The sequence below is a fragment of the Haliotis rubra genome, unplaced genomic scaffold, assembly GCF_003918875.1.
Source record: "Haliotis rubra isolate DU_JTF1 unplaced genomic scaffold, ASM391887v1 Scf1954, whole genome shotgun sequence".
NCBI classification, from domain to species: domain Eukaryota; kingdom Metazoa; phylum Mollusca; class Gastropoda; order Lepetellida; family Haliotidae; genus Haliotis; species Haliotis rubra.
In genome coordinates this window covers 7,561-79,649 of record NW_025765952.1, presented here as the reverse complement: position 1 = coordinate 79,649, position 72,089 = coordinate 7,561, and the positions used below count along the sequence as shown (strand labels likewise).

At 39.0% G+C, this 72,089-nt stretch overlaps 1 protein-coding gene across 1 annotated transcript; it reads right to left on the bottom strand.

Moving 5' to 3' along the window:
- Positions 1–34,439: 34,439 nt before the first annotated feature.
- On the bottom strand, positions 34,440–53,378 carry LOC124274899 (carbohydrate sulfotransferase 15-like). Its single transcript, XM_046710267.1, has 7 exons — positions 53,304–53,378; positions 51,238–51,445; positions 43,150–43,272; positions 41,803–41,959; positions 40,919–41,072; positions 39,723–39,870; positions 34,440–34,706 (listed from the first exon to the last, which is right to left on the bottom strand). The coding sequence occupies exons 1-7, from the start codon at positions 53,376–53,378 to the stop codon at positions 34,522–34,524; spliced, it is 1,050 nt and encodes a 349-aa protein (XP_046566223.1). The 3' UTR covers positions 34,440–34,521.
- Between the last annotated feature and the right edge of the window lie 18,711 nt (positions 53,379–72,089).

Here is a 72,089-nt window from a genome sequence, read left to right as displayed (position 1 = left end):
CATGAATACGCAAAGTTTACGATATCTATATGTATTAAATGATCGAACCGATCGATCAAAGGAAAACTTTGCGATGTACCCAAACCGATTATCGGTCTAATAGCCCATCAATTTGACTATTGATGTTGAAGAGAACTACGATTGATAAATGATCGTTATAGCCGGTCGTTCAGCATTACGAAGACAAATCGTCTTTGCCAGGAAAATCATGATCACGCAAACACGGTGACGCAGAGTTAATCGTCGATCCCCGTCATCAACTACTCAATAGTTATCCAATCACATAATTTGAAGTCAGCATTCCAGATGAGCCACCGTTGTTCGCACTGGCTCTTTCAACTATTGTCGCATCAAAATCAATCGGTATTGACCAAATAGCCGAGAAATTCGATCAAACCCCAGTTCTGGTAACGTTTCGCGGAATCGTCATCGATACGTTATCAATATCATGGTCATCCGTCAGCTGACTGAAGGAGTCAATTGGTATCACATCCGGCGATCAATAGTTCAATAATTTCGAGGTTTTTCCAAACGATATCGCTATCTTTTGTCAGTCAACACCGTGACGGTCGTTAAAGATTTACGAAGATCATGTTCAGCCCGACGGTCGGTCAGATATTCCAGTTAGCGTAGCGACAATATAGACGAATATCAACAAAGTCCCCGAAAGACGACCAACTCCAAACGCATTCCGTCCCCTGTTCGAAACCAGCCGTTTAGTACGCCAATAGTTATCATCGACCGACCACCATATGTTTCATGCCGTGTCATTGTATTTATTTACGTCATAGCAGTTACGATATCGTAATCATATATCTTCAGCAGCCATTATCACGTTTCTTTTGTCATCAGGCCGCCAGAAATACCGTCATCGCGACCAAACAATAACCGAACGAGTTTAATCCGATGTCGCAATACTTTGTTATAAGATACGATTTCAAACCGGACAGTTTCGTCGCCATTCCGTTTCAGCGCCGTTATCATTACGCCGTGATCTATTTCAACTAAATGCCAATCATTCACGCCGAAAATACAGCGCAATCTAATAGGTGATTCGTTAAACCATGTAAACATTACCATAACCGTCGTTACATTAAATTTAACACGAGTTTAAGGGTCAAGAAGTTTAGTAATCATTCTGATGAAACTACAAAAACCAGAACTCCGAACCGAACCGGTAACCGAAACCATGCGAAATTACGTCGGATGCATTGGTAACTGAAACTGCTGAAACTGGAGCGTCGACGGCCGGCGTAACCGTCTGGCGCGGAAATTTCGTCGGATGGTCGGCAACCGAAATCCCGGTGAAACCGTTGAAACTCAGGAAATTCGATGATTCAAACGGATCAAACAGCGTAATGTCTGCGGAAACCCGTTGACGTCGCAACCCGTGAAACCCCAGCATCAGTTGGTCATGGCGTTGAAATCATCGATCTTTGGTATGAAATGTCCACTTCTTCCACGGTTCGGTGTACCGGAATATGCGTTGTTCATTGCGATTCGGTGTCGCATCGACGGAATAAGTTCACACTGGCGAACATTTTGTAAAGGCGGTCGGTTGACGGTCCGAGCACCCGGAAGGGCGGTCTGCCAGAAGCGTCAGTGTCTTTCAGCGCTCGGTTCGTGAAACGCGGTTATCCCGCCGACGCAGAAGTCAATTTGTTCTCAACCAGGTTTGGGGCGAGGAGGCGACGCAATAATGAGTTTCCATTGAAACACGGAGAACGAACAACATCTCCTCGAGATCAGTTTGCGTTTTATTTCCGGGGTTACCTTCGAGTTTGGGAAACAGGAAAGTTGGAAACGTCAAACATAATAACGATTAAATCGAGCTTCAGCAGTCATTCAGTTTCGCAAAGCGAAAATCGGTTTTACAGCGTATAACGACATGACAAATACATCAAACATTGGCCCCTTAAACTAAACAACAGATCAAGCAGCCGAAATTCGAGACAATAAAGAGGTCATTGATTGATAATAAATGCGTTACCCGGAAAGCGGCGCAGGAACCGACGTTTCAGCAACGTTGATGCCGCACTTCAAAGGTTTGACAGTTCATTTTCAATCAGCGGGTGAAATATTGATGAAGCCGAAAATACTATGCTATTATATATCGTTGACGGTTTCGAGAAGATACCGGAGAACATGATATCGCAATACCGATGCGCCATTATCAACGCATCATTAATTCCAGCCTATTTAAACTTATCGATACATTAATGTTCCGATCAGTACCTTAACATTGAACAAAAGCAATCTTTCGCTGCAGGAAGTAGTGGGTGAGCCAGCAGAAAACTCGGTTCGAACCATGGGGTTGTCGTTACTCTCGCCGCGATGCCGTTGAACAGTAAACCAACAAACAAGTTTTAAGCGCATAAAGATAGTCAGGCACGCGTCGAAGTACGTCGCCAGCTAAGCACCCGAAAGGCAAAGAAATCAACAACAAAGCGGAAAGAAAGTCACATGGACTTCACATAAACGATCATTTCTAGAAGATGCGGTCAACAACAGGCAGATAACAAATTCCCCAGCAAGGATTTGAAGACAAACAGCATACCGTAAAATCCCGCCATAATGTTTGCACAACCGGCACTTCATACTACATATCTGTTCACCGTTGAGGTTAAATACGGTAGTAAACGAAGCGACATCATATCATTAATTCCCCGCTAACATTAGTCTCTTCAATGAAAAATCATTCAGTCCATTCAATATATTCGGGACGATAACCCGGATATTAGTAAAATAGAGTATACGGCGGTAGCAAGATCTTGTCGTGCAGCACAGCCGTGGGACGGCCTACCACCGAAGTCAATTATTAAGACAGCCGTTCCGCCAACAGGGTGATGTAAAGTCGCTAAGTCCGTCCGCTCTTTCGTTAGAAGCGGTGTTCATCTGACCGCATCAACAACATTGCATTCAGCGTAATGTTAATCATACGGCGAATAACCGTTCATTCAGTTCTGAACAATATGGCGCCATTTCGATTCTCTGAACGTCAGTTAGCAAGATCGGTGACGACAGGAATCATCATCGCGACGCGAACAATCATTTAAAGTGCCGACGGTTTCTTTTTAAGGTAAATGGTTCGTTCAACACATCAGATAATAACCTCTGATTCAAGTCACAGTTCACGTCGCCCGCATCGAGAGTCACGTAACTGATGATTCGTCGCGCCGATTGTTACGTTTAAACCGTCACCGATCAGTAACTTCAGCCTCTTTCCGTTCGATTTATTGCTCATCAGAAACAGTATTGATTTTATGAACAACGGTCGCAACCTTGGTCATCAGATTTGTAATGGCAATACTTTCGATTATACCGGTTTCCTCTCATCAGTTCATGTATAAAATAGAGCCGAGTTTTCGACGAGAAACAGTTTTGCGAATTTTGAAAATCTTTCATCAGTCAAAGATCCGGATAGGTGTTTGATCGAAGGGAATAAAAGCCGGTAAACAATTCAGCGAGATTCGCCTTTTCAATAAAGAGGCCGACGTTTCGCCCAAAATTTCAACGAAGTGATTTTGATTGCGGTCTACCATTCTGTTTGATTCACTGGTACACGTCGACTGAATTTCATGTTTTGGTTTGGACACACGAATAGGCTTTGGATTTGGCTGCAGAACCGTCAAAAGTTTTGGTGAGATTTACCAGTAATTTACGGGAACATGTTTATACGATTTTTGTACCAATCAGTTCACCAGCACCACATCATCAAAGTTAACAAAATTATCGTTTTAAAGCAGAGCATCATCGCATTCATAACTTCGACATTGGAGCACGCAGCCGATGCGCCTTTCACGTCATGAACATGAAAATGGCTCACCGGACTTCGACGTATTTCGATATATCATTATCAGCATGGCGATAATATTTTATTGTGATTTGTATTTGCCTGCCGATCATCATTGAATAACAAATGTCTGCCTTTCATTTTCGTTTGGCCTAACAGTTCTCGTTTAAAGACACCGACACGAAAAATCTTCTCGAATCTCTAACATTTTGCCAAGAAAATTGGTTCAACACCCTTCGAAACATATCAACATTGCCCGCGGCGATCCGGCGTCTCCCTTACCTGTACGCAGCTATCGCCCGTGCTTTAGAAACGATGGAAGAAACATACGTAAGCGATTCCATGATACCAACAAAGATCGAAAACCCGAGGATTATTGCGCATCGTTGACGGCAGCATTTTCCATTATTCAAAAGCTTAACAAAGCCGCTTCAGGGTCTTCATTTATTACTTTCAGCACAGCAATTATTAACGGGATTTGCGTATTGAAGTCGCAGATCGTGATTATTCGATTATCAATAACTTCCGTGCCAGCAGTATAGTCATCTCCAGCCTCTTCAAATTTCCATATCCTACATAATTTCATACAAGTTTATCTTCGAGCAATGGGGATTTAGAGCGATTAGTTGCCTGCAAGATGCTTGCATTTGTTGCAGCTCTTCTGCGGAAATCACGGTTTATTCTGCTCGGTTTTATTCCGTGCCTTGTCACGCATTTTGGCATCGAATGTACGCAACATGTGCACACGCGATGTTCGAGGCAGAGTTGTCAGCGCAAGCCATTCGAATAACTCGTTGAGCGAGATAGTTTTTTTACGTCCAAATACAGAAATCACCAGATGCCCTAAAATGCTTTTGTCCTCGCACGCGAGTTGAGAGTCTGGCGAGTTTGTTCATCGCGATACCAGTCAAAGACGACAAGCGGACGAACACGGGAGACAGGTGAGAAGTCGCATTACCCGGCGACGATGAATAAGCATACGCCAGCAGTTCGCTGCCAATAAATTCGCCACATAACACCAGATTTCACATTTCAAAGGCCTAAAGCCGTAACATACCGGTTTGGTGACAAACAATAAGGAATCGTAACAATCTTCGGTTCACCACACCATACGTCTCGCGTCTGTCACTCCACGAGCGTTCGTCGGTCAAAGACATACCACAATTTATTCCCGGCATTTTCTCGACACCTTTACAAAACACTACGAGTAATTTGTCACGATGCAGACTTTTCGCGGCAGATGATACCACATACATATCTGATCAATACGAATAAATCTGCTGAAATTTTATCCACAAGACGGGTCTATTGTGCCCGGTTAGTTATATATTTTACATCGATTTACAACCAATGGAATTTCCGATTTTCAACACCAATTTGCTCGAGGTACTTAAAACCATCTATTTCATCAATCAATTGTTTTGCTTCCATCATAACACTCAACAGCCACTGATGTTCTTTCCTCAATTCATAATATTCGCAAGAAACTATTCTTTTGCCCTATTATTTGGTCATCATCGTCATCACCGAAACATCAGTCAATGTCGTCGCATCATCATCAATAACATCATCATCGTCAACATTATCAATATCGTGACGTCATCATCATTAACAACATTAACAGCCAGCCAACATCATCAATCAAATCATTATCATACATTCGGCATTAAGACATTATCAAACATATTTAGCAACAGCAGTGTCGTCGTTATTCGATTAATCGCATTGAGCGTAGTCAGCAGTTACCAGATCATCGTCACCATCGAAACAGTTTACACCGAAGTCGGTCAATATCATTAGTTTGTCTTCGTCAACACAATAGTCTATTCAAGCCGCAACAAAGTCACCATGATCATTGTTAACATTTTGAACAAAGATCACCCCAAACACCACCATTATCAACATTATACAAGTAAGATCGAGATTGGTTCATATTCAATATCGAGCCGATCGGTCCTCATTGACGAACATTGAATACAAATCAGCAGGTTTAAATTATCACACGCGTTGGAACAACAACAAGTTTCTATATTATCCAATATTGTCATCGAGAATATATCCATTCGCGTTTATCAACAGTATTTGCACGTTCAGATTCGTTCAGATTGCACATATCGATGAGCTGGGAAATTCTTCATCAACATCAATTCAATCAATATGGTTTCCTTTGTTTTCATTATAGCGTACAAATTGCGCAATATGTTGTTAACCGAGTTGCCAGACGATGCATTCGTTAGTCAGAAAGATCATTCACAATCGATAGCAAAGATTGAGATCCGCACGATTGTCAGAGTCACAGCGAGCTTCAGTTGCGGATTGACGTTCAGTTGAAATCGTGTCATTAATAACCTTTGCTTCGTTAGCCTATTCGTCAATTCGCATAGCGACGGTCATCATCACCGCATCGTTATAGTTCACAGTTAGATGTATGAATCATTATAGAACACCGTTTGAATTAACGACGTAAAATGATGCAGTTAACCGAGGATGAACATTCGATAAATTACATGTTTAGCGGCGTTTTGCAGCGCCAGCGTTAAATCGTTGAATCGGTTCACACCGTTCATTGCAGCGTCGGTAAATGCAGCAATCGCTGAAGTTTGCAGAACATACGGTCGTTAGATTTGTGAATAAGGTTAGTGATGTCAAGTGACCGGCGCGTTGTAGAACTGTCATTCGTCTGTCTAGAAGAATTGACTGGGTAAGCATGAATTTCAAAATACGTTACTCGATTACTGGCGCTTCATTACCATGGTCCGGCCCAAAACCTAAAATTACATCAATTATTTGTGAGTGCATATTGCCGTAATACATATATAGCCAGCCTCTTATCAAAGTTGTCGCGTTCAACGAAGGAGATGACGTGATTCAAGATGCCGTCTACCATTACAATAGACAAAACAGTCAAAGAATTCACTACCACCTATCGATGCAGCCAACTTTCCATTTGCCACCAAACGCCAGTTCGGCGATAGTTCTACCATCATGAAGATTATCTACAACCGTCTACGCAGCAGAGCGAACATCATGACGGTACCACAATAGCAATCGTATAACATCTGATGCCGTTGTTGGCGATTAAGATGTTCTCCAGCCATGGATTCTTCCGAAGCCAGACGTTATGAGAAGTCAGCCAACAGAAAGCGCCGATAACAACACTTCCATAATGCTTATCATCTTCACAGACTTGAACGCCGCTCAATGCCAGAAATGCAACACCGTCAACCGAGCGACGTTAATTGTCGCCTGATTTGAAATGAAATCGTGGTCTTCCAGACACTTCAAGCGTAAATACCGTCTCTTCCTTTCATCCATCGCCATCTGTTGAATGCCTACGACTGCCATAAGGCGTATTAAACCGACTTTCGTTAACTGGTCTGGTGAGAACACCTTCGAAATCGAGCGAACAGCGTTAGCAATCAACCAATCCAAACATATACGTGATTGATCAGGAAAGCGAAGAACTACCGGGTAACTATCAGAGCTGTTTCCGAACTTTCGCCATTGCCAGCATTCCGCTAGTTCGAGGTCGCCATATTTACCATTTCTGCTAAACAGCCCGCGCCAGATACCAAACCAAAATATAAAGATACAAAATTTCATCATATTCATTTAAATATCGACTATCAATTCATGTATCGCACAACGCTTAGACGCCCTCAAAGAGTGCCAGCGAACACGTTAAATCACGCTAAAACAAGACTTTGTCAACGACGAAACACGACAACATAACACCGTACCGAAGTTTAATGAAATGAAACCGGGGACTCTTTGTCGCCGACGCCAGATACGAATGCGTTGATCGACGGCAGACACGAACATGCAGCGCATGACGATATCTCTATATAAGCCATCGCAGTAATGGTTATCTACGTCACCAATCAATGACCGAGAAGCCGAACCAAAGCGCCAATATCGCCAACGATGAAGCAACGAACATTATTCAGCATCCATATCTCGATCGTCCGAAAGACGAATCATTCAGCCATACCAAAAGTCCACCGCTGAGATAGGCCGCCATTGTCGACAGATATGTTCTTCGCGTTTTATCAAAGGCGACGGTTCTTATACTTAGCCTGTACCATATCCTGCTCAGTATCGACGATGACCATTACAAAGGAATAGATATTTAGAGATAAATTGAATTGTCATCTTCGATTGCTAATAAAGAGTTGCGTTTACAAACAGTTAGTCGTGAATCACGACTAAAGTCACCAATATGTAACGGCATTTATCTAAGACCGTTATATAACAATGTCGTTTAAGCAATACCAATGTTATCAATAATAAGTACATCTGTTATATTCAAAACCAGTGCCACACGTACCAAAATACAAAGTCTTCATTAAAATTCATCTGTAAGGGCACGAAGCAAGTTTATCGTCAATATCGAAAGGCCCCGGTCAGTGGGTATCATCGCTCGAATCCTCAATACGGGTACGGTAGCTTCGGCGCCCCGCCGTGATGCTGCCATGCAAAACAAACTACGGCAAGTTGTAAGTGGGGTCTGGTGCAACTTCGGTCTGCTGAAGTGTTCCATATACATTCGTTTCGAAAACGCGAACAGCGCGATGACAATGACAAGAACTGCCGAAGCAGCCTTTATTGCCGCGAAATCGTTACCATGTCAGCGTCGAAGCGAGGAAAGAAAGTCGCACCTCGCCATATTTGCTATATGGTTGCGCACCATGAAAATGTCAATGCATACAGACAAGAATGCGAGTATCGCATTTCATAGATGCGGTTATGTCAATAGTTAAAAATTATCGAACCAGATTTTTCTTTACAGAGCATACGTGACGATTACCACAGTAACAGCGACGGAGCATTATGTTATGGTTCTGCGACAGAAGCGTCAGCTCAATTATTTCGTTCAAAACAAGATTAGCCAGAAGCGTTTTCCGCCGCATATGTTTTATCAGCCTTCATTGGCCCATTATTTATCATCATCTTCGGTACATTTCATAATGGGTCGCACATACAAGTCATTATACCACGTCAACCGGTCCAGATCTGCGGTTTGAAACCATAAATTGGCGGAGCCGCATTCGAATTTTGTTAAATGTAACGAAGAGATCGTCATAATTCCAATAACAGATTTTGCCGCCAAGAATAGCTGGCGCAGTGGTTTCGGAAAGCTTATATCTAAGTTTCCGGTCAGCAATACATAACGTTACCGAAAGACGCTCAACATTTCGACATCATTTGCTGCATCCACGCCGAAATAATACGATCGTACGTCGGTTCAGCTGGTCATCAAATACCAGTTCCAGCCAACGAGTAACGTGTTTGTTAAGACGGTTCCAGAATGAACAACTGCAAACAAGGCGCTACTCATTACGTAAAGGACCAAAATGTACCAGCTCGATGTCAATCGCTTAACGTGCCTGTTGTGCTCTTTGAATTAGCTCACGAAGTTCTCAAATTTCGTTCATTACATAATATAGCTCTGATTTCAGTCAAAAAGATTCGCAACATAACGAACGGAATCAGCCTTTATATTCGCAATACGAATTCTTCTGGTCATGGTGTCAAAGCGTTTCTCGTTAAATATTGACAAAATATCATCAGCTTTCAGAATTAGTACTTCGTTAAAGATAATGTTAACTCCAGATACTAGGAATAGAGTTTTTCTAAAGTTTTCTGTTCACCGACATTTTCAGTTGATTCTCTTACCACCTTTAACATGAGCTTCTTGTTCATTTTGGACCATTGACAACTTCGCTCGTACAATACCAGTTCTAAGATCTTTCGTAAGTCACGTTCTCATCGCTATTGATCATCGCAAAAAGAAGAATGACGTTGTAGTTCATTCAGAAAGTTACCAGTCGCCGTTTATGACGTTAACCAAGCCCGACAACAGACCGAAGAAGAGGTTCCAGTCGCACTGCCAAATATGATTGTCATACAAACCGCGCGTTATTCAACGCCGCTTTCGCACGAGTAGCGTGCCGCAGCCCAGCGCCACTCTACCATAGATTAGCTGTCAACGGTATCGAAAGCTTTAAAATCAACAAACAGCTACACTGCATCAACGAATTTAGAACAAACAGGAACAATAGCATCGTGTCAGTCTTCAAACAGACCGGAAATGATAATCGTGCCGAAGCCCAAAACATATCGCATTTCAGACAGAATAATTTCGTTATCATATCGGCAGAAGGTCGATTCCGGGAAATATTGTATCCTTCTGTCCCCGGAAGGTTGAGGTTCGAAATATGCCGAAATCCAGCCTGATAAAATAAAGGTTGATGTAAGCGTTGTTGCCCCAATACGTCGACTTCTTCAATGACTGGAAGAGCACGCAAGTCAGGAATACGTAATCTTTGCCTACTCCAGATCCCGCAACTTTATAAACGACTTCAGCCCGCCATATGGTTCCCGCATATTGTACGCCGTAGACTGTTAGTGCTCATTGCAGCAGCGCGAGAGCGTAACGAATGATCACGCAACCGGTAGAAATATTGTTTCGTCGGCGATTCGTTACACCGAAGAGACGGCGAGAGCAACAAACACGATTACCGACGCAAACTGCACATTATTGTTACGGAACTACGTACCAGTTTGGGATCAGTTGAAAGTATCGAAAGCCGATACGAACCAGTGAAATAGCGCACGAGTTGCTTAAACATTATTTATTTCAAAGAGAACCGATCAGCAAACGTTAGTATAAGTTACCGTTCAGCTGGAACTTCGGCGCAAACCGATAGTTGCCGTGGAGCCAGACACCATTCGTAGCAATAATAAAGTCCGTATCAGTTGTCCCTAACCAATTGCGAAAGCAGTAGCCGGAAGCTGCCCGACTTTGCGCCGGCGAGACGAGGAAAACAAGTCATGCAAAGAAACATCGCCAGCCGAAGCCACGCAGCCTGTCAACAACCCCACCTCGTTCTAACTGCGCACGCCGCACACCACCTTCGTAGTTTGGCAATGATAATAGGCGACCGTATCGAGGTGTTAGTGTACCAGCTGTTTGCACCGCAGTGTATCGGATACGATAATATCGACACGCCGACGAATGAAATTTGGTATTCGAGTCAGGATAAGAGATTTGCGTTTTGACGTCCGTTTTGCGAATCAGCCGGGAAGTTGTTCGTCATCCGGACTGAAAACAAGAGTTCGGACGAATGCGATCAAGGCTTCAGTTCCCGAACATATAATTTTGATGAACATTTATTGAAAGGAAACACAGTCGAACCTGTTCCGGTAATATTTAGCGCTTTTCAGCGGTCGCGTTGAACAGACCGGATTTATATTGTTGCATTGTTCAAAGCCAGTATCGTTACGATAAACAGATAATTAATATTGGCCATAGAAATGTTACTTCATCAAACATCAACAGCCAAAACTGTAGTTACGTGCCAGTAACATTCCACGCCGATCTATCACGCGATAGAAGGCGGTTTATCGGTCAAATATGTTCACGACTCTTCCGCACCGACAACAGCGCCAAATGATAGCATCTGCCATCTTTTCAGTTGTCAAGCAACCAGAATATTAACGGGACCTTTCACCCGACAACGACAAGATGGCGAATTTAACTCACATCGTCGGTCATAGAAACTTCCTTCTGGCCCGACACTTTCATTTCCGAATTTCGACGTCAGCCTGCGCAGTTTTTAACGTAGACTTTCTAAGACATTGGCCAATAAAGAGATTGTAGTAACACAGCGTAGCAGTTACCGTTTATCAAAGCGAATTAGCAGATTGGCGAAACGTCGACCGCTTCATTCGCCGACATTTACCGACGAGATCATCCGTTTCAGTTATTTAGCATGTCAGCGTAACAACACAAATTATATTAATAAGAGTCATATCGTCACGACCATTAAAGTCGACGATCACCAATTCGGTTATGACGAAACATAACTTCATATAAACACACGTTTCGATAAACATTTCAGATTCAATATACGCAGCAATGCATGCCGAGTCAATAAAGTCTCCGGTTCTTTTTCATGTTGCCGAAAAGGCGTGGTGAGGCGTATTGATTAACGTCGTGCTGCGATTTGCCGATATGACGAAGCGCATGAGTGGTGGTAAAATGTACAGTTCGACTTTAAGCCGGTTTTATAGTCGAGATTGATGCCGCAGTGAAAGATGAATACCTTCAATATCGACTTTGTTTACTGCGTTACAGCAGACCGGTCGGTTTTGTATGACGCGGTCGGCCAGCTGTTGAAAAAAGCAGAGTTGGCTGAAACGTTTGTTCTGTTAAAGCCAGGTATAATTCATATTGCGAGGAGAGACGGTGTTATATTGCGATATGTATTGCAATATATTGCAGCGATTATTTCAACAAAAACTGTTTTATAATGGAAAGCGAATGCCGATTATAAAACACAACAAAATTCATTGGCGATTGATTAACTTCTTTAATTATAACAAAAAATAAAAATGGGCAACATTTACATCAAAAACGTAAATGTCCTTAAGAGTATTGGTTATTTTCTTCCGAATGCACAACAAATTGTTTCACCCAGCGTATTGCATACGCATCGTTTTTATGAAGAATACGGTAAACCGAAGATATTACGCAGCTCTGTTAAAGGAATCCAGTTAATGTGAATGACAGTAACAATTATCATTTATTGTAAACAATTATGTTTTCGATATTCGGTGTAAGAATTATCAAACGTTGCTCATCGGTTAACAATCGAATATATTAATTATTATATTGTTCATTGATCATCGCCGATCAATTTGTTAATTTTTGTTTCGCTGACTGCTCCACAAATGTTTAAATCTTACCGCACCAGCAAAATTCGTTTTAATCGGCATTCTGAGTTAGTGGAGTCAAAATGAAACATACAACTATATGGATGATATATTGTTGTTTATTGCATTGAGCGACGCTCGATGCAGACTTACAATCGTTATCAAGCTTATAGTGACTACAACTAAATGATGAGAATTGCTTACTGTCATTCACATTATATGGATTTCAAATCCTGAGTCAATCTCAAACAACTAGGGCTGCGTAATATAACCGGCTTTACCGGTATTTTACCGGTTCAGATTATTGAAAAACGATACGTATTGGCATACAGCTTTGATCGAAAACAGGTATTTTGACAATGCATTCGGAAAAAACTTCATAATACTCGGAATCTAGATATTTTACGTTTTTGAATTGTTCTTTCCTGTTCTCCATTAGTTTCATTACATTTACATTTTTAGTCTTATTTCAAGGATTATAAAGTTTTATAAACGCTTTAATCAACTCATAGTGATTTTGTTGTGTTTCTTTTGCTTTATAATCAAGCATTACTACCTCGGATTATAAGTAGTTTTGTTGAAAATAATCCTGGGTAATATATTGCCGTACTACATATAAAGCAATATGTTCTCTTCCGTAATTGCAATATATCGCAAATATGAAAATTCCTCTGCAATACTCCACCCCCTACAAAACAACAAAACAAACGTTTCCAGTAATGTCTTTTCAACAACATAACCGACCGCGTCATACCAAAAGACGTTGTAATATGGTACTTGTTGGTCCCTGCTCAGCGCTCATTAATGGGTACAACAAGGAAAGGTCGGCCCAGAGTCAGTATAATGTGTCTGAGTGTATCTATGCTTCACTGCGGCATGGTATCTCAGTGGGCTAGCACTATAAAACCAGCTTAAGTCTGCTATACAGCCGCACATACACACACACACATTCCGCACCGTCATATCAAAGCAAAATATTCAAGCACGACGTTAAATCCAATTTCACCTCACCCTCACCACACCTTTCAACAACATATAGGCACCACTAAGGACTGCTTGACTCAGCATACTTACATTGCCAAATGAGCTCCGCGATGAATCTAGAAACTTCAGTCCACCAGTGCGTAGAACATCGAAACGTGTGCTTATATAGAGTTATATCTAGAGTTAACTCCAGTCCTTCCTCTATTAGGAGGTGGGGTAGTCATTGACTTCGTAGCAGTAACCACTGGCGACTTCATTATAATATAATTTGTGTTGGTTGCACTGGCAATACCATGCTAAATTGAGATGATCTCAGTGTCAAAGTAAATGTCAACGAATCATAACAAGATCTCTAACATGATTTCACCAATCTATGAATCCTTTGGAAAGTAATGACAGATTAGCAAGTAATTAACTGTCAATCCTCTTTTTGCCTTGGCAGGCCACCTCTCGCCCATGTGTCACACTGATGCAATCTCTTGTCCGGTTTAGAGAAAGTCAATTTGCATTAAAAACATGTTTTGGACCGAATTTGGAGTGTCGGAATTTGGAATAGAGTGATGTCGGATTAGAGAGAGAGTCCATTGTAATTGCCCGTTTGACAACTGTCGGCAGCGAACCCAACCGTCACTATCGACCGTTTGACTGTTGTCGGGAGAAGCGATGGTGTGAGACAGTCAGTCGTGACGTAACATTACGTCACTACTGAGAACGGCCACCGTCTATCGCATTGTCTGCCGATAGAGGTGCCTGACCAGTCATGATCAACATTAAGGTGTTACTACATACTGCTCTTGCGCCACGTCAGCTTATATTTCAATGGTTGCAGCGTTGAAATGTTGACATGAGGCGATAGGGTGCTGTATTTTCTATAGCCAATATAAATATCCATTACTCTGTTTGTATCATGCTGTCACAACAGACTGTGTGAATTCACAACAAGTAAGATATTTCAGTAGTCTGTGCGCGCATTCATAGTCTGTCTCACAGTCCCTCTCTGCAGTGCTAAAGCCCTAAATAAAGCAAGTCTAGATTTCCTCAGGTTCAGGCTGAATCTCTGGTCTCCCTCTAGGCCCCTTTTCAATATAAAATGGGCTTGTTTTGTTCCTATCGTAATTATATATATCCAGAGACTAAGCCTTAGTCTAGCGCATTCATTACACTCTTGACAATTCCGGATGACAGTTCAGATTTTAACACTTCCCGACCAGTTTATCCCTTACTTAAAAACGGACGAGACATCAAAGGTACACCGTCTGTCCACGTTGTCCGAATGCAAAATTTCAGGTTGTTCACGTCCTGAGAACGAACCCTTCAGTAGCTTGTATCAGTATCCATTACACTGCGGTTACGCTCCGGCAGTTGCAAACCGTCCGGAAGTTGTGAATCGAAAGCAAGTATATATACTGAAGCAATACATCTAACACCTCGATATAGGTCGCCTATTAAGTTTTAAAATCCGTGCAAACTGCAGAAGACCCAATTGTTACTGAAAGCACATTACTCTTTTGGGCATTAGAAAGACAGAGAGAAGGGTTGTTGGTAAAATTTCATGGCGCTTCCTTCAGCTAGCTGGAATTACTGCTCGCGGCAGATATGTTTCTTGCAACCCAAACTGTGATATTACACCGTGAGTCAGGCACCTACTGCCAGCACACAAAGTCAGACGCTTAACCCGCAGCCACTGCTGCTTCCACATAAATGGGAGTGGGACAACTGGTAGTCTAGCTCAAAGCGGACTTTGTGTAAATTCTCTGATAAGTGTAATCTGGCATGGCTCCTGTACGGCGAAAAAGCTATGAATACACATGGTCACTTAGGAACCAGCTAAGTTGTAATGTTGACATGAGGTGCTTATACTGCTTGTTTACCAATCCGGTTCCTCTTTGGAAATAAATATGTTTAAACCACACGAGGTGCCTGTGCGTTCGTGTTTCTATAGTTCGTAATCAAACCATTATACTGTTTCTTTCACACTGTCCAAACTGAACATGTGATTCCAATAGCAAGTAAAAGTATTTTAGTTTGTATCAGTAATCATGACATTGTTCCCTCACGCTGTCGCAACGGACCTTGTGAATCCATAGCAAGTGTTTATTCTATAGTCCGCCAGTATTCATTACACTGTCACTTTCACGCTGCCGCCGCAACTGAACTTCGTGAATCTACAGCATGCAAATATACTGGGAATACATATATAACACCTGGAAACAAGTCATTTATAAAGTTTTTAAGTCCACAAACAAACTGCAAAAGACCCACATGTTACAACATTGCATTGCCTTCTTTAGTCATTAGAAAGTCGGCGAGTGAGTGGTTCTTTTAGGATTTTCAGGGCTGCCTCTAACCACGAAACGGTGATATTTTTAACATATACCACAGAATAAAAAATGATCAGCTAACCCTAACCATATACATGTATATACCTTTTTATAAACGTCTTTTCAACGAGATTTTCAACACTGGTAATTTTCCAGATTCTTGGAACCTTGGTCTTATCGTTCCGTTATATAAAGCTGGGGATAGAGAGGATCCCAATAACTACAGGGTGTTGCTTCACTTGATATAATTAGCAAAGCACTCACAAGTATTCTAGATACACGTATAAAACTTTGGGCTTCAACACAGGATATCATTTCCGAGTCGCAAGCAGGGTTTAGAGATGACTACAGTGCTATTGACCACATATTTGTTCTAAATTCGATTATTCACAAGTACATAAGGAAAAAAACGTGGAAAATGTTACTGTATGTTTGTTGATTTTAAAAAAGCTTTCGATACCGTTGACAGAAACAAGCTCCTATATATACTTCTCAACAATGGTGTACATGGTAAAATTAGCACTGTTTTACGTTCAATGTATACTCATGCAAAGCAGCTGTTAGATGTACGCAGTACAGTATGACTGAAATATTTAACCCAGTGACTGAGTAATGATCAAGGTTGTATCTCCATCTCCAGTCCTATTTATTATGTACATTACGATACTAGTTAATCGACATCATAAACAGCGACTATAGTGGCGCTTTTATTGATGTGAGACTACAACTTCATTTACCACTCTTCTTTTGCGGATGACAGTCGCGATATTTGGAGACAGCGTTGTGAACCTACAGAAAAGCATAGATATCTTAGAACAGTATTGTAATGAAATGGGGATTGTCAATAAATACAAATAAGACAAGCTCATAGTTTTTAAAAAAAGGTGGTAGAATAGCAGAAAGAGAAAAATGGTCAATTGAAACAGAGAAACTAGAAACTGCCTCCTATTATAAGTATCTGGGATTAACGTTATCTTTGTAGAAATGTATTCACAAAAGCTTGTGGTGTTTTGTGTAAGCAAAGCAGAGAAAGCCTTATTCCCATTAAGAAATTCATGTACAGATATAAAAACAATCTCCAATTGATATATTTTTCAAAATCTTTGACTGTAAAAATCAAACCTATATTATTATATGGAGCAGAAATTGGGTGTTCAGAGCATATCCGCCATGGAATAGAAAAAAGCACATCCAAAATTTTGTAAAACGGGTTCTAAATGTTGGCTATCGAACAAGGCAGTTTTAGCAGAATGTGGGAGATAATTCTTTACATGTAAATTATATGACATGAGTTGTTTGCCCTGGATACGTCTGCTTCTGGCAACCAGACACACGTTACCCACGTTGCTCGTAAGGATATGCTGAAACGTTTAGACGACAATGGAGATATTAACTGGGCTTCGGCAGTAATGATCAATACTATTTCAACATGGACTTGCTTTATGCATGATATTATATCAAAAATGTTGGAAACTGGGAATTGTTTTAAATCTTTTCAAACAACGTTGTAGCGAATATTGTACTATCAAGAATGGACACAAGATATAAGAAACTCAAAATTACCGCATATGTATTCTGCCTTTTAAATCCGATATTGTTCCGAATTGTATTTTGATCGCACTCTCTTCGTTACATCTGCGCAGAGTCTTAACAAAATTCAGATACGGCTCCACTCCAGTTTAAAAAATAGTTTCGTACAGAAGATCTAAAGACATTGACATTAGTGCAGTATGTGCGATTATTGCAAAATGTACCAGAAGATGAGTATCATGTGTTAATGAAATGTCCTTTTTATATGCAGCGGAAAGAACTCAAATTACATACCAAGCATCTAAGCATTTTGAACCCAAATAAAACAAAAAATTTGCACTTTTCTAAATACTAAGAACCATAACATAATACTCCGTCTAGCAATTTTTGTAAACAAAATCATGTCCATGCGCTCTGTAAAACTTTAATCTAAGTTGTCATTTTGTACTATTGGCCTCATGGCCACATCTATGAAATAAACCTGTCTGTCTGTCTGTCTGTCTATATACACTGACAATTTTCATAGTGCACAGTAGAAAACCCGCCATATAGCTTAAATATGGCTGAGTGCGGCGTAAAACTAAACTCACTCACTCACTCACTCACTCACTCACTCTGACGCTGACGCAAGTGAACTTTTGATTTCACAGCAATAAAGGTACTTCAGTAGTTTGTATCAGTATCCATCACACTGTTACACTGTTGCAACCGAGAGCAGGTATATATATACTGGAAATACACCTTCAGCTAGACCAGAGTTACCCCCCTTAGACCACACCTACAACTTACCATGCCCGGACTGACTGACTGAGTTTGGTTTTACGCCGCTTTTAGCAATATTCCAGCAACATCACGGCGGGGGGCACCAGAAATGGGCTTCACACATTGTACCCATGTGGGGATTCGAACCCGGGTCTTCGGCGTGACGAGCCAACGCTTTAACCACTAGGCTACCCCACCACCCCACCATGACCCGGGAACGCTCAATCATTGACAATCTTTAAAAGCTGCCTAAAGACATACCCCTTACAAAAGATTGAATTACAATGAAGATATAACACCTCTACTGCACTGTATTTTAATTTTGTGTAGCGCTATGGGTTTTGGGCATATAACAGATCTACTTATTATTATTAACATTGGTATTAGCTCTGTGCCAAACATTACATTGTTATACTCTTGGTCTGCATTAAATGCCGTTACATGTAGGTGACAAGTCGTGATTCACATTTAACTGTTTGTAAACACAACTCTTGTGCCAATCAGGGTGGTCATATTTCATAGCATATAGTGTTCTCTCTAAATACTCAATTCCTTTATGTAGTCTATCATCGGTCACAAGGCTAGGATGGATATAGACAAAACTAAGTATGATATCGCGTTGAGAATTAAATGTCCTCTTGTCAAACACAAGAAAGATTATATCTGTGTAATCGACAATAACACCACGTTGGCCGCATCTCAATGAGGAGTGGACACAGACAGCCACGCCCCCTAGAGTAGTTAAAGTCTCTATAGTTCGTATAAACTGTATGATCAGGGAAGAATGATTCGATATTGTCTTTCGGACAATTATTCCAGATCTCCAATAAGCCAAAGATAGGGTGCTTAGACAAATAATTTGTTACTTCAGTATCGTTTAGCTTGTGCTTAACCCGCTCACGCTGGACAGCTCTCGTCATTGTCAATTGAAATTGACATCGTCTCCCATTACTGCACGTGGACCACGCTTTGCAGTGGTAGTCTCTTTATAGGAGATATCGTCCTTGCGCTTTTCTTCAGACTGTCGCATGTTTTGCACGGGTAATCTGCCGTGTCGTAAATGTGGGAGAAACTTATGACACATTCGGTAATGTATCCCTGGGCCGTCGGCGATATAAAGAAGTCCCCAGTTTCTTCATTTGTCAAAACTTCGGGTTTTGAGTGTTAGTATTATTTATCATGACTGGTACGTTGTTAAAAGTCTGTTTGCGTGATTTTTGGCGTGGTGTGCCTGGAGTTGTGGGTGAGATTGTTTGGCACTCTTTTCTTTCATTTGGGGCACGTCCCAAATAGTTTTTTTTCCTTTCAGCTAAAATACGTTGTATTCACATAGATGATGTTGCACAGATGTTTGAATCAACAACTTTGATGGCGCTCTTGAGAAGTGACATAAACAAATGAATGAGTAAAGTTTCCAAAACGTTTCCAGTTTTGTATCTTGTAATTTTGGTTTGGAAAACATCGCAAAGAAGCCTTTGAAAGTTTTGAAGACAACTTTGCCCAGAAGTCGCATTCAATATGGCGGCCACCAAGAGACCTAGCCACATTAAATGAGGATACTTTGTAGGAAGGTACATAGAGGCAAAGTAAGCAAAGTTTGGAAGCCATAGCTCTGATAGTTTTGGTATGGGACTGTTCTTCCTGATCGTATCCACGAACTTGTATATGTTTGGATGGTTGGTACCTAACTTGTTTAGCTTCGAGTGCCAACCTTCCAGGTGGTTGGTGGTCCTGGAACCAAGTGTATGAAAGTGGTTCCAAATATTACGCCCATCCGCTTCGACCCACTGTTCGGTAGTCAGTGAATTTCAAAATCCTAGCATCTTCAAGGTCAACATTCTCAAGGGCATTCAACCAGATGTCGTCTATGTTACGTGGATGAGAGGAAGGGCAGAGGCATGACGGATGAGTCTATTTACACTGGGACCATTGTTGAAGAGTGTCTGGAGACCACATTTCTGAGCATTTCTCCAAATCGCTTGACGGTAGTGGAACATGCATCCTTTCAGTTGGCAATTGAACACATTTCTGGCAGCATTTTGGGCAGCTTGTTCAAAGTCTGTGAAGATGGTCACTGGTGCCAAAGGAATGTTGTTATCGGCAGCTTTCTGTTTAACAATCTGGAAAAACTTCTCATAAGTTGTCTGGCGCTTATCTGGAAGAAGTCCATAAACTAGAGGAAACATCTTATCATAACAACAGCATGGATGGTATACAGTTGCTGGTAGATTTCTGGGCACATGGCAAAGGTACCGTCGCTGAAGTAGTTATCTGCCATGGAGAGGTGTCTCAGGTTGTCAGTGGTTGTAAAGATGAGCATCTTTTCGTATTAGTGAAGTAGGAATTCGTCGCCAGACGAGGTTTGAGTGTAGAATGGAAGAAGTTGTACGTCAGATTAGGTGCGGGGGAATAGTGGGAATTCTTTTGACCTTGACCGGTACAATCTGGCCTATACACTGTAGTAGGTTGGCACATCTTGGATCACATCATCTCCTTCATTGGTACGTAAGCCTGATAAAAGAACAATATATATGTATATATTACAACAAATATATGCACACTCACACACAAATAGTGATGTAATTTTAAGGTTTTGTTGAATTATGCCATTATGGAAGCATAATTAATCAAATAACATATTATTTTTAAAATTCAACTTACCCATCAATTCTTCTAGGTAGATTGTTGTGACAGTTCTTTCTACAGCACGCCAGTGCACAGTTGAGTTTCTCCTGCTCTTAATTCTAAATCTATGACCATTATGAACAAGGTTCTGTCCAAACCGAACATTTACTTGCACATTTGCCATTTTGCAATGAACAGTGTGACCAGTTCAAGCAATTTATAAATGACAACACTGGCACTTACCACTCAAAACTACTCACTTATAAACATATGAATTTAATCAAAAACATTCTTTAAAAGTGTTCATCCATCGGATAGCCATCATAATTTGTCATTAATTAAACAGTGTTCACTCTGTGAGAACAGTTCACCGGCACATGCCAACTTTAATTAAACAGACTATAACCCGAAATGCAGTGAGCTGTGGCCATTAATCCCTTGTAACAACATACAGGGTGCAGGCACAGTGAGGTTAACCGTCGGCCTGGAAAGCGAAACCAAAGTTGTGCTAACTCTGACCCTGACTTTCAAACAAGGCATCAATCTGATTACAAACAAGTAAACTCATATGACTCTGATAATCATTATTGCAGATCTAAATCACTTTGCATACCCTTTGATTGTAAAGATGATCCTTTTCTGACTAAACAAGTAAAGCCTGCAGATGAATTGCATATCTCTAAACTATCATCTAACAGCTCAATTAACAACGTTCTTGCACAATTTGAAATACACTACTGTCATAAAACAAAAGAAATTATATTGGTAGATGTTGATGATGACCTTCATTCTATAGATGAAAATTTCCCAAAGCATCATTATATTACAAATCTGAATCTGAATCTAAGACGTACAAATACTGTTGATAAACATATCCAATTGAATAATTCTCTTCATTCCGATGAAACCAGTAATATCTTATTGGATGAAAATATAGAAACTTGTGTTGTTGTTTCCAACACGTGTGATATAGACCAACCTGCTGTACCTGATTTGTATAATGTTTGTCATGAAGTTGATCAACTTGTTAATAAGAGTGATCTTGTTTTGAATTCTGTTCAAAGTGATGAAACCAGAAATATCATGTTGTATGATAATATAAGAACTTATGTTGCTGTTACTAAAGATTGTGATATAGACCAATCTGTTGAATCTTACTTGTATAATGTTTGTCATGAAGTTGAGCAAGTAGTTGACAAGGATGATATTATCCTGAACTTTGTTCAAAATGTTAACAATGATCATGGTAATAACGATGTTGCAGCTAGCGCTGAGGTTGTCGTTTCTAAAACTATTAATGATTGTGAGAAGACAAAACTTGGGGGTAGAGAACAAAATGATGTATTGACCAGTGTAAATGATGATGGTGTTATATTAGATCTAGTAGCTGCTGATGCATGTAATGTAACACAGACTAACACATATGTAAACACTCCATGTCCTTCATCCAGTTCAGTGAGTGAAGGTCAAGCTAGTACATCCGGGTCTTACAGCAAAAACATTGAAAACTTTACTGGTGTTGCTAAAAATATGTTTGATAATGTCTTAATGCCAGATGCTCTTAATGATAATGTGGTTGTTGATGATGTTAGTAATGATAATGTTGTTAATGATGATGACGTCTTTGATGGTGATGTTGTTAATGTTGATACTGTTGACGTTGATGATGATGATGATACAAATAATAGAACCAAAATTAGTTTCTTACGTTTGAATGTATGTTGATTAAGGAAAAGAACACACTATCCAGACTTTATTGAAATGTTAGAACATTATGATAGAGTAGGACTGCAGGAAACCAAAACTGATAATTGGGATGATATAGAAATAGATGGTTTTAAAGTATACCTCAAACATAGAATTAATTGTTTAAGAAAATCAGGAGGTATTGGGGTTGCTTTTAAAATCGATATGAAAAATATATAACTATTTTAGACGACGAAAATAGTAATAGTTACATCTTGTGGATAAAGATTTCAATAGATTTATTCAATATTGATCAAGATATGTATATGGGTATCGTATATCTGCCACCCAAAGGATCTAAATACGTCAATGACGATGCTTTTATCGAATTAGAACACTCAATTCTGCATTACTTTTCAATAAGTGATTTTATAAAAGTTATCGGAGACTTTAATGCCAGAACCAAGAACTTAAGTGATTATGTCTTTATTGATGAACATATCGTGGAGGAGATTGATATAGACGCAGACAATATGAATTGTGAAGTGAACCCAGAGATTATTTTAGATTCCCTTAATCTGCCTATTATTAGAACATCACAAGATAAAAACCGAGTAAATAATTTTGGCTTTAGATTGCTAGAAATATGTAAGAATCTGAATTTGTTTATATGTAGTGGCAGATTTGGCAAAGACAAACACGTAGGCAAAACAACATGTAAAAATAAGTCCGCTATTGATTATGTGATATCATCGCCGAGGTGTTTGAAATACTCGACTTCTCACCTGTATATTCCGATGTTCATTGTCCGCTTCATTTCAAGCTGTCGTCTGCAACTGGTAATCCCGTAATGGATGAACAAACTCATTATAAGAAAGAACAAACTCATAATAACACAATGCCTACGAGACCAAAGCGTTATGATATTAGCAACATCTGGTGATTTCTGTAATAACTTGGACATAAAAAAACTAGAACATCTCACTCAACAGGATTATTCAGATAACGCTTGCGCTGATGAAATCAACAACTCTGCCTCAGACATCGCGCACGTGGTCGCACATGTTGCACGTGATACATTCGGAGTGCAAAGTCGCCGTGACAAGAAACAAACACAGATAAAACCGAAGCAGAATAAACCATGGTTCAATAATGAGTGTAAAATCATGAGAAAAACTTCCACAAGGCTAAGAAGAATACAATAAATACAAAACATCTGCAAATCGATCCAACTTGCAACTAATATCTAAATCCTACAAAATGTTCTCGAATAAACATATGAAATTATATGAAGGGGATATGAATAGGAAATTTAGAGAAACAAGGAGATATTCTCCTAAAGAGTACTGGAAGTTATTGAATAATCGGAATAAGTCATCTGACACATCCCCCGACCTCGATACGTTTTACAAGTTTTATAAATCCATTAATGAAAATTACTGTGCTGAAGTAATAAATGAAGACCCGCAATTGAATGATGAGCTTTATGACACTAAAATTTTGAATAGAAATATAACAGAGGAAGAAATTGTCACTGCCGTCAATAACTTGATGCGCAATAAATCCTCAGGTTTCGATCTTGTTGAGAACGACTATCTAATAGATGCCTTACAATATCTTCTTCCATCGTTTCTAAAACTTTTTAATTTGATTCTTAATTCTGGCTCTGTTCCTGACAGCTGGCTTAAAGGCATGATAAAACCGTTGTACAAAGGTAAAGGAGACACCATGGATCCGAATTCGTACCACCCAGGCCAATTACAATATTGTCATGTTTCGGAAAGTTGTTGAATAACAGATTAGCCAATTTTCTTAATATAAAAATATTCTAAGTCCTGCCCAGGCAGGATTCAGGAAAGGGTTTTTCGGTATCAGACAATCTCTTTGTCATACATATACTTACAGAACTATTAAAATTAAACAAAAAGAAGTTAAACTGTGTCTTCATCGATTTTACAAAGGCGTTTGACACTGTTTGGCGTATTGGTCTGTGGCATAAGATGGTCAGAAACGGAATAAATGGAACAATTCTAAATCTAATAAAGAACATGTATCATGACATCAAGTCCGCCGTTATGATGCTGTTCTTTTTAGTGAAGACCCAGTTGAATTACAAAAATCATTACATACATTTCAGCAATATTGTTCCACATGGAAATTACAAGTAAATCTCACAAAAAGCAAAGTGCTCATTTTTGGTAGCGGACCTGCGACCAAATCCAAAAATATATTCGTGTATCAAAACCAAAACATAGAATTAGTCGACGTGTACAATTATCTTGGAATCAAACTTCATAGGGATGGTAGATATATAATTACAATCAAATCACTAGTTGAGAGTGCAACAAAAGCGATGTATGCTTTATTGAAAAAAGCCCGGAATATAAATTTACCACTAGATTGTATTTTTATCAGCTTTTGACACTATGATCGTACCTATTATGATATATGGATCCGAAATTTGGGGATTTGAAAATTTACTGACTATTGAAAGATTACACCTAAAATTCCTAAAACTAATTTCCTCATTAAGAAACTCAACTCCAAACTTTGCTCTCTATGGTGAATTTGGTAGAGAGCCAATTTATATCAAAGTATTGTTATAAGGCGAAAATGCGTACGTGACTCAAGAAACGTATTACAAATCTATTATTAAGAGTTGCGAGTATTTGTTCATAAAATCAATACTGTTTCTGATGGGCAATAAATCAAGGCAGAGAGAACAGGATTACTGTCAGTGACAGGACAGAAACGTAGCAATCAACGGTGAATCATCGATTAGTTTACAGTAATCCTCTGATCACGAGGTACGACATGAGACCATGGAATGATGTAACTTTAAACGAATCAGAGGGATTGTATCTGGTCATGTGACAAGGGATATAAACGAGTACTAACCTTTTGGCATAAGATCGCTACTTGTACCGGTACTTTGGAAATCTCCAGTACACTGTATAATTATATCCAGGTTAATGTCCCAGATATGTTAGATAGACTGAGATGGTTTTCATTTGTTAAAAAAATTCTTAATGATTGCGGGGTAAATGAATATATGATAATCCTTCCGTTTGCACTACCACGTGGCTAGCCTCAACAGTAGAACAGATACTCAAGGACCAAAATTTACAAAATTGGAGAAGTTCCGTAGAACAAAGTTCTCAGGGATTTTATTACAAACATTATAAGCAGGATTTACCTTTTGAACCATACCTGTTTATGCCAAAATCAACTTACTTGCCTATTCTTAAATTTAGAACTAGTAACCATTATCTACCTGTTGAGACTGGCCGGTGGACAAATACTCCTAGAAATGATCGTTTATGTAAATTATGTAACTCACCCGCTGTTGGTGATGAGTTTCACTACCTTTTCAGGTGCCAAACTCTTAAGCAACAGCGGCAGCTGTACATACCTCAGTACGTCAATACCTGGCCCAATCTTTATACACTTAAAACTGACTGACTGAGTTTGGTTTTACGCCGCTTTTAGCAATATTCCAGCAACAGCACGGCGGGGGAAACCAGAAATGGGCTTCACACATTGTGCCCATGTGGGGATTCGAACCCGGGTTTTCGGCGTGACGAGCCAACGCTTTAACCATTAGGCTACCCCACCGCCCCTTTATACACTTAAAAGATTACTTTGTTCAAAGAAAGCTAAATGTGTTAAAGATTTGTCAAAATTTATTAAATGTATCAATAGAAGTTTAAATATAAATACGTGTAATTAAATGTTTGTACCATTCTCTAATGACACCCTTGTATATATGAATATGTATGTATATTGTATTGTACATTATCATGTCTCAATTATATCTCTCCAAAGCCATCTTGGTGTATATATGTATATAAGTTCTTTTCAACTTCACTCATGTACCACCCTTGGTGGAAGTTGAGAAATAAAAAACCTTCAAACCTGCTAGAAGTGCAGCGCCAGCGATTGCTATGAAAACATCGGATTACCGTACTTCAGATTAGCGCGCGACCCCATTACTCAATCTGTGAGCCTCTTAACTGAGATGAAGTTTCAGATGTTTCAAGTTTCAGCACTTGATCTGTGACAAGTTTAAATGGGGACCAGATGTTTAGTCTTATTTATCATGTCCGGATCTTACTTTTTACACTGCCAAAACCTGCCATGCCATTTTAACAAAACGAAGGAATTTTCCTTTGCAGAAACAGATAACTGTAAACTCATTTAATGTTTTGATTGTATATTTTTGACATTTCCAACTTTACCTGAGCAAAGACATTCCTTCCCAAACTCAGAAGAATTCAACCCCGGAAATGGTCTCAAAAACGCAACCTGATCTCGGAGATGGTACGGTGTTCTCCATGTTTTTCATGCAACTCATGCTGCACGTGCTGTTCACAAGGACCATCCCTATAAAATGCACCCCCAAACCTGGATGAAACATTAACATTACAACGTCAGCAGGATGCCGCGACTCACGACAGCTCAGAGGAACCAGGCGCTAGGAAGACTTGAAGCTGGCGACACTTCACAAGCCGTTGCCAATCACTTCCAGGTCAACTTTCGGACCATCTACAGGATGAAGCAACGTTTCCGGGCCACCAACACCACAAATGATCGCCCCCGTACTGGCAGACAAAGTGTGACCACACGACGACAAGACTGCCATGTTGTGCGACACCATGTACAGAATCCCTCCATGCAGGCATCCGAAACAGCACGCCAGACAGTGGGAACACACGGAAGACCGATGGAAAGTGGACTAAAACTTTCCACCTAGAATCCAGTGAGTTTCTGTTCTTTTACATTGAGTTTCCGTAATAACGAAAACTTACAATTACCCACTTTCTAAGGGTTTCCGCAAGGGTTCCGCGACCCACAGTCAAACAGGTTTCCGCAAGGTATACGTTACCCACGCTCCAACAGGTTTCCGTTGAGTTTTAGCTAACTTTGAATCCATCAGGTTTCCGCAAAGTTTCAGTTATTAAGACTCCAACAGGTTTCCGCAGAGTTTCAGTTACCAACCATCCGACATAGTTTCCGCATAGTTTCAGTTACCAACCATCCGACATAGTTTCCGCATAGTTTCAGTTACCAACCATCCGACATAGTTTCCGCATAGTTTCAGTTACCAGTTTCAGTTTCAGGTTCACAGGTTTTCATATGCGTTTCATAGAGCCAATTTTAAACTTTCTTATTTATTCATATTATAAACTCGTGTTAAAAACAATATAAGCAATTGGTTATAATCATAATGTTTACATAAAGAACAACAGAATCTATAATAAGATTCACTGTTGTATTTTCTCAACATGAATGTTAATTAGCATTTAAGGCAAATAAAGATCATACATATAACTAATAATGTAGCACTAAAGAACAGAGCAAAACATTTGTGGCAAAACTCAATCCAGTTTAAGAAATCATATATCACTTATAACAAAGTAGTAATAACATCAGTTAAACTTTCATTCAGTTATTATTTTGAAATAGCAATCTAAACATGAAATTTATTTCTAAAATCATGCTAATGGTGAAATAATAACATACAACTTAAAAACACAGTAATAAAACATAGCTGCATCGGACATATATTTGCACGCCTTGAAATTCAGCCAGACACTCTCTGTTACAACTATCGCCAAACATCCACTATGATATACATCATACAATAACACAACATAAAGTACAGCTTGCAATACAAAAATGAAATTGAAAATAAATTCAAAGTCCGGTGTCTTCTTGTATGCCCTAAGCATGCTGGACTCCCAGACAAAGGGGACGGAATGCGACAAATTGAAGTCATCTTCGTCACTCAGGACTGGTGATGTCCTGTCTATGGTGAGTGTTGTCGCTACCTTTTTTCTTTCGTCTATCTGGCCAATCGATAGATGCAAGGCTGTTTATAAGTCTCTCATAAATCGCTGCTTTGATACGTACAGTGTTAATGGCTGACAAAAAGATGTAAAACAAGTGAGACAGTATCGGTTTAGGAAAACCCTCCGAAAAAAGAATTATTGGAGCTGTGTAGTCGCCGGATGCAAAGCGTCAGTGATTACCCAGAATGGCATCCTTCAAGCGGTCTTGAAGGTAAGAAAATATTATCATGAATTATTATAATATTAAATGTATATCCGGTTTGACCGTTCCCGCGAAAGCGACACCTAAATGTAGGGGGTTTGGTCCAGATTTCGCTTTTCCGGGCCATAACCTTTCTAATCCCAATTAGCCTACATTGTTTTTGAATGCGATATGGGTTGAAGGAGAATTGAGATGCAGGCGAATAGAGACTAAACCACGGGTAACGCACACACATATCACAAGTCGCGAAGCCAATATACAGGAAGGATTAAATTGTAAACAAACTGATTGGATGCTAATTGATTAGTTGATTAACAGAGTCAACAGCTTGATTAACTCTACGTCGACCGATGTTGCGTAATCGCCTTGATCACTTTTCCTGGCCAAAAGGCAATTTGTCACTCATAAAGTCGTATGCTTCGTTATTTATTTACCAGCAATAGCGATCCAACAATATCAAATCATGTATCTTAACATGTAAAATCAAATTGGTGATATTATAGATATCATCAGTTTCAATGTTTTACATCACAAAGTGTGTGATATACATTCGCTTTTGTCAGTCGGTTCAGTCATATTGTTTAATACATATAGGTATGTTTATAGCTCGGCATGTGTAAAACTGCGCATGCTGTACGCGGCGAATTTGTAACAAAATATTTAGTAGCTTTTTTTGGCAGGGGATCCGTCTCGATAAAATGAAGCAATAGTGACCTGATGGTGTGAAATCTATAACGTTTTCTCCTATTTTTCATTCGTTTGTGCAGGGGAATAGAAGCTGCTGTAGATTATTATTATTATGTTTTACGGATTAAAGATAGTATGCAGCAGAGAGGGTTCGGGTGATCCTGGCACAGTCAGGCTGGTAAGGCTCATCATCAGCTCAGGGCCCCGGCCCCCTCTACACGCAGCCAAGACGGCGAATGGGACTTTTCCCAGGAAACGCTGCCTAGTCGAACCCAGCAAGAACTTTCCGGAGAATATGAAGGCTCTCCAACACTGCAGCCTTCTGCATTGCCCAGAGTGTCAGAAGGGCTGTACTCCCGGTGGAGAACCCAGGCACTCTCCTGATCTGCGCCAAGAGATCAGGAGCGCCAAACCAAGGGCACCGAGAACAATGGGGAGCCTGGCGACAGTGTACTTGGGATGCAGGCAAGACATTTCAAAGGCGAGGTCCGTATATTTATCTTGCTTTTCCTGAATCTTGCCAATCACATTGGTGTCAAAAGGGACAGAAAATTCAATGATATAAATATATTCATTGGCTTTATCAAAAAGGACAAGATCAGGTTTGTTGGCAGGAATTCTTCTGAGGCTGTATATGGGCCTATTCCAGAGAAGTTTGAAAGCATCATTTTCCATGACGCCCTGGACATGTTCAGGGTCGAACCATGGATGGACCTTGGAGTCAAAGCCACAGGCATGTCGGAGACGGTAGTAAAAGCAACGAGCCAGGCCATCATGTCGTTTAAGATATGCTGTTTGTGCCAAGGAAGGGCATCCACTGACAAGGTGTTGGACAGTCTCCGTGAATTCATTGCAAAGTCGACATTTCATATTGATATTTTCTTTAAGAATCACATTTAGGCGATTGCGAGTGGGAAGTGACTGGTCCTGAGCAGCAAAAAGGAAGCCCTCAGTTTCACATTTAAGACCAGCCGACTTCATCCAGGCGAAGGAGTCGGTGGGATTGCTATTTTGTTCCAAACACTGCATGTACACACGATGCAATGGCTTCTCAGAAAGCTTCTCCACAAAAGACCGACTCTGGGCAGACTTGGTGAAGGACTTCACCGGATTTACTCCCATCACTGTACCGTCCAGCAGTACATCGCCATCAACAAAATCAACCTCAAATTTCAGATTCTGTCCAACAACCTTGGCACGCTTAAAATAGCTGTGGAATTCCTTGCTTTCATCATGAGTCTTCACATGCATCACTAGAGGATCATCCGATAAATAAATATGTGCAAAAGTACACAATAAAATTCTATCATGAAGTGCCTCCACATTAATCGAACCCCGACCTCCAGAATTGATTGGCATGTATAAACGGTTAAGAGAGGACCGAGGGTGGTGGGCTCTGTTATCAGACATGATCCTTCTGGTCAGACGGTCAAGACTCTGGATGTCTTGTCTGCCCAATCAACTACTCCAAAGGAATAGGAAAGGACTGGCACAGCAAATGTATTGGTGGCTTTCACCTTGTTTTGAGCATTTAGCTCTGAGCTCCAGATTTTCTTTAAACGAGATTTGTACTTGGCCCGAAGTTTGTCTTGAATCTGGGCATTCTGGAGCTTGTCTCGAACTTGCATTCCAAGATAGGTGTAGGCCTGATCTTTCACAAGATGCTTAATAACTCCTCCCCATTGTAACTTGACCGATCCATCATTTGTTACCTTGCCACGTTTCAAATGAAGAGTATTACATTTGTCGAGTCCAAATGTCATGCCAATATGATTAGAAAAGGACTCGACAAGGAGAACCTGCTCTTTCAAATTGGAATCTCCTTTGGCAAGGAGCTCGATGTCACAAAATGACCGAAGCCATCATAAAGTAATTACAATCCTATAAAAAAAACAATACACCGGGGAACCTCATGCATAAACTCACTGGAAGTCATGCCGAATTTGTGAATTTACACAAAGGTTTCAATGACAAGAACACAATGGGAAAAACATGTTGAAACAAAAGGTCATATATATATAAGATGCGTCTGACTGATCAAATCACTCTTATTTTCCTGCAAGATCACATCTAAAAAGACTTCATTAGATAATTTTAAATTGATCTCTCTGTTACAACCTCCAATTTTAGATTATCATGGGTCCTCCTTTGGTCAAAAGTTTGTTCCCTCCGAAATGCGTGTGTGCAACGGGTTTCACATGAGTGAGAGTGGTCTTAATGGATGGAAGTGTGTCTGATAACTGGAGTGATGTGTTAGAGAAATGGAAGACTGATTACTGTGAACTGCTGCATGGTGACGTCACTGTGGAGAGTGAGTGTGTTGAAGGGGAGAGCATGCCTGGTAACGTACATTTGTTGAAGGGGAGAGCATGCCTGGAGACGTACATGTGTTGAAGGGGAGAGCATGCCTGGAGACGTACTTGTATTGAAGGGGAGAGCATGCCTGGGGACGTACATGTGTTGAAGGGGAGAGCATGCCTGGTGACGTACATGTGTTGAAGGGGAGAGCATGCCTGGTGACGTACATGTGTTGAAGGGGAGAGCATGCCTGGTGACGTACATGTGTTGAAGGGGAGAACATGCCATCTAAAAAGGAACTCCCAACATTAAAAACAGCACACGTTCTGTTGACACTTACGTTCCTAAAATGTACAATTTTAGATTTTTCATTATTTATACAAATGCCATTATCTATACACCAGAAATTTAAAACCTCTAATAGACTGTTCAGATCATCTGTAGAATCTGCAAGTAAAACTAAATCATCAGCATACGCTAAAGCTGCAATCACGGTGTCCTTGACATGAATACCAATCCCCACTTCTCCAAGTTTATCAAGTAGATCATTAATGAAACAGTTAAACAGAATTGGAGAAAGTAAACGACCTTGCTTCAGGCCCCGATTTACACCAAACCACGGGGTTAAAATACCATTACTACGAACACTACATTTTACATTCGTATACAAAGATTGAAGAGCTAAACACATTTTACCATTTACACCAATATTTCTCACTTTGTCCCATAGCACACCTCTATTAATACAATCATACGCCTTCTTAAAATCTAGTAGAGCATTAGGACTTCTTATTTGCAAATATAAGGCAGTCGGAGGTATGCAGTACTCTACTTATACAAAACTGACGATACGATGGTCTGGTTGGTTCTGAGTAATGGGGCTTCTATTTGGGGTCATCGAGATATTTCATGTGTAAATGCCGTCCACCATCGTGCTTTGAGGGTTTTTTTAGGGGTGGGTAAATACGCTCCAAATGTTACGGTTAATGGAGACATGGGCTGGATTCCTCCTTTTGTCAGACAGTGGGTATGTATTATTAGGCAATACGGCCACTTTAACAAAATGCCATGTAGATTAAATAAATATGTATTTATATGGTCGGCTGAGTGCGCGGGTGGACGAGTAAAAACAACCGTGTGAAAGCCAAACTTAAAGAATGGGGCCTGAATATGGAAGAGGGTGTGAGTGTGAAGAATGTATGTGAGCGGGTACAGATTACTTGTATGGAAAAGTATATATCTGAGTGGTATGAAGCATTGTATAAACAAGAAGGCAGAGTGGGTAGCAATAAGTTGCGGACGTATAGAATGTTTAAAAGTGTGTATGGTTGCGAAAGCTATGTAAGTATGCAAATGCCGCGCTCTTGTCGATCTGCCCTTTCCAAGTTTAGATCCGGTACTGCACCTCTAAAGTTGGAAACAGGCAGATATTCAAACATGAATGTAAATGAAAGGGTGTGTTTTCAATGCAGTGATAAGATTGAGGATGAACGTCATGTACTGTTGGAATGTCCGCTGTACGATGATCTACGTGAAAGTTTATATGGCCATATGTGTTTCAGCTATCCCAACTTCCTAGATTTATGTGATAATGAAAAAATGATTTAACTATTTAAAGAACATGTTTAATTTACAGTCAAATCCTGCTTTTATATACTTCAAAGAAGAAAACATCTTTTATACGGCTAATTTCATATTGTTACTTATATCATATATGTCACTTCTATGTAATAGTCTCTCATAACCCTTAAAGGGGGGCTCATTTTATGTATATGTGTGTATATATCTGTACTTTTACCTGAGGTTAGACTTAAATAAAATATCTGTCTATCTGAGTGACCAACGCGACTCACCCGGGTTGCGTCTCTCTCTCTCTCTCACCATTTGTGGTGTCCCCCGCCGTTATATTGCTGGAACATTGCTAAAAGCGGGGTAAATCCATACCCACTCACTCCTTCTATATAAATGTGAGAGTACCAGAGAGGGCAATTTTTTAAATATTGTTGTTGTATTTCCAATTATATTTTTAATAAGATTTACAATTTGCATTTATGCTCGTATAATTTGTAATAGCGAGTCACTAATATTTTCATTCACCCTTACATTGCGGTAGAAAAACACGAGACGGGCCAACAAGGGAAAATTTATTCTAGTATTCACTTCAGCATTTACCTGTTGACATAGATACATTTTTTTAAAACTTGTGTTACCATTGATCAGTCCAAATCTGAACTCGTTAGGTATTATATCATGAATTTGCCATTACAAGAGTGCAAAGGACACAGTTAAAATACGCACACCCCAGGACGTTTCATTTTCGAGTACGATCAGTCATAGTCATAGTAGAGGCTAACACTTTACCAACTGGCAAACTGTGAAACGTATTGACCATTGTAAAAAAGTTTAATTTTAAGATTAATTTGAATTTTAAACAAACCTCTTCTAACATTAATATATTTGTTTAATGCCGTTTTCAAGTTATACAAATTTGTGTCTGTGGGGATACCTCAATGTGGGAGGGACAAAATGATGCAGGCCTCAGACGTTACCAGTGTGGTGAGACTAACAAGTTGACAAACCTAGAAACCATTGAGGATGTCAGACCACAATGTTAAGTTTCTGGCGTGCCTGATGGCGAATTGCGGTGGTTCCGGTGTCTGCCATTCATGGCCACTCAATCACATGACGAGGGAACTAAAATGCCAGTACCAAGTTACAATAGCTACTGATAACTGGTAACAAGAGGATGTGGATGTAATGATAAACTGTACCTAAGATTTAAGTGCCTGATGATTAACGGTTTTTCTGTGTCCACAGATACCAAAAAGGTGTATTAAGTATTAAGGACTTCACGAGAAAACAAATTAGTATCATGTAAGTATTTAGCACACTAAAACAAATGGTTGATACCAAGCAGCACTCATGCCGTCGGAGTACAACACAAGTATCAGTGACATCAACACTGCACAAAATGCTCCAAATAAATTATCAACATTTTAATGAAATTTATTTACACGATTTTTAAATAATACACATAAGAGAAGGTTATGCCACTTGTCACCGTCATGTCTCCCATAGGAATCTGTCATCTTGTAGTATAAAAGCGAGTTCTTTATTATATTCAGCGTAAAATTCATGGAGTATTGTTCTTGTAATATTCTTCATTGCCGGAGCACGTTTCTTAGACTTGGTTTCGTGTCGTCTTTTCAGTTCTGTGAGATTGTCCATAGCCGTTTCATTCAGTGGAGCTGAAAATACATTCATTGTGATTATTTATACATATCCGAGTTTTAATTTGAGTTGGTCAATAGTTATATTTGTACATGTATCATGTAGCTGGTGAGTGGCTTGGGTTTAACGAAGCTGTGAACAGTAGCTCAGTTCCAAGCGTGTCAGCGTATTGTCGGAGACAAGCCTGTAGTGATTCACGTTGGTGTAACTCATGACCCGGGTGATGGTGCTGACAAACCTACAGACATAATGAACCGGGATTCGAACCCCCGATCACACGTTTCTGGTGTGTGCCAAGGACATCAACTCTGCACAGAGAATTTTGGCGCCTTAGACAATTGAACCATCTGCGAGCCTTAGGTATCATGTAGGTACCATGTTAGATATTATGTAGGTATCATGTTTGGTATCATGCAAATATATATGTAAGTATCATGTAGGCATTATGTTAGGTATCTTGTAGGTATCATGTTAGGTATCATGTTTGGTAGAAGTAGGTATTATGTAGGTGTCATTTAGGTATCATGTTAGGTATCATGTTAGGTATCATGTTAGGTATCATGTAGGTATCATGTAGGCATCATGTTAGGTATCATGTAGGTATCATATTAGGTATCATGTAGGTATCATGTTTGGTATCATGTAGGCATTTTAGGTATCATGTAGGTATCATGTTTGGTATATGTAGGTATTATGTAGGTGTCATTTAGGTATCGTTAGGTATGTTAGGTATCGTGTTAGGTATCATGTTAGGTATCATGTAGGCATCATGTTAGGTATCATGTAGGTATCATGTTAGGTATCATGTTTGGTATCATGTAGGTATTATGTAGGTGTCATTTAGGTATCATGTTAGGTATCATGTAGGTATCATGTTAGGTATCATGTTTGGTATCATGTAGGTACCATGTAGGTATTATGTAGGTATCATGTTAGGTATCATGTAGGTACCATGCAGTATTATGTTCGCACCATGTTACATATCATGTAGATATCATGTTAGGTATCATGTTAGGTGAGTGAGTGAGTTGAGTTTTACGCCGCTTCTAGCAATATTCCAGCAATATCTCGGCGGGGGACACCAGAAATGGGCTTCACACATTGAACTCATGTGGGAAATCGAACCCGTGTCTTCGGCGTGACGACCACTAGCCAACCCCACCGCCCATGTATCATGTTAGGTATCATGTCGGTATCATGTAGATATCGTGCAGTAAAATGTAGGTGTCATGGTAAGCATCATGTTAGGTATCATGTTAGGTATTATGTAGGTATCATGGTAGGCATCCTGTTAGGTACCATGTAGGTATCATGTAAGGTATTATGTAGATATCATGTAGGTATCATGCTAGGTATCATGTTAAGTACCATGTTAAGTATTATGTAGATATCATGTAGGTATCATGTAGATATCATGTAGGTATCATGTTAGGTATCATGTAGATATCATGTTAAGTATCATGTAGATATCGTACAGTATAATGTTGGTGTCATGTAGGTATCATGTTAGGTATCATGTTAGGTATAATGTAGATATCATGTAGGTATCATGTAGGTATCATGTAGATATCATGTAGATATCATGTAAGTATCATGTAGGTTTCATGTTAGGTATCATGTTAGGTATTATGTAGATATCATGTAGGTATCATGTAGATATCATGTAGGCATCATGTAGGTATCATGTAGATATCGTGCAGTATAATGTAGGTAGCATGTAGGTATCATAGTAAGCATCATGTTAGGTATCATGTTAGGCATCATGTTAGGTATCATGTTAGGTATCATGTTAGTTATCATGGTAAGCATCATGTTAGGTATCATGTTAGGTATCATGTTAGGTATCATGTCGGTATCATGTAGATATCGTACAGTATAATGTAGGTATCATGTTAGGCATCATGGTAGGCATCATGGTAGGTATCATGTTAGGTATCATGTTAGGTATTATGTAGATATCATGTAGGTATCATGTAGATATCATGTAGGCATCATGTAGATATCATGTAAGGTATCATGTAGATATCGTGCAGTATAATGTAGGTATCATGTAGGCATCATGTTAGGTATCACATTAGGTATCATGTTAGGCATCATGGTAGGTATCATGTTAGGCATCATGGTCGGTATCATGTTAGGTATATTGGTAAGCATCATGGTAGGTATCATGTTAGGCATCATGTTAGGTATCATGGTAAGCATCATGGTTAGTATCATGGTAAGCATCATGGTAGGTATCATGGTAAGCATCATGTTAGGTATCATGTTAGGTATTATGTAGGTATCATGGTAGGCATCCTGTTAGGTACCATGTAGGTATCATGTTAGGTATTATGTAGATATCATGTAGGTATCATACTAGGTATCATGTTAAGTACCATGTTAGGTATTATGTAGATATCATGTAGGTATCATGTAGATATCATGTAGGTATCATGTTAGGTATCATGTAGATATCATGTTAAGTATCATGTAGATATCGTACAGTATAATGTTGGTATCATGTAGGTATCATGTTAGGTATCATGTTAGGTAGTATGTAGATATCATGTAGGTATCATGTAGATATCATGTAGGTATCAGGTAGGTATCTAGGTATCATGTTAGGTATTATGTTAGGTATTATGTAGATATCATGTAGGTATCATGTAGATATCATGTAGGCATCATGTAGGTATCATGTAGATATCGTGCAGTATAATGTAGGTAGCATATAGGTATCATAGTAAGCATCATGTTAGGTATCATGTTAGGCATCATGTTAGGTATCATGTTAGGTATCATGTTAGGTATTATGTAGATATCATGTAGGTATCATGTAGATATCATGTAGGCATCATGTAGATATCATGTCGGTATCATGTAGATATCGTAGAGTATCATGTAGGTATCATGTAGGTATCATGGTAGGTATCACATTAGGTATCATGTTAGGCATCATGGTAGGTATCATGTTAAGCATAATAGTCGGTATCATGTTAGGTATCATGGTAAGCATCATGGTTGGTATCATTGTAAACATCATGGTAGGTATCATGTTAGGCATCATGTAGGTATCATGGTAGGCATAATAGTCGGTATCATGTTAGGTATCATGGTAAGCATCATGTTAGGTATCATTGTAAGCATCATGTTAGGTATCATGTTAGGCATCATGTAGGTATCATGGTATGTAGCGTCATGGTAGGTATCAGCATCATGTAGGTATCATGGTAGGCATCATGTAGGTATCATGTTAGGTATCATGGTAAGCATCATGTTAGGTATCATTGTAAGCATCATGTTAGGTATCATGTTAGGCATCATGTAGGTATCATGGTAGGCATAATAGTCGGTATCATGTTAGGTATCATGGTAAGCATCATGTTAGGTATCATTGTAAGCGTATCATGTTAGGTATCATGTTAGGCATCATGTTAGGTATCATGTTAGGTATCATGTTAGGGATCATGTTAGGTATCATGTTAGGTATCATGTTAGGTATCATGTTAGGTATCATGTTAGGCATCATGTTAGGTATCATGTTAGGTATCATGTTAGGATCATGTTAGGTATCATGTTAGGTATCATGTTAGGTATCATGTTAGGCATCATGGTAGGTATCATGGTAGGCATCATGTTAGGTATCATGTTAGGTATCATATCGGGATCATGTAGATATCGTGCAGTATAATGTAGGTATCATGGTAGGCATCATGTTAGGTACCATGTAGGTATCATGTTAGGTATTATGTAGGTATCATGTAGGTATCATGCTAGGTATCATGTTAGGTACCATGTTAGGTATTATGTAGGTATCATGGTAGGCATCATGTTAGGTACCATGTAGGTATCATGTTAGGTATTATGTAGATATCATGTAGGTATCATGCTAGGTATCATGTTAGGCATCATGTTAGGTATCATGTTAGGTATCATGGTAAGCATCATGTTAGGTATCATGGTAGGTGTCATGGTAGGTGTCATGGTAAGCATCATTGTAGCATCATTGTAGGTATCATGTTAGGTATCATGTTATCATGTATCATGGTAAGCATCATGTTAGGAATCATGTTAGGTATCATGGTAAGCATCATGTTAGGTATCATGCTAGGTATCATGTCGGTATCATGTAGATATCGTGCAGTATAATGTAGGTATCATGTTAGGCATCATGGTAGGCATCATGGTAGGTATCATGTTAGGTATCATGTTAGGTATGATGTAGGTATCATGGTAAGCATCATGTTAGGTATCATGTTAGGTCTCATGTTTGGCATTATGTTAGGTATCATGTTAGGCATCATGTTAGGTATCATGTAGGTATCATGGTAAGCATCATGTTAGGTATCATGTCAGGCATCATGTCGGTATCGTGTAGATATCGTGCAGTATAACGTAGGTATCATGGTAGGCATCATGTTAGGTGTCATGTTAGGTATCATGTCGGTATCATGTAGATGTCGTGCAGTATAGTGTAGGTATCATGGTAGGCATCATGTTAGGTATCATGTAGGTATCATGTTAGGTATTACGTAGGTATCATGTTAGGTATCATGGTAAGCATCATGTTAGGCATCATATTAGGTATTATGTAGATATCATGTAGGTATCATGTAGGTATCATGTAGATATCATGTAGATGTCATGTTAGGCATCATAATAGGTATCATGTCGGTATCATGTAGAGATCGTGCAGTATAATATAGGTATCATGTTAGGCATCATGGTAGGCATCATTGTAGGTATCATGTCGGTATCATGTAGATATCGTGCAGTATAATGTAGGTATCATGGTAGGCATCATGTTAGGTACCATGTAGGTATCATGTTAGGTATTATGTAGGTATCATGTAGGTATCATGCTAGGTATCATGTTAGGTACCATGTTAGGTATTATGTAGGTATCATGATATGTATAATGTAGGTATCATGTAGGTACTTGAACATTCAATCGACATGAAAACACCTATCGGCTTCTAACATTACCTTTTCTTGGAATACCTCCTAAAATATAAAGTTTTTGAAATGGTGTTAAGCATTATGCAACATACGTAGTAATAAAAAGTTGAAGACGTCTCGGAGAGTCCCCAGTGCATCTATCTTGTAGTCCTCTGTCTTCAAGATGAGGAAGTCCTCTCGCGGAAAGACAGCAAGCCATTCCTTGAGAAACACCGAGTAACAGCCAATATGGAGTCGGGTCTGAAAGATGGAAGACAAATAATAAATGAATCGGGCCGCTTTCGGTAGTATTTCAAATTATCAGATAAAAAGTGACAGAGATCGCGGGTGTTTGCAACTGGGTTCAACCAACGAGAACGTACATCGTGCTGGCGGACAAGATAAAACATCAAGGTGACTCTGGATGGAGCCGACTTTTATAGTTGTGTACAGGATTGCCGTGTCAGAGGCGGCTGTGCCTAAACCCCGCTTCCCGCTTGAAAGTGAGTGTGTAGGTAACCTTCGTTTAACGCCGCTTTTCAAGTTATACACATTCGTGAAAGCTCAATTTGGGAGTGCAGAATTGATGCGGTTCTCAGACATTTACCACTATGGTGATACTTACGAGCATAGACACCGAGTTGACAAACCTAGAAACCATTGAGGATGCCAGACCACAATATGCTGAGCTTCTGGCGTGCCTGATCGCGAACTGCGGTGCTTCCGGTGTCTGGCCCACTCATACCCCTTCTATTACATGACGAGAGAACTAAAATGCTAGTGCCAAGTTACAATACTTACTGGTAACGAGAGGATGTGGATGTAATCATGATATTCGGTTCTAATAATCGTGCTATTATAAATTATACCTAAGATTTAAGGACCTGATGATTTACGTTTTTCTGTGTATTAAGTTACTGGGACTGGAGAACATGGAAATATTTATATAGGCGAATCTAGGGTTCGAACACAGGAATTTAACATTCGCATTGAATATATCTACCTTTGCACAGCTATTAGTGGAATCTCAGATGACTTGGCAACACATACGGATAGAGAGGCTCTTACGGGTATAATTTGAGAATGGGTGGGTTGTGGACTCAATGGTGGCACGGATTATGTTTCTAGGCATGTGAACATTTATACTCGTGGGTTACACGCGGTGGTAAACTTCTGAGACACACATTACTTCGGGGTTTCCTCCCACGTTAAACAGACGCACCCTGATGTTAATGGAATATTGTTCACAGCGCTGTTAAATGCAACTCACACACAGGTGTTATAAAAGAAAGTTCAAGAAATTAAATACCGGCAGTTGATGGTACATCTTCCAACTGAACATGCATGTTCTCAAAGAATTGTCCCGGATGCAGTTCTCCATCATTCTGATGGAAAGGATAACATGGTCGTGGAATGATTCAGGTGAATGTCCATAATTCATGAAAAAGTAGTCCGAATATAACCTGAAAAACAAAATACAGTCGAACCAGGATTGTACGGACCCATTTTTTATCCGGAAACATCAGACTCTGAATATCCAGTTAGTTTTAAAGTCAAATAGACCGAGTATAATCAGAAAGTAACAATGCCAATTTACAGTTAAATCCGGATTGTCCAGACCGTTAATCCCGACATATGAGGCTGGGAATGTATTGACATATTTAAAGGCACTCAGCATCCATAGTTTATGCAGATTTTTGTCTAGATTAATGAAGTTCTTATTATATTTGATTTGTTAGGATTATTCGAACTATCAATGCATTGCACTTGTCCATGACTCAATATCAATCTGTTGAATTAGGAGATAACCGTACTGTGTTGGAAAATCAGAGGTATATGACAGTATAATAGCTTAAATAAAACATTTAGAGCGTTATTAAGATTTTTTTTAAATACATACCATGTTTGAAAATTAGAGGTATAAAACGTGATTTTATACCTCTGAATGACTTTGATTAACCAACCACAATCCAGTATTTACTGAGGTCATGGTAGAATATAGAACACCGTGTATCTGTCTTAGTTTGTCACAAAATTCTTCAAAGGAGGAGTAAGACAGTGGTACTTTTCAAGCTATTGCAACACAATTTTACACAAGATTTACCTCAATTTACAACAAAAGGTATCGTCAGATTAAAGTTAAATTTCCCTTCATAAACATCCGTAATGCTGTCACCAACATTGACAATATACCTGTCTATCGGATTCCTGAAGATTAGAAGGAACTTCATATGTTTATACACATGGCGCATTAAATGTGGAGTAAGAACTAAAGGTTCTTTAAGCCCTCTGTTCTGAGGGATTCTCGTCCATCCGCGGAAATCCCAGAAGTCCATCGGTGTTCCGTCCCCTAGTGAACAAAATGTAATTATAAATGTAAGCCAATAATTGAAACTCTCTAAGAACTAGAGGTCTTGCCAAAGTGGGACAGGTGGCTCATATATAACAGTTCAAACAAGGAGGCGTGGAATTTTGAAATAGTTATTCCTTTACGCTTCATTGACATCTTGGCTTCAGTAAACCATTTTCTTTTAAATTTTATATCAATTACCCTATCTTATAATATATGTCCTCTGAACTTCACATTCGTAACTACTCGTGTCATTCCGACAAGCCGGATGGCGTCTCGTACCCCTCTCGTGGCCATGTTTACGACTGGGCCCTGTCTAAGCGCAAACGGGCATGGAGATGAAAATAGTCTAGTACTACTGTCAAGGAAAGATAACTCTGAATTTCCAAACATGGCCCCTAGAATATCCAATATCCCGTGGGCAAAACAGCAATACAGTCATTCCCTAAATATATTTCAGTGTTTAAAGTTTCTGATCCTTTAGCTCAAAGTTTCTGTTTAAATTGTGCTTTGCATAGTTTAGCGAAGTTTCAAACTTCAACGGTGCCGCCATTTTCATGCTTCGAAATGCGTTTTACTACGCGCGATTTGATTGGTTTGCCACGATTCTTGGCAATAATGGCGTACGATAGGGGTACGAGTCTTCTTGTAAGTCACGGAAAGAGGCGAGTAGTTACGAATGTGAACTTCGGTGTAGATTGCTTCCCTTTGTTCTGCCAAACCCCAAATCACTCCGATTATTATCCTTGGTCTGTCAGCTATATTTTCGTGCTGTTCATCTTTACCAAAGGACAGAAGACTAGCCGTGCTTCTCTTACGATTATCAACACACTTATAAAAACAAAAATATAAAGGGATTTTCACCTTTTACTGACTGACTGACTGGTTTTACGCCGCTTTTAGCAATATTCCAGCAACATCACGGCGGGGGACACCAGAATGTGTACCAATGTGGGAATTCGAACCCGGGTCTTCGGCGTGACGACCACTAGGCCACCCCACTGCCCATGTATCATGTTAGGTATCATGTCGGTATCGTGTAGATATCGTGCAGTATAATGTAGGTATCATGGTAAGCATCATGTTAGGTAACGCTTTAACCATTAGGCTACCCCACCGCCCCTTTTAGTTTTAAGCATCCAGCAACTAGTCATAAGCCAATAGTCAATATGTTCTATTTGATAACTCACCTACAATTTCAGAGTGATAGCCATTGACTGTGTGAGCTTTTATTTTAACAGATGCCTCTCTGAACACGTCGATGTAGTCAGAAAACGTTTGATGACGATCATTCATTCTTTTATGAAAGAAACCTGGAAAACATATTGGAAACAATACATATTATGCAGACATTATCGTGATTTATCCAATACCATGCAGCTGTATTATAACTGTTCAAAGGTCAAATCTGAACTGTATTTTTAAACAAATTATAACTTGGCCAAATCCCACTGTCACAACTGGGAGCATGGATGGCCCAGTCGTACACGCCAGAAACCTATGCTCTTCAGTTCGAATCCAGTCTCTTGGGTTCCACCACGTGGTATATGTGTGAGAGATTCATCACTTCGGGCCTCCTCACACATCAGCACGCCATGCAATAACTGAAATACTATTCAAAGCGGCGTTAAACCAACTCAGCCACTCTCTCCAAACTCAGCCTCTCACTCAATGTTCAAACAAGGATGATTTGAAGCACTATTCCATCACTGTTCCAGGAAATCTGTCTGTACTTTGCTCATACATGTAAATAGTTTCGTATTGTTTGTTTGCTTGTTGTTTAACGCCGCACTCAGCAATAATTCAGCTGTTTGAACAGACAATCCAGTGATCAACATCATGAGCATCGATCTACGCAATTGGGTAACGATGACATATGGGTCAACCAAGTCAGCGAGCCTGACCACCCGATCCCATTAGTCGCCTCAGAAGTTTCGTATTGAACGTAAACACTTACGTAAGGTTCTATAAGAGAAGGTATGTCTGATCGCATCCTACATTAGCAGATTATAAGCCTAATGCGTCTCCAAATTTATGCGACTCAAACTGCTGTCTGCAATAAAACACCAAACTAGCGATCAAATCGTACACATGGTTATGGATACAGGTTAAATTAGTTTGAGGAAAGAAACATTTCATGGAAACCTTACAAGAATTATCACAAAGAGCTAATAACTGATTTCACTTAACATGCATTTCATGGCAGGGTGACCGGTGAAGGTCCGGGTTAGAATTGATATTCAGTAACCCATGCTTGTCGTAAGAGGCGACTAACGGGATCGGGTGGTCAGGCTCGCTGACTTGATTGATTGGGTTCCCAGTTGTCAGGTCCAGACTCGATTATTTACAGACCGGCGCCATATAGCTGGAATATTGCTGATTTCGGCGTAAAACAAAACTCACTTACTCACTCATGGCAGTTTATCTTCACATTTGTCCTCATTATGCTGACTACTATGGACCACTTTAGTCAACATACCAAACATTACTTTAAATCATAAAATGATCGCGAAGAGTAGGAGAAACCCTATGTTCCAGTATATATTCTCATACCTATGACTTCTAACTGCAAAAGTTGGCAATTCAGTAAACTCAGGTTATAACGATCTCAAATGGACCTCTGATTGTAGTTTGTTATAACCGTAGTAATTGTAATTTCGACTAAAAATATACAGCAAGTGACAGGGGCAAAATATGGTTGACACAGCCGCATTAATCGTCTTACGAGTAAATTGAACATGTAACCATGATTTCTTGAAAGTCATTTAGTCGTATTAATCGTCCTACGAGTAAATGGAACATGTATACATGGTTTTCAGTCATTTAGTCAGAAACCCATTCCTCTCTGTTTATTTCATCATCTGTTTCATTTACAGTCAGTTGCAAATATCGCATTTTATCAATACTATGTAAAATGGTCAACTGTACAGGCGCTTACTTAATACTTAACAGAGAGTAATTATACATGATCTCATCTTTTTCAAATATAAATGTTATCTAAGACTCTAATTACATCTGTGATTAACGTAAACCATATGGGGCAATATGAACGTCGCATTTCTACTACCAACTTCAGTTTAGATCAGTACATCCAGATGAAGCTGAGTTGTCAAGTGACATTCCACGATTGCATTGAGGGAATGTAAATATTGCGAACGTTACCGTGCCGCTGAAAACTTGTGAGTCGAATTGAGACAGTCTTTTAAACGTCGGAAAACATAAACTAGTGATGTCAGCTGCGTGAAGCAACTGCAAACCAAGAAACGGGATGCAACGGAGTAGTTTACTGTAGGAGGCCGTGGCGATGACAACTGACATGCATCGTGACGTCGGTTACATTGTGACGTAATGCAAAAGTGTTCGATTACGAGGGGGCAGACTAGAATGGCACGGTGACGCCAATACATTGTGACGTAATGCAAAAAGCGCACATTATCGTCTGATAAAGTACTGTCGGCGCCTTTGATCTTTCACCGAAGCATCTTAGAATCCTTACTTAACCCCCTGGCTGCCGAGTTTTTTTTCAGGCGCACATTTTCATACGCTTTGAAAAGTGAACGTTGTGCGAGAATTGCTCTCGCGTGGTCCTGGATCTACGTAAGGCTATAAAGTTACACAGAAATGTAGAATATTAAATTTCCTATCCGTTGGTATAAATATAAGTGCAACTACCTTGGCGGTTTGAGAAATAGACCTTGCTAAATGTTGTCCAAATTGTTGTTATGCGTTAAAAAGCAGTAAATTTCTCCGCTTTTTATCGCGCACCGATAAAAGCACTGTGCTAAGAATCTTTTAATGGGGCATCTTTACGGAAAGTGTGAACGAAGAAAATACAGCCTGATATCTGAACGACATAAGTGTATATGAATTGGGTTTATGTGCTTATGCATAACGTTATACGCTCAACATTAAAAATGACTCGCAATAAATGTCAAAAATGTATGTTCTTCTACGACGTCAAACGAAGACAGAGAGGTCATACACGTATAATGATAAGGGGGCATAACTCCGTTATGCGTAACACTAGGTCAATGTAACCCAGATCACTTGGAGAGAATTTGTTGTGGATACGGACGCTATATTTTCGTTATTTTATATTCATGGTGAACCACACTAATCCAATTCAAAGTTCCCCAATGTGAACGGATGCGCTTTGGTAGTTTCACAATTTATAAGAAAAGATGACAACGTATTACATGTGAAAGCACGTAATAGCGATTTGAATGGCCCTATCCGATATATAAGTTAGTTCTCAGATTCCCATATTCTCATGTTTGTGTAGATGTAATTTGACTAATTTTGCATCGTTATTACCAGAGTACTAGCCATATCTTCAAATGTAACGAAATTGCTGAAAATAATACAACATTTTAGTTGACGTCATCGCTTGTTTTATACATTTTGCGACGTCAGAAAAAGACGACATTGGTATGCTGATTAGTATATATCTCACTTAATTTCTATTAATTGTATCAAAGGTCTAGACTTCTATGTCAGAATTTAACACTCTTTAGACAAAACATAAAATGACTGATTTTTCCATTTAAATAGTGTCCTGAATATATCAACAATTAGACAGTTTGACAGCGTATCTTATTGTGAAAAACATGCGCACCTGTTTGGCATCAATTTAACGTAAATAAAAATAATATTTCCCAACACCCGAATATTTTGTTTGGGATAAGAATTTTGTTTGTTTATGATTTTGAAGATATTTCTCTTCATACGTATGCAATGAAAGATGCATAAGGATAGCTTTTTATATATGGAACTATATATTAGAATATGGATACAAAGATTTGTCCGAATTAACACATGAGATGGTATATATATTTTTCAACAATTTTCCTATAAGTAGTTAGAGTTTGATATCATGTCATCACAATATTATTTAATCGAATATGAATTGAATATATTATCGAAAACAATGATAGAGAATCATAAAACGTTTCCAACAAACGCGCACCTTGCCGATCTATATGCATCATTCTTTTGTCTATAAAACGACACAAAATTATGCAATGAACAAGACAATTCCTTTAAATATGTGTGCATATACATTTCATTTCATATATAAATCATTGTCATTAATATTATCAGTTTTGCATATAAGGTTGAATTATATCACCGTTCATTAACCTGTTCATATGAAATTGCAATATTAGTCCAAATAAATTGAATATTGTACATCATAGGAACTAAAGTAGATGCAGTTATGGCCACGTTTGATCTTCTAACACTTGTGTAAAGGTTTAGAATATGGTGTATTGCAATAAATATGTCAATTTCTTATGTAAATATGATTCAAACAATCAAAAAACTTTCAAAGAATAAAACACCGTAAACCCCATATGCACGTATGATATGATATGGAACAAGGTTAAATGTAGATACTGAAGTCAGTTTCATTAAAAAGCATCCGAACTATCCGCAAAATATACATCATAATACTGACAGTGTAATCGGAAGGATATGGCGATTGTGTTTACTCTTGTTCACCTCAAAGAAATTGCCTAATATGTAGAACAATGTTGACGTATGACATCACTACCGCTGACCGATTTCTTACAAAATGGCGGCTTTGCTGACAAGGGTACACAGGATTTTGCGAGGACCCTTCCACTGATTCAGGGATCGTTTGTACATAAATATGAGATGTAAGTAATCAGAATGATTCTGACTATCTGTGTATTGTTATATGTTTTTATCGTTTTCACTATACGTAAGAGAAAAGGACAGAAATGCAGATAATTACCGTTGTCGTTCTGCGTGATTTGGCGTCGGTCATGGCGTGACGCTGCACGGAAACTTTGACAATTTCTTATGAATTATCAAATCATTGCATTGTATCTATTGTATCTGTAAACGTAGTATATTTCGCGCAGGTTTTATTTTCGCGCTTTTCGCGCAAAACATTTTAGCGCGAAAATTTATACACCGCGAATAAACCTGTCATTCATTCAGTCTAGCCACGCTCGCCCTGAGTTGTTACCATAACACATCACGTTTGAAGACAGAAATCTACGGGAATCTTAAAATGACGACTGATAGTAGCATAAAGAATCAAACTTAACTGTCGCTGTAATGGATTTCCCAAAACATAATTATATAATGAGCCAAATCCCCATCGCCGAATTAGCGAAAACAGCAATGTGTGTTGTGGCCGCCATGGAAATTGGTCACATGACAGATGGTTTGATGCAAAACAGATTACCATGAAACGACTTGTTTGAGTGGCATTTTAGAAGTTGAGACGTACAATATATAACAAGTTTTATGGATAACAACTTCTTTATTTTCGTGAGTGCGACGTTTCGATACAGATTCTCACATCAAACGCCACAAGCCTACCATCAACCGTGACCAAGGATACTTCATTCCATCTGCTTATGATCCACTCCTCCACCAAGCCCAGTCTATTGTATAAACATCGCATCCATTGTATAAACATCTCATTGTAACTACATCTCTGGCTTCCACTCACTATCCTTTATGTACTTACTGGCTTCATCAGCTTACTGCTTAGCCAATCATGGCAATTATGTTGTTTCCTTTGTCTATTATGTTGTTTCATTGTTATATACAGTATATATATGCAGCTCCTACACTTCATGTATCACTCTTGCTTGACAACGGTTCAAGAATCTGTATCGAAACGTCGCACTCACGAAAATAAAGAAGTTGTTATCCATAAAACTTGTTATATATTGTACCATGAAACGACTCGGAAAGAAATAATACAGCAGTATTTATTTATTCATTTAGATACAAACGTATCATCATGAAGCGAATAGTCACTAACACTCAATCATCTCATTCACAACAACCCGGCTTGTTTGAAATCACAAAGAGCTTCATATACAGGATAAGTTAATTAGTCAGATCGTCAGAATTCGGAACATAATACTGGTGTGTTTTTCTTCTCTTCCGGGAGTAAACAGGCTACTGTGTACTAGTATATCGCACAGATACGGATTTCCTGTGAGTAAGTAATAAACGCCACCTGACAGGTTAAGCCACTCTGTTTGTTTTCACTGCTATTAGTGGCGGCCAGAGAGACAGCTGGCAGTTCCGGCAATTACTGATTGCGCGAATAATTGACCGCGCGATGTAGTCTAAACTGTCAATTCCGCGAAAATTGCACCACGCGAAAATAAGTACGTTTACAGAAGCCAGAAATGCTGATAATTACAGTTGTCGTTCTGCGTGATTTTGCGTCAGTCATGGCGTCACGCTGCACGGAAACTTTGACAATTTCTTATGAATTATCAAATGATTGCATTGTATCTATTTATAATTTCCTATTTCTTGCTACGATACTCTTTCCATGTATATTCTAAAGGTATAGAGCCATTGCAAGCAATGAATAGACGGATGAATGTTGGAAAATTTCTGAAAATGCTACGCAGTGTAAAATCGGAATTTGTCTTTGTTTACATTTCACACAAACGCAGTCTTTCAAGCACAGCGTTCGTTTTCACACCCAATATGTTTCGTCTCATTTTATCTAGACAGTTAATATTGGTGACACAGACCAGTTTCAAATTGATTCTAAAATGTATGGGGAATTCAGGGATGCATTTTTCGAAGCTGAATATGAGATATACGTGATGTAATAGGCGTCTCAATACCGGCCTTCGCGAAACGTGATTTTGTAAACACTATCCAATATGGCGGAAAGCGCTCTACGGTGTTCGTGTAAGTGCATTTTCGAAAACATCCCAACCGATTCTAGATTCATCGTCAACGTTTCAGAATTATAATTAGCGATTTCATGTAAAACTGATATCAGTGATCATGAATAGGTTATTTTTTAAATTCAATACTCCCAGGAATTATCCGATTTTCACATTTCAAAACATATAGCAAATAACGCTGTGAATCGCGATTTCATACTGTGTCAAAAATGTCGCAATTTTCGATGAAGCCTATTTTAAAAGGTCATTTTCAGCACTTGAGCTTTGTCTAAAATAATACTGGATGGTATCAAGAAACAGGAAATTTCCCGCAGAATTCGAAACTGTGAAGTGTATTTGTGTGCGTGGGATATTTTGATTTTTATTCGACTTCAAATTGAGGGTTGAAGGGGAAGGACATATATGTCCCTGTGGCATCCAGGCCAATTGCTAACGGCTGAAGGGATGGTGTAAATCCAGCTAGGGTCCATGCAGGTAGCAAAGGTACTGTAAGTCCCCATGGTCCCTAGTATGGTGATCTACCTTCAGTTGTTTGCAATATATAGCCTGTTTTGATATTGTATTGTCTTCTATAGTTAAAAGTTTTTAGCTTTTCATACTAGTTTTATATCTAATATCCCTGATCCTCTTGTTGTTTTACTGTCTTTCGTTGACAGGGATTAATAATTTGACTTTATTTATTACGACTTTATTTATTATTCACATTCTTGTCACGATATGGCTGCAATATTGCCGACGTGACGTTAAATTTGAACGCACTCACTCACTTACTTGAACCATTTAATTTTTACGCTGATTTACCCAGCCATAGAATAGTATCTCAAAGCGCAATCAATGATAGATACTTAGATATTATAGGATTTAACAATATGTCTCGTGATCTTAAATTACATGAAAAAACGAACTCAAATTTTCTTTTGCCCCTTGGTTTCATATTAAGACATACGTTCATCGTCCAATAGAATCAGTTCCGTATAAAGACAGACGTTCATCGTCCAATAGAATCAGTTTCATATAAAGACAGACGTTCATCGTCCAATAGAATCAGTTTCATATAAAGACAGACGATCATCGTCCAAAAGAATCAGTTACATACAGAGACAGACGTTCATCGTCCAATAGAATCAGTTTCGTATGAGGTCAGACGTTCATCGTCCAATAGAATCAGTTTCATATAAAGACAGACGTTCATCGTCCAATAGAATCAGTTTGGTATGAAGACAGACGTTCATCGTCCAATAGAATCAGTTTCGTATAAAGATAGACGTTCATCGTCCAATAGAATCAGTTTCGTATAAAGACAGACGTTCATCGTCCAATAGAATCAGTTACATATAGAGACAGACGTTCATTGTCCAATAGAATCAGTTTCGTATAAAGACAGACGTTCATCGTCCAATAGAATCAGTTCATCGCATCAACGACACCACGTATATGGTTGATAATTACCCTGTGGCGACACTATCTGTTTAACCAATTTCATAAATTGTATCTTTTCATGAGGAATACCTTGGTGGATGGGAGCCCTAATATAGTATATTGCAATTTTGTTTTTTGACAAGAGAAAAAACGACGCGTTACCATAGCGACGCCAGCTCCAGTAGCTGGACTCCTTCCCAAGAGTACATGTACACGTCTCTACATCCGGGTGATGAGTAATTCTGTTGAACAGATCAGTAGATCCGCATTTGTCGGATCCAATGAGATGGAAATACGGGAGGCATTGGATCGTATCGTTCCGGGCCTTCCAGCACGGGTTCTTGTAGTCTGACAGCAGTGATGTCCTGTTCTGAAAGGAAACATATATTGTCAACAGACATCTTGTTTCTAAACCATGCAAGTGACGACGAGTGAGTGAGTGAGTTGAAATTTATAGTCACATCGGCAATATTTCAGCCATATCGTGACTAAAACTAGTTCTAAATAAGTGACGACGAATGACTCGTGCCTTTTCATCATTTCTATAAAGCACGATATAAAATCTTTCTAACAGATCTGTTTTCTGGTATTCTCGTTATTTTGAGCCTATATTTCATAGTAGCAGTGTACAGATGAAACGGACCGCACTCAAAACTCATAAGTGAGTGAGTGAGTGAGTTTAGTTTTACGCCGCACTCGGCAATATTCCAGCTATATGGCGGCGGTCTGTAATGATCGGATCTGGACCAGACAAGCCAGTGATCAACAGCATGAGCATCGATCTACCCAATTGGGATACGATGACATGATTGTGTCGTCCAAGTCAGCGAGCCTGACCACCCGATCCCGTTAAACGTCTTTTACGACAAGCATGGGTTACTGAAAATCAATTCTAACCCGGGTCTTCACGGGTTTCACCCATAAGTTGTATTGAATACATTTGATAAAGTTTCATAAGAGAGCAAGTTATTTTCTAAAAACAAGAATTAAGGTGACCACTATTGAAAGACAATTACGACGTTGTGTTAGCAAAATACACAAGTGGTCACTAGAAAACGGATTTAAATTATTCGAACATGTATACATTCACTTTTCTAATAAACACAAACTACAACACGATCCAATGTTATTCCTATGAAACCTCCAATCAAAGTGGTCAAAGAGGCCAAAGTTTTTAGAACGGTCTGTGACAATAAAATGTGTTGTATTCCTCACACATATAATGTTTAAAGGTCACATGCAACCAAAAAATCAAACAAAATTAAAACACAATTATTGTGTATTGAATATTGTCATTAGCAGACAGGCAGGCAGACACATAGGTGTCAATAAAACAGACATTGAGTTTTGTCTGTGACAACGACATGTCTGTGTCACAGACAGGCAGGCAGACACAGTTAGAAATTCTGTCAACGCTAAATAATGGCATTGCTCTTAAGTATCGAACTGAGAAAGTGACTCGGTAAGAAGAACGTGTGGTGAAATAGACAAATGAAATTATATAAACAGTTAAATCGGTAATCTACTGTCATAACATATAAAAAACTCGCGCCTGTGAAATATCAACAAAACATTAGAAAAATAGCTCACACCAAAGCCTTCACCGAGTATTCACCGGACAACCCTCTTCCCAGTTGCGCAACCTATTTCACTGCGCATGTGCTATGAGCGCAGCCCAGCTGTTGAAACCCGTTTTCCCCAGAAAAGTCTGGGGAAAATTAGTGAAACGTTTGAACTCCGATTTCGCGCCTTTTTCATCGCGTTATTTTTCAACTTTATAAGTTGAATTTGCATTTTTGACGATTTGTTCCGGTAAGTCCATACCGAAAGGTATCAGAATCTGCAAAGTTGTGTTTTACGTTGCATGTGACCTTTAATTTAAATTCTTAAAACCTCTTGATATACGAAAGGTAGTTTCAAATGCTAACTGGGGTGGGGGCCAAACACTGCTCTATATCAACAGAACATTAAATAGATCTCAACTTGACTATGGTTGTTTTATATATGGTATAACGCGTATATTCAAGAACTTGACACCATTCATCATCAAGGTTTTGTGTCCAGGTGCACTTTAAATTTTAAACACTGTGTGGCTGATGAGCTGTGTCATTATCTCCAACGCATAAAACAGCCGTTACAACAGGTTACTAAACTACATTCCGATCCATCAGATAAATGCATCTATTTTTATACTAACTTTTCAGACCTTGTATGGTAAGAAAACTAACCCAATTGTTTCCCAATGAGTCCGTATTTGGTGATTCAGAAATACCAATAAGTGATTGTGTTAAGTATGGAGGCATTTTACTTTCGTCTGATCTATCCCTAAAATCTAGAGTATATTCATACTGCCAGAAAGCACGACAATCTGTAAATTCTCTAAAAAGTCTTGGTTTAAATGGTAAAGATCTCCACCCTACTTCTTCTGTTAAAATATGGAAAAGAATGATACTTCCAACGAGCTTTTACGGTTGTGAACTTTTACCCATTCTTCGAGGTAAAGATTATGACTTGGTAGAAAGTACACAGAGATATTTTGCCAGATGCATTCAGGGTTTCGGTAAGCGCTTTTCCTCTGCTTCAGTGCTAGGTAACCTTGGATTGTGGAACATGGATGGTTATATAGATAAATGTAGACTACTATTTCTCGGCAAGCTGTGCAACAGCAAGTGTAACTCTTCATTTAAGGATATTTTCTGTGTACATTTAGCCACCTTTCAAAACAGAACAGCTGTCTTACACAGTATATGTGACATACTTATTAAAACCAGTTTAAAATACAGTCTCTTCAATTATCTTAGTGACTATCTCGATTTTGGAAGGTTTCCATGTAAATCGTCATGGCGAGGAATAACTATTAATTGCATAAATAAACCTGAAACTGAACGATGGATTTCTCACGTGTGTGTAAGGCACGATATGAATAGATATCGCTTGACCCACAATTTCTTTGGTGTACATAGATTGTATTGTTTGATGTATATTTACCCACAGTTTAAAGATATATTACAGTTTTGTGTACAAATCAGCTCAAGGGGAAAATTCTCAAAACATTGTGAACTCTGCAAAAGATATTGTAATGATTATGACTGCCATATAATTTTACACTGTGAACACTATATGTACAACAGAAATAATTTCTTTTCAAAACTTATAGATCTCTTTGATGTGGATGTTTATGTACAAATAGAGTTATTATCTGAAGATGAAATGTTATCACTATTTTCTGGGGGTGAACTACTAGTTACTAACGATATTGATGAAATGTCATGGAGATGTATGATTGTCCTCTTCTGTAAATACCTATATTCCTTGCTTCCCTCACTAAACTGTGCATTCTAGACCTTTCATCTTTTCTTTGTACATATATATGACTATATGAATGTGTTGTGAATATATTGCTGTGATGATGTTGCTGTAAATATTTCATGTACATGTTTATAATGATCTTCGGAATATAATCTGGAGGAAATAAAGAGATTCATTCATTCATTCATTCATGTTGATGGATTTAACAACAGAGACAATATGTCAGCTGCAGCAACAACTATCTGATGATAGTTCCGAAGGTTACAACGTAATGGACACCAACGTCTTGTCATAAAGAAGCATACAATTCTATGGATAACAGCTCCTTGTTTATAATGAAGCATACAATTCTATTGATAACAGCTCCTTGTTTATAATGAAGCATACAATTCTATGGATAACAGCTCCTTGTCATAATGAAGCATACAATTCTATGGATAACAGCTCCTTGTCATAATGAAGCATACAATTCTATGGATAACAGCTCCTTGTTTATACAATTCTATGGATAACAGCATACAAGCATACAACTCTATGGATAACAGCTCCTTGTTTATAATGAAGCATACAATTCTATGGATAACAGCTTCTTGTCATAATGAAGCATACAATTCTATGGATAACAGCTCCTTGTTTATATTGAAGCATACAATTCTATGGATAACAGCTCCTTGTTTATAATGAAGCATACAGCTTTATGGATAACAGCTCCTTGTTTATATTGAAGCTTACAACTTTAATGATAACAACCTCTTGTTAATAATGTGGATAACAGCTCCTTGTTTATATAGCAACTATATGGGTAATAGCTCCTTGTTAATATGTACTACAACTATATGGGTAACAGCTCCTTGTTTATACAGAAGCTTACAACTTTAATGATAACAACCTCTTGTTTATAATAAAGCATAAAACTTTACGGATAACAGCTCCTTGTTTATATTGAAGCTTACAACTTTAATGATAACAACCTCTTGTCAATAATGTAGCATACAACTTTATGGATAACAGCTCCTTGTTTATAATAAAGCATAAAACTTTACGGATAACATTGGTTAATAATGAAGCCTACATCTTTATGGATAACTTCTTGTTGATTGCATAGAACGACCTTTAGATATAGATTCTTGCGCCGTTATCAAGCTAAAAGTGACTACGACCAAGTGATCAGATGCATATATGCATACTATGTTATGATATTAACGACAGCAGTTAATTGGCAAACACTTGGTATGTAACATGATGGGATGGGAGTAAGAAGAGCAAATTGCACCAGTCATGAAGCCAGCATACACGAGGGATTAACTAGTAAAGACGAGCTGATAGGGTGCTACCTGAGAATCTACAACTCGATTAAATGTTAATATGCTGACTTTTATACAAGTGAAACCTTCTGTCCCGGAGATAACCGTATAAGGAGCATAAAACATCAACGCTTTATTCACTAGGCTACCCCACCGCTGTGTATATATAAGAACATCCAATCTGAAAATGAAGAATTCTGGTATCAATTCATATGGTCCAACTGACGTTCTTGTTTTGAGTGATTTTACTGCACTTTCTACTTTATCTTTCACTGCCAGAGTTTAGAATTTACAACAAGGTCATCAATTTCATTATCAACATGGCCTATGACCAACATTTCCATAAACCTCAAGACACCTTTAACGGTTATATCTTTATCGAAAAACAATGCCACCAAATGATTTGTATTGTAAAATATTTTATCTTTATCCAGTTAGTGGTGTGTGACATGTGGCAAGTTGGTCAGCATGCAACAGGAGAACATCCTATACCTACCTACCTACCTACCTACCTACCTACCTACCTACCTACCTACCTACCTACCCCTACCTAACTACTCATAAATCTAAACTTTTGAGTTTGCACAGAATCAATGTGTTTGGTAGCTTTTTGTAATGTAGAATTCCTCAACAAGAGCACTGCTGCACAGCTCAGCACAGCACAGCACGCCACAGCACAGAATAGTTATGTAAAATGTATCCTAATCCTAACCTAAATCGCATAGTTTCGTTGTGGGACTTTAACCTCTCACTCTGACCTCCATTACATTGCTCCAGTGAAATACCAATGTAGATCTTCTTGACTGTTAGCCCACCAATTGAGACAGAAGTGCACAATTTCGGATAGAATTGGCGTCCATGCGGAATCACCTGTTTACGACCACTGTATCCCCAAAAGAGCACAGGGATGAAATCAGACTGATAACCTATATATGTATCTATAACTTACACTGTCTGTCACCACGGAACTGACCGGTTCCAACCTCAGTTGTACGACAGACAAATAAGTAACTAAGTTTCTGTGCAATTGTCCACTGTACTAAACATACATCAATCAAAGTTTAACTGGAATATTTCAAACAATACGAAAACAGGACACTTGTAATCTGTAACGTCGGTATGTGATATATACATAAATAGTTCTGGCTTTGCTATACATATGGAAATTCATTACGCAACACCTGTATTTTCTCAGACTGAGCAACTTTAATTAACTGGGCCCTTATTCTCGAAACGTTCGTAGCCCTAAGAATTCTTAACTTTGATCGTAGCCAATGTGTTAAGAATTGGGTTAAGATGTTCGTAGGGTTACGAACGTTTCGAGAATACCTAGCCTGGTGCATAAAATGTCTTCTCAAAGATTTCCATACCATATGAACTTTGCAGTGGAATGAAAGAATTCAGGAGAAATATAGTCCAACATTGTCATGGCATAATCTGGTTAGTTCATGCAAAACTATATCTTGCACAGACTTAAAGAACAAATAAACTTCTTTTTTTTTACTCTTTTAACCATTACATATGAAGGATTCTTAAAAAACTTGTAGTTAATTAATACCGAACGATTAAAAGTCGCCTGCTTCACTCTCACCCGCCAACGAAACCACAGACAGGTTACGTAAATTTGTCGCCAGAGCACTGCAGTCACGTCATGTGAGGAAGGATTTTCAGTTAGTTGTATATAAAGTGTGTAAGAAGCTTGTCATTTTTATGATTTCTCGACATCAACGAAGACAAGCCGAATCGTTGCGTTGTCGTCAACTGCTCCTAACCCTTCGGGCGATGGTGTCACCATGCACAGATTTCCACAGGACCCGGCAGTAAAATAAATAATGTATAAGTAATAAATACATAATATATAAATAAGTTGAATGCCATCACGGTGTATAATAATATTTTTTTGTTACAGAAATCAACAACTGCTCGAACGTACTGGCGCTGCAGTGTCAGGAACAAGACGACCACGTGTCCTGCATCTGTTATTCAGTTTGGGGCTTCATTTGAAGAGGGGAAACATCGCCATTGCCATCCACCCCCACCAGGCCAGTTGACAGCAATCCGAGTGAGAGTGGGGGTATTTATCGTGTTTGTTTAATAATTGACTGTCACAATAATTTAGTAGATTGTTAATTGGCCTTTAATTGAGCAGTGTGTTAATCGGCCTGTAATTGAGTAGTGTATTAATCGACCTGTGTAATTGTGTAATTGTTATATGTTCTGCAGGTGAAGGAAAATGCTGTGGGTAACATCTACAAGTCAGGCGCCAGCATCGCTGAGGAAGCTCATCAGAAACATATCAATCCTGACAAGCCTGGTGGACGACAAAACCAAGCTACCCTAGTACGGATGGCCAACCGTACGAGGGAGCTCCTTCGGCCGAAGGAACCTAGGTCCTTGGACTTTGAGGTTTGTGATATGGTTGTGTAAAATCCAGTGTAGTAATTATTTAAGTATATTTTAATATATTTCAAATAAACACTATTGTGTAATACATGTGTAATGGTTCTGTTTTCTACTTTCAGTTATATGAAAACTTCCTGCCGGATGATTTCTTTCGAAGGCGAGAGGCATCTAGTGTTTGCCACTGACCGGCAATTACAGCACTTAAGTACGAGTAGGCAGTGGTTCATGGACGGTACCTTTAGGATTATTAAAAAGCCGTTCCATCAACTACTTACTATTCATGCTTTTGTGCGTGCCGGGAGGGACTTTAAGTTTGTGCCTCTCGTCTTTGTGATTATGTCCAGGCGAAGGACATAGGACTATGTAGTCAAACGGCTACTAGAGGCTCTCCCCAAACAACCGCAAGTCAAGACTGTCATCCTTGACTTCGAGCAGGCTTCCTGGAAGGCCCTGAAGAAGACTTTGCCTGACGTCCGTGTCCGTGGATGCCTGTTCCACCTGACTCAAGCAGTTTGGCGAAAATGTCAAGAGCTGGGCCTACAGGTACGTTCAATACTTTGAATCATTCAATCATTGCGAGTTATTTTGATATTATATAATTTATTCATTTATTTAATTTATTATATTATGTCATATAAATTCATATGTGTATGAACTATTTCAGGTAGCTTACATGGAGGACGATGACATTCACAAGTTCGTGAGAAAGTTGATGTCTCTGCCATTTCTTCCGGTCGCTGATGTCACCAGGTTATTCCACAAGATTTCGGATCGGGTTCTAACTCATGGCAAGCTGCGACAGCTGACGGACTATTTTGAGAGTCAGTGGATCTCCCATTCTACATTCACCCCCCGCACCTGAAGGTATACATTTCTTAATAAAATAAAGATTAATAACTTAAATAAATTATTACTGAATATTATACTATTTTTGCATTGTCAGGTTTCAATTTTCATAATGTTACGTAAAAATATGTATTCTTCTTTTCAGGCTGGCACAGGCGAATTAATAACAAGGTGGGAGAACAGTCACTGGGGCTGTACAGGCTCATGCCAGAGCTCCATCGTGAGGCCAGCCTCCTACCTCTCCAGACAAGGCTTATACAAGAAGGAAGGCTGAAGGCGTACATCCGCAAATCATCAACAGCTAGGCGGGAGGAGGTATTTGAACTTTGGAGTTTGTTCAAGGTTGGTGACCTGTCTCTGTCACAACTACTGTCAATATGTGCGATTATCCACGGACCAATCGTTTAGTGAATTGCTGCAATTCATGAAAAGACATTCATGGGATATATAAGCATCCGGCCAAAGATGGATTTTGACGTGTGAACATGTGTTATGTGTTATATTGACAGTGCTCTTGTCATTGTCTTTATAATCTTGTTTTTTTAATGCAATGGGTGAGTGAGTTATGGTTTTACGCCGCTTTTAGCAATATTCCAGCTATATCACGTGTTATAATCTTGCTAATGTTATAATGAAACGAACTAAAATATAAAAGTCAACATCATACTGTCATACTTTTATATATGGTGCCGTTTTAGCTCAGAAATCAGTAGCCGTTTTCGCCAATACGGTGCCGTTTTCGCCAAACGATTTTGGTGCCGTTCTGCTGTGGTGCCGTTTGAGCTATAACCCCGTGCTAAATGGGTTATGTTTGTGAGTGCGAAGCGAGTGTTGTGGAAGCCTCGAACCATATCTTACTTGTGTCCAGATCGCTTCCGTACCATGTATCTTGTTCGAGGCATGGAAGAATTATGGCTTGCAAGTCCAATTCCATCTGTATCTTGTGTAACCTGCCTGTACACTAACAACTGATTCAATGCGCCTCTTTATTCCTTGGATGAATCTCTGGATTTGGTTCTGATGAATCCTGTTCCTTTCTTCATGCAAAGCAGCAGTCAGTTGATTGAGAGTCTGGACAGGCGGGTCTGTCTGTCGAACACGACGGCCTAAAATGTTCAACAGATGCTCAATGGGATTGACATCTGGGCTCATAGCTGACCATCGGATGGTCTCAGCGGTGACATGTGGGAACCAAGTCAGCGAGCCTGACCACCCGATCCCGTTAGTCGCCTCTTACGAAAAGCATGGGTTACTGAAGGTTCATTCTATCCCGGATCTTCACGGGTCGACACGTGTTCGGCCATCCACTATGAAACGACTCAAATGAACCCTCCACCATGATGTCATTTTCCAGTAAACAGACTGATTACAACACGCATATTGTGCTGCTTTGTGAGCTGGTGACAGTTTTATACGCTTGATGGGTCTTCTGACACTGTATGCCGCTGCCTGATTTCTGACGGTCCTGCAGGAAATGGCTCTCTCTGATAACCACTGTTGCCTTAACGATGTGCTTGAGTCCCATGAACGGTGCCAAACAAGTCTCCAAACTGCTCTATCCTCTATTATTGTTGCCTAACGGGATCTTCCGGACCTTGGAAGATATTTAACGTCATTGGTCCCCCTGTGTTTGTTTATGGGTCTTGAAATGATGGGAGGATTGCGCCCAACTTGATGTCCAATTTGTCTGATGGACATTCCGGCATTTCTCAGGCCAATAATTTACCACTTTGTAGCCTCTGGCAATTTACTGCGTGACATGACAATATTGAGTCCAAATTGAAAGGAGAGTGTGACATATTATCAGTTAAACATGATTTCAACAATGTTGTGGTATGACATATCACGTTTTGCGCGTCATTGCACGTGCATTGAATATCTCCAAACAAAACATGCAACACAGCAAGATGCAAAGTGTTAAGAAATCATTAAGAAAAATGTTTTGTTTTATAGGTCTATGAATTAGGTGAACGAATGTTGTCTTATGACGCTGTTGGCAGTATTAAAGCAGTAAATCAAGCAAAGCTCACTGAAAATGGGTTTCTCATATTGTATCCATGAGAAGCATCTAAATCTGTCGGAACTCACAAGCACGCCCTACTTGGCTAGGCAACCAGCCCCGTACTTCAAACAGATGATGATTCTGCAGTAACTGGCACACCTAAGGAATAACAGAATCTCTGAAACTAAATAAATCTATATCTAAATCTGCCAGACATATCTTTTATCTGTGGAATTTACAGTAAACTTAAATTAGCGTTCGTTACCGGAGATGACGATCCCTTCTTCAACCAAAGTGAAGTATTTTCTCAGGTGTACACACAAAAGTTAAGGACAACATACTTTACTACAATGTTCTCTAAGATAACCCAAATGGAATATGGTAAAGATATCACGTTCTTAACGACATGCCAACTTGTCAAGGGGAAAGGAAAGGAACGTATCGAAAACATGGCTTGCAGACAGGTTTAACGTATGAGGCTTATCACCATCAGTATGAATACGTTGTACGAGACATTTGGTTTACACTTATGCGACTTTCAGAAATGAGCTCTGGATACATCAGAAATGGAACTGTAAAGTGAGCTTAATAATAACCTTACTGACATTTTAAACTCTTCCCAAAATGAAATAAATAAATTTAAAAAGATAGAGAGATTGTTACCGATGATGATAATAAAAATGGACGGGAGAATTGTGGTATGATCGAAATAATGTAAATGGCAATAAGTTTATACCTAAAAGTCAACATAAGATGCAAACTGTGCCTGAATGGTATGTTTTAAAAGTAAAATATGAGGACCACCGTCGACCTTTAGCCTTGTTTAGATGTGGATTTGTACCCCTTGTCATAGACACTGGACGTTTAACAAGCCCCAACCCATCTTCTGGACAGAATTTGTCCACAATGCCTTAAACAAGTTTATTACAGAAGTATTGAAAAAGAATTACAATTTCTAATGTCATGTCATTTTCTGAAGTTTCCACACATGCACATTTTCAACATTGTATGTTATTAAATCCACTTATACAAATCTGACTGATTTAAAGAAACATAATTGATTTGAAAGTTGTAAAATGTACCAGTCTTATGAACATGCACGCTTTAAAACTGTATACACAAACACAATTATTTAAGTCTTGAGCATTATTTGAACTAAGTACATTACCATGTATATTTCTGTTTCATACAGGATACGAATCATATCTTTCTTATCTATCTATCTATCTATCTATCTATCTATCTATGGACGTTACGTTTAACTAAAATACATACAGCTATGTGTGACAGGTAACAGGTGTGACTACTGATGAGGAAATAACTATTGCGATAGCGACAGTCTATTGCGACCAACTATTGCAATACTATTGCAATAGTTTGTTTTCTCCTTGAATTGTCTCATTTGAAGTCATTTCCCAAATGAATTTTAGTTTATATGAACTAAAAACAACTTGAAGCAGTTTCAGTCTCTTTTAATGACTGACAAGAATTTTGAAACCCAGATCAAGTAAACAGTTAAAACATAAACTCAATGAAGCTGCACGTCAAACAATTAAAAGAAATACAAAACAGCATATATATTTAATGATAAAAATAACCATCAATGACTAAGCTATCGATAGTCACACATAGTATCGATGCAACGATAGTTGTTCGTTTCCACCATTGATTAATTGCTCAACAATTGCAATCCATCGATAGTTCGATGCAATGTTACAGCCCCACATATATACAAACGAACTGGGCATCCCGATGGTGTTTTACTAATCTATTGAACCAGTCTCTACACACAGACTTTATAATAAAACAATACTGAAACACAAAAGTTACGATGCCATTGCCTGCCATTTGTTTCAATCAGCCGTTATGTAGTCTACATTTGTTTGGAAGTTTAACTGGTATGAGGAATCGAAATCTTACCAAGCAAAAGAGATCCTCGTCTTCACCATGTATGGCTCCGATGCAGGGAAATTGTGGCACATAAACTTCTTCCTTGAACAGTCTTCCAAGGTTTAATGTCAGTGGGAAACGTGTGTTCTGTCCTACATGGTTCACCTCCGTGTATGTCATTGTACACACCAACACCACTGTTGTGAATGCCACTACACGCATGTACACGAATCGCTTAGACATGGTTGAATTACAGGAACCGAGAGAGCTGTAAACCATTGAAATGTCATTAAACCGGACGCCGTAAGTTTATAAAGAAATAAAAATGAACGTTTAACCAGATGTTTCATTACTTCTTTGATGAGCAAACATCACGACATTAGAATCTATGTCGAAACGTCGCCTTTCACAGAATAAAGAAGTTGTATATCCATAAAATTATCATCATTCTTCAGATGTTTCATAGTCCACACATCTCCGGGAAAGGCGACGCCAAGGTAAACGTTGCTGATATGTACTACAGTATATGGATAATGACTAAGAACGTCAGAGTAAAGTATTCTCAGAAACAGATTCCATGTCGTGTAAAAGGCAAAATGGTTGTGGAAAGTATTATGAATGGAAAAGTGAAAATCAGTGATGACACCAGGTGTTCGGGTTAAGTAACTTGTTATATCAAATGAGAAGCCGCATAAGACGTAAGTTCTTCTATTTGCATACCAGTCTTTAAATGTAATCCCCTATGAAACTCGCCTTAGCTTCTGTTGCCAGTCGTTAAGACCACCAAAGGATGTTCATGACCGTAGGTGATTGCGTCTTGTGGTTGTACCTCGCCGTGGTACAGCTGGGATATTGCTAGACCATGTGCACACACCCAATCACCACATCACTCAGCAGGTTATTGATCACGTAGCCTGTGAATCCTTCAATCAACACGTTAGAAATAAAAAGCGACATATGCGCCAACAGCTGCAATATATAAATTCAAATAAACCACGCACAATGATAATAATGAGAGAACAACACAAACGGTCGATTCTGAAACGAAGTGTGGCATTGATATATCTCAAGACCTCGTCAATGTTTACTCAATCCATATATTGACCGGCACTTACAGAGGTGACGCTGTATCAGAGGCTGTGCAATGACAATGTTATTCACATGAAATAAAAGCCAATATAATGTGGGATGCTGGCTGCTTCATACAAATATTTCCAATAGTCTTCAAATTTTGAAACACATCATGTCCACAAAATTAAACTATCCAGGACATATCGGTTGCTCTCATTCAAAGTATATCCGTCATATTCTCACAAACATCATTTCACTAGTGACGTTTCCCAATACAGTCTGACCTTTTTACTTTACTTTAAACAACGCGATAGTGGTCTTTCTACCGTTCTCGGCAGGAAGAGGTCATATCAAGTCGAGTAGATGGCGGTATTCCAGTTTCCTTTTCATAAGTAGATATACAAGCATCACCTTGTCAGCACTAAGCGGTGGTGCTTGTTGTGTTAACGCTGGTGCGTTGAACCCAACACTAGGTAGGCTGAGGGTAAAACGTCTTCTTTTCTATCTTTAGGCCCGGTCTAAATATCTAATAGTATGGTTTTCTTATACGGATGAATCATAAATATACTGAGGGAAAAAATTAAGGGATCACACGAAAGGACAAGTGTTCCTTTATTTTTTTCCAATGTTTCTTCACAAGCTTTGTATCTTATAGCTTATGAAGAAATCTGGGAAAAAATAAGGGAACAATTGTGCTTTCATTTGATCCCCCCTCAGTATATAAACAACAGAGTTTAAGAGAAGTGGCAGATTTGTTTTTAGTTAGTGAGTGAGTTAATATTTAACTTCACATCGGCAATATCTCAGCCATATCGTGACGAAAACAATTTCTACAATGAAGATGGAAACAGCCTGAAGATGAAGACAGTATGAAGATGAAAACAGTCTGAAGAGTAAAATCTGTCGACGATGGACAGTAAAAATACTAGAGTATCACAGATATGAATAAAAACCTAGCATATAAAACTAAAACATTTTAATTAAGAAGGCAATACAATAGAAAACACGGGCTATAGATCGCCAACAACTGAAGGTAGATCACTATACTAGCGACCAGGGGGACTTACATTACTTTTGCTACCTGCATGGACACTAGCTGGATTTACATCATCCCTTCGGCGGCTGGCGATTGTAGTCCAAGTTAGCCATTATTAAAAATCGCAAAAATTCTACGCTTAAAATCCTGGTAAGTTTTAAATTTGCTTTGAAAGTTTCGGGACTTGTTTTGTTAGACTGGCATTTTAGAAGTTGGTTAGTAATAAGAAAGTATGATACTTTATGGATAACAACTTCTATATTATATATGATGCGAAGTTTCGGTATAGATTCTTATTCCGTTGTCAAGAAGAGTTGCACAGATCATTCAGAATTAGTATCTTGCATGTAATTATAATTAGTGAGCTCAGTTCAGATCTAGCGTCGCGTGGGCATAATTGACCTTTATAGACACGATACGACAATAACGCGAATTTCGACATACACATGGCTACGAGTATACCTGTCTTTGGACTGACTGACTGAGTTTAGTTTTACGCCGCTTTTAGCAATATTCCAGCAATATCACGGCGGGGGACACCAGAAATGGGCTTAACACATTGTGCCCATGTGGGGAATCGAACCCGGGTCTTCGGCGTGACGAGCCAACGCTTTAACCATTAGGCTACCCCACCGCCCCTCCTGTCTTTGGAATTAATTATAGATGTTCATTCAGACAATGAATGAGTGAATGAGTTGTTTACTATAATGTCACGCATAAAATTTCATTTAATCTGTATTTTAATACAGATTAAAACAATGTGTTATATTTAGGGCAGTACCTTATTTCGTCGATGCGACACTTACGGAAGTTTATTCCGATGAATTATTTGGGTTGTATTAAACGTGTTTATGTGATCCTTAGAAGTCTTTGAGATATTTACGACTAAAGAACATTTTACAACTCGGTTGTCCTAAAACGACATTCATTTGTTGTAAAAAATCATTTATATATCTTGAGTATTACTGACAAATACCAACCTACTGCATTTGGTAATTCAGCTATACGGATCATAAAATGGACATTGTAAATAAAAATGTGACAAACTGTGCATGCTCTTATCATTTGTTTCTACAGTGGTATGTGTCCATTTCTGTATCTAGTTTTAAAGAGAAACACCTTAAATGATCTCAAACAGCACGTCTGTAGCGTGGCAGAATTAGATGAGAAATTCAACTTCAAATAAGCCTTACTGAGTATGCAAATTGCAAGTTAATTACTCTTGTATCAGAAAGCCTAATTGTCCGACAACAACATTGTATTACACCTACGGATCACGATGTTGGTTGGTTGGTTTTTCAACGCCGCACTCAGCAATATACAAATCAGAAAGAGTGCTTACCTTGTGCGTCTTTGCTATCTGTTCAGGTCATGGAACACTGTGAAGTATTTATCTCAGCAGACTATTGCAGAGTACAATACGATCAATAGTGACGAGACAAGCAATGCTTTGTTCGCATGTTGGTATACATGACAACAGGTGTTGCCCTTGCATTATCTTATTTACATTTACGAGCAGCCTTTATACATAAAACTTTGAGAGAAACCGAACGATTTCATATGAACACCGAACCAAGACCGATGCTGAAAAGACCGATCTGCGAACAACAGCACACATTGACATGAGTAATGAAGAAATGCATTGATCACGGAACGGACAACTATATGCTTCTCAATCATTGCATTATAAGCGTGAGATACTTACAATTTTTATTCGATTTGTTTGTTTGTCTGTTGTTACTTTCTGACAAGTATTGTTATTGTTGCCCGTTTCTTCCTAGAGTTCACATACATTGGGAGAATATGTGTGATAAAAGTACATTTGTCATTTCTGTGTGTCTACTAAATTTCCATTTAAACTCTGCATTCTCGCCTTCAGATGTCTCTTTGAAAGTGCCCTTCAATATCCGTCCGACCTCCTTTCTCCATGCAAACCAACAAGATCCCTCCTCTCCGCGAAACATAATCTTCTATCATTCCTAAAGTCAGAACAGTTAAATTTGGTCAAAGAACTTTCCCTTATGCTGCTGCCTCAGAGTGGAATCATGTCTTATGCATGGAAATATGCGCTTTTTAAATGAACTATTATTAGTTGTAATATTAGTATTATTATATAGCTGGAGTATTGCTGAGTGCGGCGTAAAACTAAACTCACTCACTCACGCCCTTTCCTTGATAATACTCTCTAAATGTTCCCGAGTTGTTGGGTCTGAAGTACACATTTCGCTGTTGGGAGTACTGACAAAGGGTCAAACGGTTGTGGGATCGAATCACAAATTGAGTAATTGTTTTGGTTTAACGTTGCACTCAGCAATATTCCAGCTATATGGCGGCGGGATACAATGACATGTGTCAATCAAGGGAGCGTGCCTGACCACACGATCCCGTTAATCGCCTCTTACCACAAGCATGGGTTACTGAAAACCAATTTACGGGGCTTCACGGGTCAAATTTAATTGAAAATTAACGTAAACAATACACTGATATTTCATGTACACACAGTAATACTGAAGCTTCCATATATAAAACTGGAGTATTAAACATATCAATGCCCATGGAATGCCCATTTCACTATTGTACAAAATGCATGTTAAATAAGATACAATAAGACGCAATGTTTTTTGGTTTACATCAATCCGTTGAAAATGTATAAGGCACTTGACACGTTCATTCAATATATATTGATTACGCGAGCATCCTCGGGATCGATATGAGTCAGTTTGCCCATCATATATTTCATCTGTTACTTAGTCACATCACGCTACCACTGAGTAAGTGAGTTTATATTTAACGTCACATCGGCAATTTTTCAGCCATATGATGACGAGAACAAATTGGACATTTATAAACAATATGTATATATTATAACACCTGTCGTTAAAGCTCAGTAAAACAACTAGACTACCACAGTTAGAAAACTAGCGTGTAAAGTTAATACTAATGGTATTATTTAAACAATACATAATATAAAAACAGGCAATAGATCGCCAACAACTGAAGGTAGATCACCATACTAGGGCCCATGTGGACCTACAGTACTTTTGCTACCTGCATGGACCGTAGCTGGATTTACACCATCCCTTCAGCTGCTGGCGATTGTACTGAGTTTTAGCCATTATTAAAAACAACACTTATACTAAAGTACAAAAGTTTGGTAGAGCTAAATTGACTTTGAAGTTTTGGGACTTGCGTACCCTCTGAGGAGGGCAATAATTTTACAATACTTCAACCCCCTTCGAGGGTACAGCCACTGACTATCTCACTTACTAATTTAAACTACCAATAATAAAATATATATCAATCAATATTTATCAATCAATGCTATTTCTTTTAAAAATTCGATAATAAAATGATGATTAACATTATTAAAAAAGATCCTTAACAGTGTTAACGCTGCAATAACGCATGTGGAAATCTGTCTTCCACATGCACTAGGCTGTTGTGTTTGGACGTTTGAATCAAACATGGTGTTGGTGTGTTTCAGCATCCTTGTTTTTCGCTGTTTTTGACAAAGTTTCATCTCACTCAAACTCAAGGAATATTGAATCTGTTGCTTCGCTGCTTGTTCCAACATGTCGTTTGAAGTGCCCATTAAGCCCACAAAAGTGTGCATTGACCTTAGAGTATAAATGACCTCACCACGTTTAAGTTTATATATGATTATCAAATGTTAGGGTGTTCCCATATTTTTTGTTTGTAGTAAATATTTTAGGGCTGTTAATATGGTATTGGTCTGATGTAAACTTGAGCTGTTATCCGGTATTCTAGAAGATATTTTTTCTAGTCCAACGACAGAGGCACAAGCCACTGCGCCACCACCATTGGGCCCATCATGTTCATTATAGCCCTCACCGTTATCAGAATTAAAATTCAGTTTCTTTCTTTCTTCCTTGTTTTTAAATTTCTGACATTGTGGTGTGTAATTCGATGAGGAGGAATGTTTGGCTAACGATTTCCCAAGTTTGTTTGTGATGGCTGCTGTATCTGTTAGTAATGTGTTACCCTCCTTTAGATGGTGAACACGTGATCCGGAACCTTTTCCTTTAATTCTTTAAGCATATTCCAAACTTTAGACATTGGAGTTCTGGAATTGGTTTAGATTGCTTGAAGGTGCGTCGGGCTTTAACATTTGATATCTTAAATTTATTTAAGCTGTAGACTGTGGGGTGATTGCGGAAATATTTTTATAGCTTCTCCAGCTTATTTACAGTCGACAGTATACCATGGTTTTCGTATATATGGATTTGTAGAGGATTTAGGAATAGTTTCATTTGCAATTGTCAGTAATTCTTCTGAAAAGATATGAATCAGGGCAGAAGTATTAAACTTTAATTCAGGTGTAATTGTACGTTTACATAATGTCTCAAATAAAGACCAATTTGCCTTTGTAAAATTGTAAAATGTTGATGAAGGTGGAGTATCAGCTGGATGAACGAGTGAAAGTAAAGTTGGAAAATGATCACTTCCACAAAGGTCATGATGAACTGACCATTCGAATTCGTTGAGCAGTCTTGAATCTGTTAGCGACAAATCAGGTGAGGAGTACGTGCCTGTAGCAGGGTGTAAATAACTATGTGAATCATCATTAGAAATACACTGTGACTGTGACCATTTAGATCACCCATGATGACACATGGTTTAGGTAATTGATCATATAATGACTGAAGATCAGACTGCTGAAGAACGAAAGAAGGCGGAACATACAAAGAGCACAATGTAAACACCATATTTAATGTAAGTCGGACAGCAACAGCCTGAAGATTGCTGTTCAGTTTGACAGGGCTGTGGATCACTCCCTCCCTCACCAAGATAGAAGAACCTCCACTGGCCCAATCGCCAGGAGGAGAAAAACAATATTATGAGTTGTGCTGACGTAAGGTCATTTTATCTGTCTGCTTTAAATATGTCTCCTGCAGACAGAACGCTGATAGTTTATAGTCTTGGACCAGGAACTATAAATCATTAAATTTGTTTTTAATCCTCTACAATTCCACTGAATAAAAGATTGAGAACTATTCATCTCTTTGGCTGATTGACTGGAGATCTGGCCTGCCCATTTCTTTTAGGTGACAAACTTGTTGTCCTGCGATGGGTGTTTTCAGAAACGTACATCCCTTCCCTCCAAACTTGTTATGAAGTTTTATGGGATCATTTGATCCTTTTGATACCCTATCAGTCTGTTTGTTACGAGATTGTGAGTCAATTTTATGCCTTGCTATGCCATTCCTTTGTTTCCTAGATTGTGATTTTGTTGAGGAGTCAGTTTGTGGTCCTGATCTTTGAGGTGGTGTCACCGAAGCAGTTTGTGAAGAATCAGAAATCTGTTCAGATTGGAAGGAATCCGCAGTCAGATAGACAGTGGGGTTCAGGATTAATGGAATTTATCCATGTCAAATCTGTTTGACACTGAACTGTTGCTGAGGAAACTGTTTGAGTTTTGGTAACAGAAGCATACGTTTCAGTCGGGTCTGTAATGGACACTCGTTTCCTATAATGTAGGAAATATTCTTTGTACATTTTATTTTACTTACTTATATTTCTTTTTTCCATACTGGGCAAGCTTTCCTCGATGATAAGTGCGCTTCAGAACATTTTTAACATTACTGTTACAATCTTCTGTAACATAGGAAGTTTGGCTGCAGTGCGCATAAGTGATTTTGTTTTTACAGGAATTATGACCAAATTGCTGACATTTGAAACATCTCAATGGGTTAGGTATGTACATTTCAACATACATGTTGTAATACCCTGCTTTAACTGATTTTGATGCTGATGGAGACGAAAAGGAAAATGAGTATTGTTTGTTTTGAACGTTTCAGTGCCTTGTCGTCTGGTAAATCTTTTCACAAATGTAACCTCTTGATCATGCATTTCTGAAACTATATCCAGCTCTGACATGTCTTCAAAGAGTCGATCACGATCTCTTATGATACCTTTGCTGGTGTTCAAGGATCTATGAGGAGATACTGTCACAGATATTCCAACACGTTCCTCTACTGACATTAGCCCAGATGGCATTCAGACAGTTTGTAGCTTGCTGTCTCCTTGCACATTCGATTAATATGTCCTAAGACATTTGATAGTTTTAACATCGCCTGCGATTCCATAAATACCCTTTGCAACCGCAAAAGGGTTCATTTGATTGGTGTCTTATCGGGTGTTTCCATCACCAAGAATCATGGCCAATACGCCACTGGTTTTGTCCTATGACTCACATCATCATTCTCATTATCAACTTCTAGTGAACGTTTTGATTTTTTGAGGGGGGTTTGAAAAGCCATGGTTGTATGATTACAACATCATCCCTACGCCCCACCCGTTACCGAATGCCAATAAAGGCAGTATCATATTACCCGTGGATGTCCAACAGACAGATACTAGGGATATAGGGATGATATACACAAGTACAAAGTCCTACCATGAGTCATCACCTTCTGGAAGCGGCATCTAGGCAAATCTTTCCAAATTTGAAAATCCATGTATCATATTATATATACACAAAACAAAACAGGTTAATATTGTGTCCAAATAAAACCAAGCCAAATAATGATAGAGCAATGAAATATAGTGCTCAGGGCATGGCATGGCCAGCCGAATGATAGGACCGGGCCCATTCTACCACCCGTCTCGGTGAAGTAAGGGTCGAAGTTGTGTTTTGGGCAAAGGAACGCTATTCCTGGAACCATTGCCCTCAACGACCAGACTACCGTCCTCAACCCACGGCGCAACCCACGGCAAGCAGATTGCCCAATTCTGTCTTACGACCAGCAATGGGGTACTGTGGACCTATATGCCCCCGGGTCCACACGGGGGTGAAGAGCTAGCACCCACCACGAGGACGTTGCTCTTCAAGGGTGCCCGCTATCACTGAGAGAAAGGCAAATACAATAGGAAATATATGCTATGACTGGACTTTCGTATAGCCTCTTTAAGTGGCAATTAGCTGCAAGATGAAGAGGAACAATTTTTCTCGATAGACAGCTTCAGCATCTGTAACATATTATATATTGTTTGGATTACACTTTCTCAGTCCAGTACAGAGTCTACTAGTGGTTTAGCGGGTTAGGCGGCTGACCTTGTGTACTGGCGATTAGGTGCCTGACTCTGAGGGTGTGGGTTCGAATCCCGGGTGGGATTCAATCTAACAAAAATA

Bases quoted from the DNA above. Each gene is read 5' to 3' on its own strand.
- LOC124274899 (XM_046710267.1), bottom strand. From the start codon at position 53,378: ATGCCTCCATACTTAACACAATCACTTATTGGTATTTCTGAATCACCA. The intron at 41,073-41,802 runs GTATATTGTCAA...TTTGTTTTTCAG, and splicing joins TTCAGGAATCCGATAGACAG to GTTATATTCGGACTACTTTT. The intron at 34,707-39,722 runs GTATGTTGCATA...ATGTATTTTCAG, and splicing joins CTTCAACTTTTTATTACTAC to CTCCACTGAATGAAACGGCT.